The sequence below is a fragment of the Sinohyriopsis cumingii genome, chromosome 14 (genome assembly GCF_028554795.1).
Source record: "Sinohyriopsis cumingii isolate HCF-2022 chromosome 14, ASM2855479v2, whole genome shotgun sequence".
NCBI classification, from domain to species: domain Eukaryota; kingdom Metazoa; phylum Mollusca; class Bivalvia; order Unionida; family Unionidae; genus Sinohyriopsis; species Sinohyriopsis cumingii.
The window spans coordinates 54692994-54765082 of record NC_142974.1 but is presented as its reverse complement, the minus strand read 5'-3'; the positions used below and the strand labels follow the sequence as shown (position 1 = coordinate 54765082).

The 72089-nt window shown below is 35.5% G+C and overlaps 1 protein-coding gene across 1 annotated transcript; it reads right to left on the bottom strand.

Moving 5' to 3' along the window:
• Positions 1-15014: 15014 nt before the first annotated feature.
• LOC149783842 (uncharacterized) lies at positions 15015-56249 on the bottom strand. The gene is made up of 9 exons (XM_089932921.1): positions 56033-56249; positions 55299-55418; positions 52033-52280; positions 34815-35684; positions 32811-34286; positions 32400-32551; positions 31473-31573; positions 25421-25544; positions 15015-23520 (listed from the first exon to the last, which is right to left on the bottom strand). The coding sequence occupies exons 1-8, from the start codon at positions 56247-56249 to the stop codon at positions 25438-25440; spliced, it is 3291 nt and encodes a 1096-aa protein (XP_089789047.1). The 3' UTR covers positions 15015-23520; positions 25421-25437.
• Positions 56250-72089: the final 15840 nt, after the last annotated feature.

The window sequence follows — 72089 nt, the reverse complement described above, 5'->3', positions numbered from 1 at the left end:
AATCAAACGGCTACGGTACTGTTGGACATTTTAGCGGAGTTAAGAAGTCTGAAACAAATGTATCAGACTTCTTTATCACGACCGAAGAGAATACGACCTTCCCGAGCTAAACACGTCAACCCTGTGACTAAGCCTATCGTACCACCCTTAGTGATTTCAACCCAATCATCAGAAGTAGGCCTCGGCCGTGGCAAAGGCTTAAGGCAGTTAAAGTTGATTGCTTAAACTCACCCCCTACACCAAAATAAAAAGGCCCTTTTCAGGGCCACCCACTTCTCTCGAAAAGAGATAGCCTTTCAATTTGCCAATAACTCAAAAATCAACAACAAAAAAAACCCATTTTACCCTTATAGTACATGTCTGTGTATGAGTGCGTGAGTGTAGCTTCTTATTTTAAAATCAAAACTCAAAGACACTTACCTTATATAATTAATGTATTCTTTTCTCCATAGTTACAATCCAATTCACAATTCACAACAGAACACTTTATAAATTACATTCACTTCTTCTGTTTCTTTTTTTTTTTTACTCTCTCTCTTTTTTCAATTTCTTCACCGTCACAGTCTTTTCCTCCTCTTCCTCCTCACTTTCTTCCCTTCTTCTTTTCTTCTCCTGTTTCTTTTTCTTCACCTGGCTGCTTTCTTCCTCTGAAGAATCTCTCTCTTCTTCTGAATAATCCCTCTTTTCTTCCGACTCCTCTTGTTTCTTTTTTGGGCAATCTGGAGACCAATGTCCTTTTTCTTGACAATAATAACAGGTATCCTGACCTTTGTCTTTTCTAGCCCCTTTTTTTCTTTTTTGACGGTTTGGACACTCTGAAGACCAATGCCCTTTCTTCTGACAGATATAGCAAGTATCTTGACTTTTATCTCGAAAGGAAGGAGAGTAGTCCGTCGGCTGGTCTGAAGAGAATTTTCTAATGACCCCTCGCAAAGGGTATATTTGACAGAACCTTCCCGCTACTTTCAGATGATTCACGACAAAACCAAATACATGAAACACGTGGACGTCGTTCGCGAGGATTTGATCTTGGTCAATTACGAAGAAGATCTGGACTTTGTACAAGACGACCCCTTTGGAAATGTCATCATTGCGGCTTACGTGACAGCTCATGCTCGCTTAAAATTGTACGAAGCTTTAGAACTGTTAGGGGAACGTGTCCTGTACTTTGACACGGACAGTTGCATGTACATCCATCACCCGAGTCAACAGCACCCTGACATCGAAGGAGACCGTTTAGGAGCCTGGACAGATGAACATCCCGACGACAAGATTCTAAGTTTCGTCAGTGGTGGTCCCAAAAATTACGGCTACGAATACCGGGACCCACAAGGAGAATTGCACACGACGTGTAAAGTGAAAGGATTGACTCTGAATTATCGTACCAGTCGTGTGGTGAACTTTGGGGTATTGAAAGAAGCCTTGCAATCGGGAGAGGATGCAAACTTTAAAGTGACCACCTATCAACCCAACAAAATTGTACGTTTACCCACTCACCACATCGTCAGTCGACCCTTGGAAAAAGTCTATCAAATCGTGTACCAGAAGCGAGTGCGACTTCCCAATCATTTCACCTTACCGTATGGACACGTCGGTATTGGTCTGTATATAAAAAGGAACCCTAGGCAAGATCGATAGTTCATTGTGACTACCAAGACCGAGCGAACAAGAAGAATACTTTCAGAGAGACACAAAACAAGTTTATACAGGCACAATTCAAGTGTGGGGCTTCTGAAGTGGAATGCGATTGTGAGCCTTGCGACTTTTCAACCTGTGTTAGTGACGGTGCCAGAAGAACCCGTCACCCAGGACGGGACTGTCGTGGACAGGCCTGAAAGACCCTTTCGGGAGGACACTTGTGTGACCTTACCCCCTACTATAGAACTGGTTAGAACATTACCCAAACATGTTGTACAGACACTTGTGTTTATTCCACGTTAATGGTTATCATGTGCCTTTTATCCTTATACTTAAACCCTTGGCTTTTATGTATTTTTTTCTTTCGTATTCATGTTTGAAACATTCAATAAACGTGTTCTGAAAAAAAGTATATAAACTCTTGTCTTGTTTGTTTTCGTGTCACAAGTGACATTTCTCACACTATGGCTACCTCTGCTGTCTCTGCTACCTCTTCCTCCACTGTCAAAGTCATCGACGAACACTTAGATCGTGCCAGTTGGGAGGCCTTGTATCTTCGCCATCCCTTTAACATGCTCATTGCTGGACCTAGCGGTTCAGGCAAAACCGAATTTGTCAAACGTTTGATCGAACATAAACATCATTTGATCGATCGACCACCTCAGCGGATCGTGTGGTGTTACAAAGAGTGGCAATCGGCGTACAGCCTCTTGCTAGAAAGTCAAGGCGATTCCATCGTGTTTGTGGAAGGCATTCCTAAAGAAGACGACGGCATCATCTCTGACTCCCGTCAAACCCATTTGGTCATTTTCGACGACATGTTAGGAGAAGACGAAGAAGAAATTAAACTGTGGTTTACGCGCAAAGGGCATCACCGTAATGCCAGTGTCGTTTATATCACCCAAAATTTGATTCAACAAAGTAAAGCCCATCGCACCATCAGTCTCAATGCGCATTACGTGGTCTTGTTTAAAAGCCCTCGAGATAAATCGCAAGTGCAAGTCTTAGCCAAACAGTTAGGAACGCCTTGGCTGACTCAGGCGTACGACGATGCCACTCAAACTCCACACGCCTATTTACTCGTCGATTTGAAACCTACGACTCCCGAGGATTTGCGATTTCGTACCCACTTGTTTCACCACTGGTGCCAAGACGGAGGGCCTGTCCTGTACACGTCTCCGTCCTCGACTTCATTTCACTCCACATAAAAAAAATCTATAAAAACCTCAGACCCTTTTTCGTCTGTCTCACTCACAGTGCGAACATGACGTCCCTTCAGTCGCATCTTCCCGTCAAATTGATTCGTGCCTTGTATGGCATCAGTCGAGAAAAAAATCCACAAACACGAGCTCGTGTCTTAGAAGCTAGTCTCAAAGAAGTCTTACGATGGTTCACAGTGACGGCACGTCAAATACTCCAAGGAATCATTCAGATTCCTCATCAAACCAAACGCTTTTTCGATCGAAACAAAGTCGCTTTGGTCCAACTGGCCGATCCCCGCATCGACACTCAAACCAAAAAACAAATCATTTTGAAACCTGGAGGGAGTGGTACTCTAGGAGGGGTCATCATTCGCTCACTCTTAAGATGGGATCCTAATGCCCCCAAAGTTATCCCCAAGAAAAAAGTCAAACGAAGCCCCAAGAAGAAAAAGAAAAAGACCAGGTCCCCAAGAAGAACTTCTCCAGTGGCGGGACCCTCCTCTTACCAGACACCACCCCGGGAAAAGAAAAGAAGCCCCCAGAAAAAGAAAAGTCCACAGAAGAAAACTAGTCGCAAGAGAGGCACTTCGGCCAGGACGCAACCTTACACCCGCAAACCACGACCTGCCACGGCGGTGACCGCATCTCCGGCAGCCTCACGTTCATCCACTTCTCCGTTGATGACACCAAGAACTGAAGAGTACTTGGAGACGTTGATCACACCAAGAACTTCTCCGTTGATGACCCCAAAAAGAACTTCCCCAGTGGCAGGACCCTCCAATTTAGTGGCAGTGGCTGCTGCTCACAAAGTGCCTTCTCCCAAAATCAAAGTCCATGAAAGATCGGGTATGTTACAAAGTTTACTGGATTTGTCCAAGCAAGAACTGGCTCGATTTAGTCCGTTGCGTACCCCTCCACGACGTGTCATGCCTGTCCTCAAACTGATACGCCGTAAAGACAATCAGTGGCGACGCGTTCCAGTATAAAAAAGACCTGTGACCAAGTCGGGGGTATCAGTGTTTGTTTGGTGCTCCTGAAGACTCAAAGATGTCACCCTCCAGAAAACCCCAAGGAAGAAAAGAAAAGGACTACCACCACGTTTAGTCAAACATGGGGACATGTTATCTGTCCTGTCCAAAGCTTCTTCACCTCTACGAAAAAAACTCATTCAATCGGCCTCCAAAGAGGTCATCGATACCGTGTGCGAATATTGTTTGAACGTTTTGAAAGGCACGATCCCTTTGTCCAAACACCAGAAACAATGCTTAAGCAAACATCGTCACGTTCTTCGCCAAATGGTTCGAAAGAAAATTCCCATTCGTCAAAAGAAGAAGATGTTGGTCCAACGTGGAGGCATTTTGCCTCTCTTGTTAGGCCCCATACTGAAAGGAGTCTTGGGAACCATGTTGGGAGGACTGGTGGGAGCAAGATAAAAAGGCCCTCGGAAGTCCCAAGATCTCAGAATCGACCCCTGACAACCCTATGGAAGGACGAAAACTAGCTTTAGTGCCTTACAATCGATGGATGGAATACCATCGGTGGCAAGAACAACGCACCCCGCATTTACCTCCCAATCCCAATTTGAGCGAGATGTCCCAGTTACAACACGAATTGCAGTCCTTAATGGATCGCCAAGATTTGTCCGAAACAGAAAAATCGCAAAAGTACGGTCAACTCTTGCAACGACTGCAACTCTTTCACCAGAAAGCTTTAGACGAAACAGCTCTACCCACTCTGAAAGATTTTAAGACCTTGATGAAAAGTCCAGCACCATCACCAGTACCAGTACCAGTACCACCACTACCAGTGACCAAGACAGAAAAAGGAGAAGAAGAAGAAGGGTTTCAAACTCCACCAGAAAAAGTACGCAAGTTAACAACAACACCTACCTCCAGAATTGGATGGATTAAAAAGATGATGGCCACCCCTTCTTCATCAGAAGAGAAAAAGAAGGTGAAGACAGAAGTGAAGACAGAAGTGAAACAAGAACCGATATCCCCCGCTCAGATATCCTCCTCTTCAACACCTATTGCTGGTCGCACACGCAAAGCATTGCAATCCAAGAAGGTACCCCAAGAGAAAAAGAGTAGCATCTTCCAAGAGTGGGTGCCTTATTAACACACCAACCAACACAAAAAATGGAAAAAGTCTTAGCCAGCATTTACTACGATCCCTCGCATCCTGCAGGTTACGCAGGAGTTCAAAAATTGTATGGTGCTGCCAAAACGCGACTGAAAAGTCTCCGTTTACCTCAAGTGCATCGATGGTTAAAAGAACAAGCTACCTACACTTTACACAAACCCATTCGACGCAAGTTTGCCAGAAGTCGCACCCGAGTGGAAGGCATCGATCATCAATGGCAAGCCGATTTAGCCGATGTCTCTCATTTGGCCAGCTACAATCGTGGTTACAAATATTTGTTTTGTGTCATCGACGTCTTTTCCAAATTTGCCTGGGTCGTGCCCTTGACTTCCAAATCGAGCAGCAAGTTAGTGCGAGCCCTGCAACGGGTGTTGAAACAAAGCGGTCGTCACCCTCTTCGATGGCAAACGGACAAAGGCACCGAATTTCTGAACCAAGCTTTCCAAAAAGAATTAAAGAAACGTGACATTCATTTTTTTACCACCGAGAATCCCGAAACCAAAGCCAGCATCGTGGAACGTTTTCAACGCACTTTGAAAGAACGCATGTGGAAATATTTTACGCATCACCACACTCTGAAGTACATCGACATCTTATCGCACCTGGTGCAAGCGTACAACCAATCTTACCATTGAAGCATCGGACGTGCCCCGCAAGACGTGACTCCCGACAACGAAGTGTTGGTGTTTGAGCGTCTGTTCGGTACGTCCCCGACGAGGGCTGTCCCCAAGAAAAGTGGAGAGTTGGGCGTAGGAGATTGGGTGCGCATTGGCAAAACCAAACGCACTTTCGACAAAGGTTACTTACCTAACTGGACGACCGAATTGTTTCGCGTCACTGGACGAGTGCATGGCCGTCATCCTACCGTCTATAAATTGGAAGACATGAACGGAGAAGTGCTCAAAGGAACGTTTTATTTGCCCGAGTTACAACGTGTCACCAAAAAAGAAGACGACGTGTACGACATCGAAAGCATTCTCGAACGCAGAACCCGTAAAGTGGGCAAACGACGTGTCAAAGAAGTCAAAGTACGTTGGAAAGGATATCCGCCCAGTTTTGATTCTTGGATCGACGCTTCGCAAGTCATCGACTATAAAAAGAAGTGACCATCATGCCCTTTCACACAGACGCAGCTACGTCGACCAATCCTCCTTCACCTAGTTCTTCTGTGCAAGATTTACAAAAACAACCCTTGTGGGTGTGGTGTGGAGAACGTGTGCCTAAAACGCAAATCGTCTTTTTCTGCCAAATCTTCGTGGTGTATTGTGTCATCGGGGCAGCCATTGCCAATTTGAGTTTGCAACAAGGAGACAAACAATTGTGGACCATTTTATTGAGCAGTTGCATCGGTTACCTGCTTCCCAATCCCTTCCTGAAATTCTCCTCGAACGGGAACCACGGGAACCTTGTGTCCAGTGCCAGTGCCAGTCACCACTCCAACAACAACCACAACCAGAACCCCATTTTGGGCGGCGACACGCCTCTGACATCCACTAACCCCTCGGACAGCCACAGAACTCTAGAATTATGAGTCACGAAAACCAATTTTACTTAACCTTACCCAGTGACAGTTCCATGGAGGTGTTTCCCCACAACACGTTGTGCTGTTACACGGCTAAATTACCTCAAGCCATCCAGTTAGATCACGAAGCCCATTGGGAAGTGGCTTTAGTAGAAATGATTCACCCTACACAAATCCAAAACATCACCGAAAAGCAAAACACTTTTGAGGTCGAAATCCTGAACCAACAATTACAAGAAGCCATGAATGACATCGGGTTTTCAGGGGACACAAGACCATCCAACAATTCACCCTTCAATATCTACACCTTGAAAATTCCGGCAGGGTTTTATTTTAGTGGCCAACATTTGGTGGACACCATTACTTCCAGGTTCTAGTTAGCCTTTGGCAAAGCCCTGAACAGAGTCAAAAAAAGTGTCACCCTGGAGTACCATAAAGTGGCTCGTCGCTTACTGATGAAATTTCAGGATACCCAAACGTTGTCCATCAGTTTTAATCGTGACTTGTTTGATATTTTAGGTGGAGACACAAAAATGGCTCCAAATTTTAAACCGAAGATTAACAGCAATACGGAATTTTACAAGTTTTTTCGATTCCCTGTAGAACTGAACCAAGGACTGAATTTGATGTTCGTGTACTCCGATGTGGTGGAGTATAACGTGGTGGGACACACCTCTGTACCGTTACTGCGTGTCATTCCTTTCAAAGTGGATAGTACCACGACCAGTGACCAGGAAGGTGGAAACACCTATCACGTCCACCGGGAATTTGTGCATCCTCATTATTTGCCTGTCAGCAAGTCGTATTTGGACACGGTCAACATTGCTATAAAAGATCTGGGACAAAATATTCCATTCACCAAAGGAAAAGTCACGGTGAAACTCCATTTTCGAAAACGGTTTTCTCACGACTCGTAAGTCATGTATCCAGTGTATCGAGGGGTTGCACGACAGCGAGGACACGGTTTAGGAGATATGTTAAAATCGGCCTTTCGTTCGGTGGCCCCGGTGTTGAAACCGATGGTGACACGCGGATTGCACGCCTTGAAAGATGCGGCACTGACACAAGGCAAAGAATTTCTCCAAAATGTCATCATCGACAAACAAAACCCTAAAGAAGCCTTCATGAGGGCAGGCAAAAATGTCTTGCTGCAAACGGGTAAAGACATTTTGGGCCGACAAGACACACCTATAAATGTCCTGCACGCTACCGAGTCAAGCATTCAGCAAGGACAAGGCAGAAAGAGACGACGAAGAAAACACCCTTTCACCAGACTTCAAGCTAGAAAGGCCAAGAAAAGAAGAACCGTTCGAGACTTAGACGTTTTCGATTATTGAGACACTGCAACAAAAAAATGATGCACCGAGAGTCTTGCGCCTGTTCCAAGACGGAACTGGATCTGTTTGCCATGCCCCCCACCATGATGACCATGCAAGAATCCCAATGGGTGGAATTTCATCCCGTCTCCTCATTGACCGATTCCGCTCCCATCGAGTTTGAAATCAAGGGGCAGCCCGAAGATTACATCGATCTGAATAGCAGTTACTTGTACCTGAAAGTCAAAGTTCTAGATAAGGATGGAAATGCTATAGACACTGAGCCAGTAGCTCCCGTCAACAATTTCATGCATTCCTTGTTCAGCTCAGTGGACTTGTACTTGAACAACAAACTGGTTAGCAGCAGCATGGATACTTACCCTTACCGTGCCTACCTGGAAAATCTCTTGACGTACGGAATAGACGCCAAGAACACTCATCTCAATGCCTGCGTGCTATGGGAACCTGACGAAGCGGGCGAATTTGATAAAACATGTCTTGAAGCTGACCCCAAATCAAAAACAACCACCAATGAGGGATTTGTAGAACGAAGAAAGAGAATCATAGGACCCAACCAAAGTTTAGAACTGATGGATCGTTTGCATTTGGGCATGTGGTTGCAAGAAAAATATTTGCTGAACGGGGTGGATGTCCGCCTGAGACTGAATCGGAGCAGTACCGCTTTCCATTTATTGGCTGATGCTGCCGAGTACAAAACCAAAATCCAAGAAGCCAGACTCTACGTACGTCGTGTGGAAGTGTTACCTAAAGTAGGTAACGACATCAGTCAGACGTTGAGCAGAACGACCGCCAAGTATCCGATCCGACGCGTAGAAGTGAAAACTTTCACCATTCCTAGGGGACAGCGATCCATGATCGAAGATCATCTGTTCCAAGGACAGCTACTCAAACGTTTGATCCTTGGTATGGTCTCGGATGAAGCCTTCAACGGAGCTATCACTAAAAATCCTTTCAACTTTCATCACTTCAACGTGTCCAAGATTGAAGTCAGTCGCGATGGCAAGACCTTGTGTACCCGACCTTTCGAACCTGACTTTGAGAAGAAGAATTACTTGAGATCGTACTTGTCCTTGTACGAAGCCACGGGACAGTTAGGAACCAACACCAGTCACGGCATTACGTACGACGATTATGACGGAGGCTATGCTTTGTGGGCTTTTGATTTCACTCCAGACCAAGGCAGCGACGAGGGACATTTCCACCCTATAAAATCCGGCCAGATTCGTGTGGAAATTCAGTTCGGAAACAGAATCGGTGATGATGATGTAACGTTGAACGTCATCCTGTATGCAGAATTCGATAATACTATAGAAATCAACAGTTTGAGAGAAGTCATTCTAGATTACTAGAAGCCATGGAAGACTGTTATCCCTCTTTACCTAGTGGAGAAGCTTTGAAGATGGAATGTGAGGAGACCGTGGAAGGAGAATCCCAACACAAAGACGAAAAGGACATCGTGATCAAGTCGAGATAGCCAGAACAAGAACAGCAATTGGTCTCCTACTGTACTACATACCTGGCAGACACAATTACGACATGGATGAAGCATGATTACTATGGATGTCAAAACATCAGTCAAGAAGAAAAATTCAACGAATATCTGGACGAAGCTTGGAGTCTGTTTAAAAAAGACGTGTTACGTTGGTGGTATAAGGACTTGCGTGAACATTTCTGTCCTCCATTAACGACTCGAGACATCCATTACATCAAAACCCTCTTTGACAAATTCAAAGAGAAAGTCGAGATCGAAATTGATCACTTATTATCAGCAAAAGAGCATTTAGTGACTTATTTTGATCGTGTTTTTCTAGAAACGATGAGAAAGTAAATCGTTGATTTTTTGACTAGTATGCTTATTTTGTTGTCTTAAGCTAGGAAACGTAGTGTCCATCCATGACTCAATGACTTGCAACAGTGGAAATCACAATTTCATTCACAACTTTGCCAACCCTGTTTAAAGTAGAGTGTAAATTGAAAAAAATGTTTGATGTTATATTGTTGGATTATTGTTAAAAAATGTTAGAGTTGTTGGTTAGTGTTAAGTGATTTTTGAATAAAAAATTATGTGTTTTGAAAAAAATGCCTTTGTGATTTGTTTGGCTATAAGAATGTTTGATTCATGCTCTTTGACTTCTTACTATCCCTCTCATGACACTCATTGAACATTGCGGCTCGAAAACCGTGGAGGGATGTTTTCCTTCACGTCCGCGCTTTGACTTTAAGAACCGGGTTGTTTCCAGTCTAACCATCCATTGTCGACTCATCCTCCTACGAAGATGTGCTCCAAGCTAGCTAAGCTAAACGAAGCCTACGTGAATTTGCATAGGGTCAGACACAGTCTGATACCGAAGCCAGAAGAGATAGAGAATGTGAGAACGCTAAAAGTCACTGAAGACTTGATAGAAGAACTCTTCAGAGAAGAAGTGAACAGGGAGAAAGAAGAATGGACAGAGAAGTACAGACTTCAGAGACAGCAGCAGCAACAGCAACAACAACAACAGCAGCAGCAACAGCAGCAGGAACCTGAACCTGAGAGAGGCTTTGTCGATTGTCGTATCGACACCAAAGAGTTCTTCTTCTCTTTCCGAAGAAGCAGACCTATCGCCAGAAAGTCTATCCTCAGAGGACATCGCTTTCTTAGAAACTAAAGATTGCCATAGCAAACAAAAAAAACAAACAACAAAAACAGCCCTTTTCAGGGCTACCCCAATACTCTAGAAAAGAAATAACAATCAATTTGCCAATGTGTGTAGGTAGAGTAGTGTGAATATAAACACTAACTCTTTTTTATAGTGTGAGGGTATGTGTTTGCGTGTTTGTGTTTGTAACATCTCACGTACGTTGGTGTGGATAGTAGATTAAGATCATGTTTTTTTTGGCTGTTTGAGGTGTGGGGAGAGTAGATTTGGGGGGTTTGATTGAATTGCTTTGCGTATGTGAATAGTATATTGGAGTGATTAATGAAAAAAATTTTTAGAATAGGAATGGGTAGTATAAAAAAGTGAGTGAGTGTTTCTTTTAGGTCCGCGCGTTGATTTTTGGTCATGATCTAGGTAAGATCAATTTTATGTTTTTTAGGGGGATGTTTTCCTTCACGTCCGCAGTTTTAGTATAAATTGAAACTCGTTCGGCAGTCCAGCTACCCTTGTTGATTGATCAACACCAGAATGAACACGAGACTGGCGACACTGTTGGAACTTCATGTTCATCTGGAATATGCCAGGCGCCTGTTGAACGAACTGGCCGCAGAGGCCATTGTGGAAGAAGGAAGGATGAGAGAGGAGGAGGAAAGAAGAAATAAAGAAGAGGAGGAGAGAAGATACAAAGAAGAGGAGGAAAGAAGATACAAAGAAGAGGAGAGAAGATACAAAGAAGAGGAGGAGAGAAGATACAAAGAAGAGGAGAGAAGATCCAAAGAAGAGGAGGAGAGAAGATACAAAGAAGAGGAGGAGGAAAAGGAGAAAAGAAGAAGAAATTTCAGAATCCCAGAAACCGAAAATTGGGATTCTGAAGCCACATATCCTGCCTCTGCTCTCTCCCCCAAAAAAGTAAAAAGCAACTGGGGAACAAGATGTGTATGTGGCGCCAGGCCTGGAAGGTGCCACCATTAACCAGGTGTCCATGAAGTTCCCAAAAAAACAGCCCTTTTCAGGGCTACCCAATACTCTAGAAAAGAAATAACCATCAATTTGCCAATGTGTGTGTGTGTGTGTGTGTGTGTGTGTGTGTAGGTAGAGTAGTGTGAATATAAACACTAACTCTTTTTTCATAGTGCGAGTGTATGTGTTTGTGTGTTTGTGTTTGTAACTGCTCACGTAAGTTTGTGTGAATGGTAGATTATGGGTTTCTTTATTGTTTCTTAGCGTATGTGAAGAGTATAGTTTGGGGTTTGTAACCGCTCACGTACGATTGTGTGGATAGTAGATTATGGATTTTGTTTATTGTTTCTTAGCGTATGTGGAGAGTATAGTTTGGGTTTTGTAACCGCTCACGTACGATTGTGTGGATAGTAGATTATGGATTTTGTTTATTGTTTCTTAGCGTATGTGGAGAGTATAGTTTGGGTTTTGTAACCGCTCACGTACGATTGTGTGGATAGTAGATTATGGATTTTGTTTATTGTTTCTTAGCGTATGTGGAGAGTATAGTTTGGGTTTTGTAACCGCTCACGTACGATTGTGTGGATAGTAGATTATGGATTTTGTTTATTGTTTCTTAGCGTATGTGGAGAGTATAGTTTGGGTTTTGTAACCGCTCACGTACGATTGTGTGGATAGTAGATTATGGATTTTGTTTTAATGATTTGCGTGTGTAAATAGTAGATTTGGGGTTTGTTTATTGTTGCTTCACTTATGTGGATAGTATATTATATGAAATGAGAAAAGTAGGGGATGTTTTCCTTCACGTTCGCGCGTTGTTTGGTCATGATCTAGGTAAGATCAATTTTATGTCTTAGGGGATGTTTTCCTTCACGTCCGCGCTTTTCGTATAAGAACCCATAGTATTCGTCGTTCAAACCATTCTACAAAGAAGATGGCTTCGAACCACCTTGACAAAATGCAAAAGTTACAAGACGTTTTAGACAATTTAGAAATAATGGAGCAGATGTTAGTGAGACTCAATGAAGACCACTATTCCTATAGTCCCCATCGACTAAAGATGGAAATTAATAACTTAAGAAAAGTAAAGGACATAATAAGTGGTGTCATGAAAGAGATAAAGGAGGAGAAGGAGGATGAAGAGGAAAGGATAAGAATACGAAAATGGAATGAAAAAAATGAAAAAGAAGAAGAAAATGAGAAGAGGAAGAAAGAAGAGGAGGAAGAGAAGAAGAAAGAAGAGGAGGAGAAAAAAAAGAAGAAAAAGAGTGTAGGAGAGAAAATAAGAAGTTGGTGGAGAAAAAGAAAAAATTAGAAGCAGAAGAAGAAGAAGAAAAACCAAAGGCCCTTTTCAGGGCCACCCATATTTCTCGAAAAGGGAATGACTTTTCAATTGCCTACCCCTTTTTTAAATTTAAATTTAAATTTAAATTTAAAAAAATAAAAAAAAAAATCCCATGTTCAATTCCCCTTGTCCCTAAAGTAGTTTTTTTTTTCTTCTAACATGTTCAATTCCCATTTGTCCCTAGACAAACCCAAACTCTATTCCCATGTTCAATTCCCCTTGTCCCTAGACAGACCCAAACTCTATTCCCCATGTTCAATTGCCTTTGTTCCTAGAATCGATATTTTTTTTCCATTGTTCGAATGCCTTTGACGCTAATCTCAATATTTCCTTTTTTTTCCTTTCTCCAATGTTAAATTCCATTGACGCTAATTTTACCCAGGGTTTTTTGCCCATGTTAAATTTCCATTGTCGCTAATCTTACCCAGGGTGGTTAATGTTAAATTTCCATTGACGCTAATCTCGCCCAGGGGGTGTTTTTAATGCTAATTCCCATTGACGCTAATCTCACCCCTTTCACTACTGTCGTTGTACTACCGTTGAAATATGTCACTATACTACCATTGAAATATGTCGCTATACTACCATTGAAACAAATTGCAGTTTTATTCAGAACTGTGCTCATGACATATTTCTTTATGAAATATGTTCATTACAATTGTATCTACAATTGATATTTATAGAGCAAAACAAATCGATATTCAAGATATTAAAATGTTTGTTGCTATTTATAGAGCAAAGCAAACCGATATTCAATATATTAAATTCTTTATATATTTTAAATATTCTTTCTTTTATAATGCACTTTATTGAATCTCAATGCACTTTAATGAATCTCAGAACTAATGTATGCAATTATCATTATTTCTTTCATTTATTTTCAATGTAGTATATCGGCATTTAAGACCAACAAGTAATATTTGCGTAATAATAAAGTATAATAGCACCGCTGTGATGGGTTGGTGAGCCGAGGGCTACAAATTAAAGCAACTGTAAAGAATACAAATTTAACATTATTCAAATGAGGTCCAGAAATCTCTGACTCTCACTTTTCGTTCTGTCTAAAAAGTATGTGTGTGTGTGTGTGTGTGTGTGTGTGTGCGCGCGCGTGTGAGTGTGTCTGATTTTTAATCCAGTTTTAACAATTTTTCAGTCATATCCCTACTATGTCTGTAGTGACGCAGACGTAGCACGATTTCCCACCCAGTCACATTATCCAGACACCAGGCCGACCAGCCATAACATTAACCTTTTATTGCAGAGCGCCAAGCGAGGCAGCTGTTAGTACCATTTTTATAAGTCTTTGATATGACTCGACAGGGCTTCAAACCAGCGACCTCCTGCATCCGAGGCGGGAGCTCTAACAACAAGGCCACCGGAGCGGTCCACACAAAATGTGTTACATTATCAGTGTTCAAGTACATTACGTAGCCATATAATGCAATGTAAAAACATGGTAACAACTCAATCAAGAATTTACGCGGCAATCAAAATCTTTTTTTTTTTTATATTTGAAGCCATCACACTGCCTGGAAACTAAACTAGATGCACATCCTAACCAAAGGGTAACTGATAGATGTATGGATGAACAATGATAACACTTTACGATCCTATTAAGATCATGCTATGGGATAAAAAATCCACACATAGTGAATTATTGTCCAATGTTACAGCTATTTACTTTACTTTTACAATCTGTGAGTCAGGGTACTGAATATGTTCCTACCTATGGATTGAGACATCTTCAAAGAGTTTTGCATTATGGACTTAGCAAAGGTTTAATTTGATGGGTAATTAACGTATATAAAAACAATTCCTAATAATATATCTTTTCAGCCCATCCAGTCGAGCATGGAAATCGAACTCGGTACCATGCTCTATAAATGGCATTTTTTAGTGTAACGTCCTCAGTTATTGTCTCTATAATCACTCATAAAAGACCATTATAATGACACTTTATGAAGGTAACGATTCTCTGGTTATACAAGGGGAACTAGGTTTATACCCAGATATGTTTTCATCTGATAGTGGAACCTGTCATACTGTATATTTCTAAATTTAAATGAGTTATTTTAATCCCTAAGTTCATTTTTTGTTATCTTTCATAAATAATTTTGTCCAAATATATTAATATGGTATATCGATTATTTTATATCTGGTTTGTGTTTAACAGAAGGGTAAAAACTCTGTTTAAAAGGGAAAGAACTCTGTCAAGACTCAAACTCTCAATATACGTTAGGTCCTTTACTTTCATTAGCAAGAATCAGCTATTCAAAAGAGAAAACATTATAATAAAATATAAGTATCAGAATATCAATAGCTATAATGACAACAATTTTAATATGTGCAGATTGTATTCATAATATGACTAATTGGATATGTTGTTTATTAACCGATTTACTCAGTTTGGTAGATAATAATCACCAAAGTCTTGACAGGATTAGCCAATCAGATTTAACATCAGCTCATTAATATGCATTGATCCAGCTCATCTAAAATCTTGATGATATGAATCAGTTTACTGTGTTTACTCAGAGATTGATCAAAATACATTCCACAAATTTATATATATAGATGCAAAATCACAATGTTAATATGAGATTAACTGAAATGTCAGTCCCATTTTCAATGGGGTTTCCATTCATCTCATTCATTGATCTCATTCAAAATCACTATGCAGTGATCTTAGTCTAAGTATATATTCTAGAGTACATGAAACATCCAATCAGAAATATGGCCCAAAGGAAGGTAAGACACTCAATCAGTGAGAAACATGATCAAGTCATACATATGCATAGCTCACACTAAAAGTTGAACTCATCTGAGATACTGGTAATATAAATTTATATTCCAAATCAATTGAATCAGAAAGAAAACAATAGACAAAAAGAAAAAGAAAAAAAAAAAATCCCACGCTGAAGGTTACTGATAGCAAAGAAGCAACGAACACATATGCATACCGTAAACTTACTTATAAGCAAGTTAACTAGGGAACACACGTAACCAAATAAAAACTGCCTTATTAAGATAAGATAAGATAAGATAAGAATTATTTATTTCAGATTACAAAGTCCATACCTCTAAATTAAAATATAGTTATAAAGTAAAAACAGTGTAAACATAAAAGAACATATATATCATACATACAAGTATACATATCCCTCTACAACAATGAATTGTGCCATGCATTGTTAAGAATGAAATTAAATGGCACATTTAAAGAGTAATTTGTTCCATCTACTAATACTATGAGAATTTAAATGAATGTCATAGTTCCAAAGAGATTGTAATATACAGTTCTTACTATTAGATATTCATGTCATCATTGAGAAAACATACTTTCTCATTACTTCATCAAAACTGAATACGTTATAATTTACAAACATGTTGGAAGCACTGTTCCACCTAGGAAGACCTAACAGAAAACGAAGACTATTTTATTATAATCAATAACTAGTTTTCTTTTCATATATTCACTAAAGTTTTTCCACAGACGAGCACAATACATAGTGTAGAAATAAGATTTGAATAATCTAATTTTGATATTCAATGAACAATTCTTAAATTTACGTAGAAGCATGTTCGTTCGAGTACACAAAAATCGGTAATGTCTCATCATATTTTCATTATCCGACTGATTGGATTTCATAATATGACCCAAATACGTATAACTGTTGACATGTGTAAGAGCATTGCCGTTAAGATGTACAGGGGGAGAAGATGGTAATTTGAAAGACGTTGACTAAAAGACCATGCATACTGATTTGTTTTGTATTATAGATGATATTATTCTCAAATGCGTATTGTTCACATATCTTTAATAATTTCCTTAAACCTGTGAAAGAAGGACTTATCAATGACATATCATCAGAAAAACGCATTTGGTGGCAGATGTAACCCCACGTAACACTGACCGAGCTTACGATTAAACTCATATATATATATATATATATATATATATATATATATATATATATATATATATATATATATATATATATATAAATATATTAAATAACAAAAGGGAAAGAATACCCCCCGCCTCACCCCATTGGTTACATGGAAATCGCTGGATATTACACTTCCCCATCGCACACAGTACAACTGTTTGCCATACCAGTTAACTAAAGTATGAACTATGTAGACAGGTATTCTAATATCAATCAACGTTTTAAAGAGTGTCCAGTGATTGACCCTATCAAATGCCTTGCTAGCGCCTAAAAAGCATGCAACCACTGGGCTGCCACGTTCTACATAATAGCTAACAGTTTCCTTAAAGGCATATATGCATACATCTATTGAGTGCTGCTTTCTAAAACCAAACTGATTATCGGAGATTGTGACTTCACATCTTTGCAGTATGATGCTTTCAAATATTTTTGCAAAAATAGTCGTAAGAGCTATAGGTCTATAGTTATTTTTGTCCGCCAGGTTACCAATTTTGCTCTTTAGTAGCGGTATAATTGTAACTTTAGTGAAATCGTCTGGTACAAAGTGATGCAAAAACATACAATTAAATAAAATCGTCAATAGCACATGAAGTCTAGAATCTGAAAATTTAAAATGTTCCACATATGAAAAATCTGATCCTGGACATTTACCGCCTTTTTGTCTTGTAATTGTACTTTGGATCTCAGATAATGTGATTACCTCAATACGAGCAGAAGGGGCATTCAATGCTGAAAGCACATGCTTCTTATTCGATTCATTTTTAACACTACTGAGTAAGTCTTCAAAATGATTTTCCCATATGTTGCATATATTATTCTGACCATGGTTCCCATCAATTCAAATTGGTAGTTTATTGGAAGTTGTCGTAGTATTTTGTTTAACCTGCTTCCAGAATTCACGTTGGTCGACATTTTCACATTTTTGTGCTAGCGAGTCTGGTCTATGTTTTACTTCCTCCTTCTTGCATAATCTAAGAGCATACTTAAATTGTGCTCTTGTTTGGCACATTTGGTTACGGAGAATGGTCATGACGAGGTTTACCGTTATCACGCCAAATAAAGTAAACATTTCTTGCAAATTCATGTAGTTCTTTGACACAGTCATTCCTGCCTAGCATAACCCAGTGACCGCGTATGGATTTACTATTCAGGTAAACTTGGATATCACACTAGGAAAATCATCTGAGATCCTCATGATACGAACATATATTCTAAGATGGATCAAACTTGGATGAAACAGATATGATTGTATCTGATTCAAAGTAATGAACATGTCTGATCTTAATAGTAAAAGCTTATAATTCAAGTCTGATCAAAACCAGATCAGATTGCTGACAAGCTGAGACAATCAAACGAAAGTTCAACAAATTGACATGAATGTATTTAGTTCATAATACTGAACATGTCTGCGAACGTGATACTAAAATGTTATTATTTTTGCTTGATCAAAGTCAGATAGGAGTTATGGCGCCCAAAGTGTTAAGAAGCTCTGTTAATCAGGTGAAAGAGCACCTCATAAAGATCCATATATCTGACCCATGTGATAATGTGTCTACTAGATTCCATGCACTAAGCTGAATACAAAATTATGACCTCCAGAGTGGCATAAACGAATATTGAAGTACATATTATAGATAGACGATGGACACAGTTCAATGATATAAGACCATTTGGTAGATAAGCTAAACCTTCCAGAGTAAAGCAATTTGTCAATATGATCTTTAGACAATGATAATAAATCCAAGCCTCAAGAATGAAAAGCGTTTGAAAATAGTCCTGGTAAAATCAAATCAGATTGAAAATGTAGCCTCCAGATTGCTTACAAACTCACCCAATCATAAGAAGGTCATTTCATTAAAATCTTTGTCATATTAAAACTTGTCCAAATCCTATATCCCAAATTGAAGCCAAAACAGGGCCTCCAGATTATTAACAAGTAATAAAGGGCGAATTATGAACGGATGACAGACACTTGCCATGCCAAACCTCTCTTGACTTTATTCATGCCTGCCATACAAAAACATTTCTGGGACACTGCTGATGAAATCCTATATCCCAAATCGGATGAAGACATGTCCTTGAGTATAAAGCAAACATGGCATACAGAGTAGTAACAAGTGAAGTAAAATTATCGACATACGACAGACATGGTATAAGATTACTTGGCCTTACTTCCAGGTAAACTAAATATTTAAAAGCAATGTAAGTTTTCAAAATTTGCATTTGCATGCAAAGGTTATAATAGTTACAACGCTTCATGCCAAATAATCGAATAATGTTGGGACTTGTTAGATACTAGATCTTCCTATCATAAACATAATTATTACAGGTTCCAATCATCTTCAAACAATGAACTGTTAAGAATTTGAATTAATCATATATTAAATAAGCTATCTTATGTTACCTACAATTAATTCTTTTAAGTCTTGGTGGTATAAATCCAAAAATGAGAATGTGCTGAAAATTGAAAGACCAGTCTATAATTCTGCCATTAAAAATGTACAGCCAGACCCAACTTTTCACTTTTATTAAAAAACCATCCAGGAATACCTAGGATACAATAGGAGCTGTATAAAATTAAAACATAAATGTTATGATTAGAGATGTATATCTTTAGCATTATCGATATATTTTATTATTCGTTTCTCCTAGCTCATGTCTGACTAGTAAAGTATGCAGAACGTTTAAAACGATACAATTGCAGTCACTTGAATAGTTGTTATTTTCATGATGGTGGCCAGTATAACATGTGAAAGAAGAAACTGGGAGAACCCCTGGTAAGAACCACCAACCCACAGGAAGAAATATGGTGGGATGCAATTATAAGATTGAGTCTGTATGACAACTGTAATTAGACGTGTGAAACAAAAAACAATATATTTCCTCTAATGTAGTTAAAGAGAAAAGACCAGGAAACAGCCATAAATCATTATTATGAGTTTTGCAGCGCGAACCTTACACACTCCAAGATGAAACTGACGTTTGGTATAATTAGACACAATGATATAGTATTACAACAAAAACTTGGACGACAGACTGAGAGTTAGGCCAAATGCTCATGAATAGACGGGCACTTTGGTGTTGTTCAAATGGATGTTGTGCTGATCAAGTGCGTAAAACCAATTAGGTGAGAAGCACTGATATGTGATTATTTGTTAAATCTGTTTCGATTTCAATCCAAACGGAATCATTTTTAGAGTCAATTTACTACTGAATAGTTGGTATTTTCATGATAGTCTGTAGATGGCGGCCAGTATAACTTGTGAAAGAAGAAACTGGGAGAAACCCTGGTAAGAGCCACTAACCCACAGGAAGAAATATGGCGGCATGCAATTATAAAATTGAAAAACTGTATGACAGCTGTAATTGGCTGTGTGAAGCAAAATCAAATCTATTTCGACTAATGTAGGTTAAAAAGAGAAAAGATCATGAAACAGCCATAAAATGGTTCAGATACTCTCGATGGACAAATGAATATTATGAGTTTTGCAGCGCGAACCATTCCCCCCCCCCCCCGCAAGATGAAACCCATGTTTGGTATAATTAGACACACTGATATAGTATCACAACAAAAACTTGGACGACAGACTAAATGCTCATAAATAGATGGACACTTTGGTGTTGTTTAAATGGATGTTGTGCTGACCAAGTGTATAAAACCAGTTAGGTGAGAAGCACTATGTCATTATCTGTTAAATCAGTGTTAAATACATGATTATAAGCAGAGTATATTCACTAACTGAATTCTAACCATTTGGCGTACATTGCTAAATGATTTGCAGCCTACACTGACACACATTTAAACAAGATGCCTGTAAGCTTTATATGTTTCCCTGAAAATATAATTAAAAACGTTTCAGTTATGAACGATCAGATCCACGTCCATGAATATGCCGTATATTACAAGCACTAAAATTGAAGATTTATGACCAAATTTCATGCAGGTAATCAGATGAAAATGACTTTTAATATAAATTTTTAAATTTTACAATCATATTAATGACAGTGTAAGAAGAACTATTGTAAAACATTTTTTATTTGTCTGTACATAATGGGCAATCGAGATATGGGGTATATGAGACTGATATGATGTGAGACTAAAATGCTTACTTAAGGCTACTAAATTGAAGACCAATAAGTAGACATTTTCTAATGGAAATATTTCATCTATTATAATAAATAAGGTTGATTATTTTTGCTAGAATAACACATAAAGCTTTCTGCTCCGGTGGCCTAGTGGTTGGAGCGTCCGCCACAGATGCGGGAGGTCGTGGGTTCGATCCCTGGACGAGTCAGACCAAAGACTTACAAAAATTGGTACAAACAGCTGCCTCGCTTGGTGCTCAGCATTAAGAGGTTAGTGTAAGAACTGGTTTGGCGGGTGTTAGGATAATGTGACTGGGTGGGATATCATGCTACATGTCTGCGGAATGATGCCCTAGTGCTAGACATCACTATAAACTGCCACATTGTAGACATTGTAGCGATATGACTGAAAAATTGTTAAAGCTACGTTAAAAATCCAAATCACACACACACACACACACACACACTTTCCAATGGTACTGTGTTTGTGATCATCTCCCAAAGAATATCGTAAATGTGTGTGACATGCTATATCTTCAACAGTTGATGTAATGTCTTGGGTACAAAATATCGCTCAATTTCTTTAAAATTAATCCCGTTTACGACCCTTGGGTAAATAGTACGTTGGCGTACGTCGGCCCAGCTATATTTTTGCAACAACCTGCACAATGAAATCATATAGCAGAGGCACTAACAACGTATAAAGAAATATATCAGGGAACAATCTTTATATTGTCTTAACTGTGCTAATGCAAAACATTAATAGCAACCCATTCTTATACATATATATTTCTGGTTATTTGATATAACACAACACAAGATTAGAAACTAAAAACAAAAATAGTTTGTGATTTGACTCAAAACAAACTGTAAACAAAATAAACGAAGAACAAGTATCTTTGTGAATTCTAAAATACAAAGGATCCCATTTGCTTTATATAATTTTTTGTGGAAAATTTTGCGTGTAGAAAATACAAATACTGAAGAAGGATAATATCTAAATGACCGCACCTATCTACAGGATATGACAATTAAACGGTAGCATGCACTAGTTTTGTAAATTGTCCCCTTTAAATTTTTTTATGTAAATCTATCATGTGATTTTCTCAGCTATATTATTTAGAACAAGCTATACATGACAATTAGATGTTCTGGACTTGCGTTAAACTTCAAAGACATCCCGATAGTTAATATGAAATATACACTGATAAACCAATAATTGGCTCGGAAGTAGATTATCTACATGAATTATATGTTGGGCTCAAGGCAAGCACATTATTTAAAAAAGGCATGGAAGGTAACTATCTGAAATTGCATTAACCTATTTAGAACACAATGTTTTCAAAATTTGTTTCCTGCAAAAATGGTTTGCATTTGCACCGTGAAAGGAGCATGTAAAATGAAATCGGGAATGTTTATTTCTGATGATAAAAATCATACTATCCAGTTTGCATCCATATAGGATAATGTCATTTTCTGAGCACGTTTAATATTATAATTATCATAGTCGTTTATTATTATTATTATTTTGATAAACGGTTGTGCAGATTTATACTATGTTTTGATTCACCATAGCTATCCAAACACTATGTACCATATTAGTGCTAATTGAAGCAATTTGCCAATGTTTATGTATGTATGAAGCATGTATGTATGTATGTATGTATGTATGTATGTATGTATGTATGCATGTATGTATGAGACAGCTTAATAAAAAGTGTTCATCAAATCTATCCATTTCGCCCTTTAAAGAAACAATTGCCATTTATTTATTAGCACAGTCAACCCATTATGTTATTATAGTATGTCTGTTTGTATATCTAATTAGCTACTATGTATTAGCCTGCTTATATTTTCTCCTTTTGTCTTTATTTGCCAAAGCATACTTTCCTTATTAAAGACTTGGTATATGGGGAGGAAATTGCGTCTTCTACTTGTAAATATTTCACTAAGAATAAAGTATCAAATATGAGTATATTTTACTAGATCTCCGAAAATATTGTAGGTGTCAAGCTTATCAAGTGGTGAAAAATAAGCATTCGTACTGTGAGCGACGTTTGGTGTCAACAAGGACCCTCACACATGAAAAAGTGTGTGTGCAGTTTGGACATTGGTGAAAATACTGTAACCTTGAATGGGCTTGTCAGATCCATTTAGTTCACTTTTTATGTTTAATGTATTACAGTTCCCCAAAGGTGATGAATCTTTCTGACCGTCAGTGAATTACTGTATGTTTTATGAAGCTATTTACAATGCAAATTGTTTAGGCAGCAGATTTATGCATAAAAAATCTACATTGCACAGAAAACTAATACGTCAAAAAATACAAATTTCCTTTGGTTAAGAATCCAAGCTAGGAACAGGACCTCGAACAATCATCAAACAAAATAAAATTCATCGTGTTATTAAAGTTATAAGTTTTAAATTCACTGTCCATTTTAAGGTGATTAAAACTAAAGCCTTATCCAGCAAAAATGTAGACTCATTGGTAATCCCAGGTTTCATTTGATATTCCTAACGTTTTTCATAGATGGTAATTCTTTTAATTAATCTGTGAAAAGGTCACCAGGAAAAGATGGTTTTCAAATGTATGACCTTTTCCTCAGATAGTTTAAGTCTAAGTATATCAGTCCATGCCTGTTCTTGACGATATGTTAAACAGTCATCGGATGAAATTAGCTCCTTGTAGGATCCCAAGTCTGTCGGAAAAGAAAATGATTGGCGTTATCAAAACAACACAAAAATGAAAAATTAAAAATGAAATAAAAATACTGTATTGTTACCATTCAGCCTGACCATTACGGTGCGAATTCAAGATAAACTGAAGAACAGCATTACACCTTGGATTTGTTGAATCCAATCAAACATGACGTACCTTTGTTGTAAAATGCAGATATGTGGGTAAAGCCCATTAAAATTAGAGCTAGGTGCACACTTGATAATCTAAATGATTTCTAATTAAGGCGCATATTTGTTGAATTCAATCAAACATGACGTACCTTTGTTCTAAAATGCAGATATGTGGGTAAACCCATTAAGATTAGAGCTAGGTGCACACTTGATAATCTAAATGATTTCTAATTAAGGCGCATACATACAGTGCCTTCAATAGTAAAGAGGCACCAGTCACAAGTTTCACAGGATGAAAGGAAACTATTAAATTCAACCATTAGATGTTGATATAAATAGGAATACCAATGCTGTAGAAAACAAAATGAAAGTCATTATTTCAAAAGAAAGAAGCTTGACGATAATTTCTACCATCTCCGAAAAGATACCTAGAGAAATAAAAACCAAAACAAATTCAGATCATAAAAATTAATCGTCGGTTTGTAATCTGTGGACATATTGTCGATCAACATGGTCACAGAACGGAGTGAATGACGAGGTAATGTGATTGCCGTTCATTGTCCTAATGAAGTATTGACAATCTGGAAAAACAGAGAATTAAAAGAATATAAATACAGCTAACTGGTATTTGCAATGATCTTAAGTAGAACATACTTTTAGCGATCAAATTATATGCCTAAAATGATTAAACAGCAACGAAGATAATGAAAAGTTAATAAGGTTATAGCGCGGATTACTATCTTGGGTGAAATGCACGTTTTCTTACCATTAGGCTGGGTTTCCTCTTCAAAGTTGTTGACTAGCTTCAAGTGTCAGATGTTGTACACATATTACATATATATGAAATGAGTTTAAAACGTTTGACCTGTCGTTGAAACGACTATTAGGATTTGTTGCATCTGATAGTTATTTCATGCCATGATCACGTGATTTAAACACCAATGTGTCTATATATTGATTGAACTAAGCTACATAAGTTTATACCACTAAACATGTACGTCATTTTGGTCAACCCCAATTATCGTATTTGATTTGACTGAAATGTATACAAACAGTAATATAATCAATCCAAACGGAGAGACCAAAACATCCTCTGACGTTTAGGAGTTAGAACTTTGTACATATTGGGTATGTGCTCAGCGCAAAAAAATGTCAAGAAAATAATGCTTGCATCCCTTAGGTAAATATTTAAAATACAAAAGGGTTATTAACCGCATTTTTGTCTTTGTTTATGTTATCCTTTCGTATGAAAAGTGTATGCATAGCGTTATTAAAACGTACACAGAAACATGTTCTTGACTGGTAAAGAGCTCAGAGTGGAAACATTGTCATTAGTTATGAATTTTAAGCCATTTCAACAGTTAGATCAGCGTATCCGAGACTACAATGACTGAATTTCGGTTAATTACCATTGACAAATAAGTTATACATTGTTTCTCTACTTGTAATCTTTATAAAATACAATGAAGTGCACCACTAGAAAGGATTTCAATATTTAACATAAATCCGCTTTGAAGTTTCAATAATTATATTAAAAAGTGCGTTGTTAATCGCAAATGCCATGTTATATTGCGGGTATAAACTTGCAATTGTTTTGTTTGTGACTTTTTAATCTTTATTAAAGTTCAAGTTGAAGGTCTTATGCAACCCTATCAAAAACTGTTTATCCAATATTGTAGTATGTGTGTGTGTGTGTGTGTGTGTGAGAGAGAGAGAGAGAGAGAGAGAGAGAGAGAGATGTGCACATACTCATATCTTGCACATTGCTATGAGTTTGTGGTTTCTGTGATATCACACATTCCAGCAGGAGGAATACGTTGTATATCTGTGATTTCGAACCTTGGGGTAAGGTAATTTGGTTCATTACGTACTCCTGTAAAATAATTGTAAGCATTATTTAATACCTTTCTACGTCATGCGCATATATGGCATGATAATGCACCTGTATATAACACTGTTAATATTCACATTCGTTCTTTTACCGAGTTTCAATGATCACACATTACATGGAAAGTGAATCATTAAAGTAGGAACAAAATAGACCGATGATTTTACATTGCACATACTAACCCGATTCTTGAAATAATGCATTGCGCTGCAGTAAACATATCAACTTGATCCATTAAATAAAAGAAATCAAACGCCATATTTTAGACTATGGAAGAGACAAATCTCAAGATATGCCATTTCCAACCCGGAAAGAGTTCTTATAAAAGCAAACAAAAGCGTTAACAGGAATAGGGTAGTTAATAATGGTGTTGTTTAGTTAGGCCCTCGGCAATGTTACTGTTCTTAACCAAACATATCAAGTAAATAAAACACTGTAAGTGTTTAAAACTGAAATTGAAGTCAAATTCTTTATTACATTAAGCGTGCGTGCTCTTATATGTGTCACTGTTCCCTCAGTTATAAAGTAATTATCGTAAAATAAAAGAAAATAAGAAATACATAATGTAACGAGTTTTCTGATGTTGGTATTAAATATGAGTGTTCCCTCTTAGATAATGCGTACAAAAGCTGATCATTTAGATCTCTCGAAGTTGATGTGCACACAAGTCACATGATTTGATCCCTAAAAGTTGATGGCTGCGTATATCACAAACAAATTAATGTTGTTGGATCCGTATCCAATATATAATACAACTGCATGCCGAAGATGCAACATCAATGCCATTGAAATATATCCCTTGTTAAGGTAGGTATCAATTTATTGAGGACAAACTGTAAACATGATTTCTGCTTTTGAAATTGTATCTATTAGGTTAGTGATCAAATATAACTAGAGTTCTAAACCAAGTAATTTTCTTTATCTTGTTCTAGCCTAAAAGTTACAACAATGTCTCAAAATATCAGTACATATACGATATTTGCATTTCTGTAGTATAAACTACCTTTAAAATAATCTTTAATTTACGCTTTTCAATACTGCAAACTCCTGTTTTACCATTACAGATACAATTGTATATGTGATAGGAAATCTTCATTATTGACCTAGGTGAGGTGAATGAAATTTATTTAAGTATAGCGTCTATGTAACGAACCTTGTTCGGCTAAATTAAAGAATATTTCTTTGTTATGTAAACATAATGACTTAGGAATTTAATGCTTAGTCTCTTGCAAGAGAACAATGATTACCTATTTCCATGTGATTTATGACGCCGAATGTTTAGTTGCGACCAAAAAGACACTGTGGCGTGTTGCAGGAAATGTTTCACATTAATATATTAATTTATCCTTCGCAATGAATATTGAATATCAGTCTAAATAAGCAAATATAATTCATATTAATGACATTTATTTCATATAAGCAGATTTTGATTTTAATATAAAAGGATATCATTGAAAATAAACTGACTACATATTACATCTGGATGATTGTCCTCTCTTCCTTTTGAAGAGAGACAATGCTCGATTTATTTTATGAAATGTTATAGGTTGATCATTTATAATACGCTCAAAACTTTCAAAAGACTCGTCCATCAGTTTGGATCATCATATTGCGCACCCCATCAGGCATTGATATCTGCATATTCTAGTGCCTTGCTCTCTAATGCCTAAATGAAATATTTCGTGTATCTTGTGTATTTTAACTAAATTCCTCTTTTATCATTTGGGTAAAACTTATGTCGAGAATAGTACCATCAAAACAGTTTTTGTCATAGCCTTAGCGTCCGCGAGACGAAGGAGCGAGCTTCATGCCCTATCCATATAACCAATCTCCGGTTCGACAAAACTTGTTCGATAGTTCCTCTTTGTTGCCAATCATGCGTCGGTAACTGCACCCCGCATAAAGATTCCCAGTCTCAGTGGTATCTGTGTTGCTAATCTTTACAATGGATTGTCATGCCCTGTCTGGCTTTCACATTTCTATTTAGAACTATAAAAAGTGAAAATTCAGGGCAGGAAGCGTATATTCCATGCTCAACCAACACGGCTGATATTTCGGCTTCCATTATTTAAAGAGATGGAGTGTCATGATCATATCAGTCTTTCGCGAAGAGGTACCCTTTCTACATTTAATAGGAAACTGATACCATTGACATGCCCTAAGTCAATATATGATTTGTTCATTTCGCAACATGCATTCTTTTATAAAGCTTACCATTCGTACGAAACGCTTAATTCTGGTCGCTCTGGTGTATGAAAAGCATGGGGTTTCTTGTTCATCATTCAGTTTCTGATTATAGGACATAAAGCTTGTAAAGAGAGTTGCGGTCATACAATTTCAAAGGGTATATTGGCATAACAATCTCAAGTGTTAAAAAGACGTCGATTTATGTACCAATATCATTTATGAGGCCTCACCCTACGTCATTACTGGTATTCCAATTGCCTTTATCGTACAACTAATCTTTAATCCTACTGTGTAATGGACATTCACAGCACTAAGGGAGAAATGAATGTCACTGTTAAAAGGACCGTGGAAGCTGCTGTCTGTGCATTCATTGCCCGCTCAGCATATGGATATTCCGTCCTTGTGGCTGATATAAAGGATGACAATACAGAATTGCGGATTTGTTATGTCTTCCAAGTTACATTGTTAAACTTATAATATTTTTATAATTTCTGCCTTTAATGCCAATTTTTATTTCAATGCTTCTCTTATAATTGAAACTATTGCACGATGAGGGATTTTTCCTTTTATGCTTGTTACCGTTTTTTAATTGATTTTATTTGAGACTAACGTGCATATGTTATACGTTCTAGAAAATTTTATATCAATATGGATTTTCCTTTTGTTGTAATTGCGGACTGAAAGGAATAATTTGTGGTTTCATCCTGTTTTCACTCAGAATTTCCACATACCCGGAAGGGAGAGCAGGAGAGACAGAAAGAGACTCAGTTCACGTGAACCAGGTTGATAGAAATCAAATATAAAAAAGATTTCAGATTCTGAAATCTATGAAATGGTTTTCTTTATATACAACAGTCAAATGCGTAGTTTTGAGCTCAATTTCACTGTCTACAACTTTTTCCGACACAAGTTATTCTTTGATCGTATAAAGTTTGAAAGAAACAATATCTAACTAAATGCAACAATCATTTTTATCGCCTGTAGGTATGGCACAAGTGTGCACTAATATCATTTAGTGCATGTATAATGCAGCCCAGATTAGGATATTACACAAATGGTGTCAATTATTGCCAATGCACAAATATGCACAAAACGCATGATCGGTCATAGGCATAAACCAATCATAGCTTCTGCCAGGAAACCAGTCTACTGATGGGGAAATAACTACACATCTTTGAGATTCACCCGTTAGTTAATAAATGAGTTAATATTTTCCGTAATATTCTCACGAACTTCATTCTATGTACCATAGATGAAAACAGAGTATTTGCTTGCTCGACAGCACGTATTGTATTACGTACTGACTATATATCGTATGATCTCTTGATGTCAAGCTTTGCTATTAGATGCAAATGATGGGTCATTGTGTCTGTTAGTAGGGGGTCTAAATAATGTCTAGGAACCTTTCAAGTCTCAAAACAAATAACGTATATAATTACAATGAATTAAATCCAGTTTGGTATGTATGCCAATCTAATACTCAAGTGACGTTTATGCGGAATATATAAAAAGTAAATGTTACAGATACGTGGTCTGATCCCTCGAGTGGACCGCGTACTTAAGATGAAGAAGTATCCATATTGTATGTTCAACCAGTGTTATTCAATAGATTAACAAAACAGCTTTCATTGCGGTTAATATATAAGAGGTTATTTTGTTATTACATACTGTGAGGGCATAAAGGAAAATATATTTGAATCACCAATTCCAAATGTGAGTTAAATTTATGATATACATACACTCCCTTCAAGAAAAGGAACAACATTGGGCTGTGTCAATTACACTTCCGTGCAGTTCTGAGATTTATCTAAGATTGTATTGTACAGGATTTTTGAAATAACTGCGAGCAGTAAACGAACTGATTGTATAAATAATTACTTATATTGAAAGACTGTGGTGAACTTGCGCTGCTAACATTATACAAACTATATTTCTAACTAGATTCATTATAGTAACTTTTTTCCCAAAATCAGTTTAGTAAAGAACTTTGTTAAACTTCTGACTGGGGATGTTGCCCAATTTCAGGTACTAAACAGGTCCAAAATATCCCTAGAACGTTCTTTTAAGGACTTTAATGTGATGCGTCACATAAAGGTATATACAGTGAGCGATGAGGAACTGAAACCAGTTTATTTAAGTCATTATCATCACCAGTGCTAATAATGATACTACTCTACTATCACTAGTATTACTTCTATGACTACTACAACTATTGCTACAATTATTACTACTATTACTACTACAAAAAGTGATAACATAACGACATTCTTTGAGCGTTAAGTATAATAGAAACGATAGCAACCCAGCGCGAATTTCTGCCCGAAATTGTAAAGCCACAAATTATTTAAACATACGAATAGGTGATGAAGTTCTATGAATGAACAATAAAGAATGACTACATTTCCAAGACAGGCAACACTTCAATCGTGGTCAAACATACATGGTGGTTAATTGAATTCGAATCTTAATTTATCCTTTCAACATGATATTAAGAAACATTTGAATTTGACAAGGTTCTTTGGTTTCGTTCTAGGCGAATATAATATGCAATTAAACGGTTCGTAAGAGATAATGTGACCATAGTTACAAAGGAATATTGCGAGAAGGTAGGTTAAATAAGCATTTTGGAACTACTAAAGAAAGAAAGTAGACACATACCCAGCAGAGAAGAACAGCATACACTGCAATACATTGACCTAAATAATACAATACAACATCAAACAAGGTGAATACAGAAAACGTGGAGAGAGACGGAGAGAGAGAGAGAGAGAGAGAGAGAGAGAGAGAGACATAGGAGGACAGAGATACAGAGTATATAATACAGTACTATATGGCGGGAAGAAAGATTGTGATGCCATGACCAAAAAGCAGGACTCCTCTACATTACGGAGCAATGCATGGGCAATAAAAGGAAGCACAAGGGTACTGCTGACAGACAAGACACAACAAGAAGACAGATTAAATATGCCGAAAAAAATCATGATACTAGCATGAGCATGGCAATTTAGTACGCATGTAAAAGAAAATACTCAGCCAAAATCGATAAGGCACTACTAAGTTTATGAAATCTGGCTAAAGGAGTGTGTGGCTATCAATTATGGAAAATGTGCTGAACATCAGAATGCTCAACGACAGGAAGTTTTTCAAAATGTAAGACAAAATAATTATTTGATTTCCTAATAAACAAGACGATACGAATGATCCGAACTGACTCAAGATACACAAAATGCTTGCTTTTTAATATCTTCAGCTGAACTGACAATTTAGTGCAATAAAGCTAAAATTTCGAAATAAAATTGGTATTTCCAAAGGACACTCATTATCATCTCCTCTCTCAATGGTTGCATTGGTTTCCATAACAAGAGAATCGAGCATAGCAGTACTAAGGAAAATTAAGGCAAACAACAAAGAGAAAGTGGGATAGTATCGCTATCTGCGAAAGAAGAATGTCAATAAATAAGCAGAGGTCACATGACTATGCTATAAGGGAACTAGTGAAAAGATTTTTGGACAGACTATAGAATATAGCGATAGCACTGAATCTACACCTAAAGTATCAAGCAGCCTCCTATTATTGAACATATCCAGTCCTACCATAAAAATTAGCACTGTCAAGTCCTAAGGTTAGAGGAAGTGGTCCTGTCTCAGAATGAGGCTAGCCAGTTACAACCAAAAGTGCTACTGCTGCTGATGCCAATAATAATAATAATAATAATAATAATTTACCTTTACGTTTGGATACGATTATTCCTATAAGTAAGCCAATCAATGCCGCCACTAATACGCCAACTAGAGAACCAAGGACGGGTATCACCACTTCGGGCTTCCTTAAATAAAATTAACATTCAAATCGACATAAGGAAAACAAGACATTTCCCCAATGTTTGTTATCTTTCCTTAGCTCTTTACAGCCTCAAATAGATTAAATGTCTTTATCGTTTTTGTGCATCAATAAATAATAAGATGCGGATATTTTTAAAAAAGAAACTTGATCAGACCAATCGACGGACAGAAGCATATGTTGCAAACATGTTTTACTTATTTCGTTTTTATTTCCTTGTTGAAAATACGTATAGATAATAAAATATTTTGAGGTAAATGTGAACCATTTTTCTGACAAGCCCAGTCTACAAATACAACTAGTTAAAATTAATTTGTTTGAAAAGCTAAAAGACTTCTGCGGATAGAAAAACAGATAGCTTGTCCTAAATGTTCAAATGTATGTCATCATTGAGCAATGTTGCGAAGAGATCTGTATCTTTGTCAAATACAGATATTAATATAATCAGAGAGTATGAAGGAATTATGTCAATATTTGAAATATAATGTGCACGAGGATGTGCTGCTTAATCAAAATCATATATGAATGAAGGTCAGAATTCTAGTAAGTGACAAAAGACGATCGACCAGATATGATGATTAATGGGTCATATAGATATTTGTTGCCTTAGCAGGATTTTTAAACTGCATGAATAATTCATAATGATTAGACTGTTCAAGTCAGTTTATTTTGTATCGTGGTTGAATTGGATGCATTTGGATTCTGAATGTAATTCTTCACCTTGATAATTCTTATGATACAGATCAATGTTATGTAGAATGAAGAAAAGAGATACAGTTTATGTCTGAGTATATCATCATAAATCTGGATACTTAGTATCATCTGTCAAGACCGTAGAAATCGGGCTAAAACATTTTTCGCACGCCAAAACGTTAGGACACAGCGACTCCACAGGAACATTGTTGGGATATTGGATCTTCGTTTGCAAGAAAGTGAGACCCTCATCCAACGGATTCTTGCCTACCTACATCATATAAATGTATTGTATTTTGAATTAATGGCACACTTCAATGAATCATTTTCAAAAAGAAAAGCAACGTACGCAATGTACACTTTATCGCTGTTAGAAGTATAAATCTAAACTGATTCTTAAATTAATAAAGTTAATAAGATAACAATGCGGTATGTCAGACAATAAAATTTGAAAGTCATACATAGATCGCGAGTAAATTCAGATAATTAATATATAAAACAACTCCAACAAAAATGCCAAATATACTCACGTTTTCATAAGAAAGGTTTCCATTCTTAATCTGAACGTTATATATTCTGTACCCAACATTTCCATCTCCATTTTGATCAAATACTTTTACAGCATCTCCTGTTCCTTGCAAAGCAAGCGAGACATTTTTTATTTCTTCAGCTAATCCTCTTGGATCATTAATGTACTCGTCGCACAATATCTTGCCCGGAGGAGAACATTTAGATTTGAAAAACTGTCCAGCTCCTAATAATAACGATTCGGCAGCATTTGCAGAAAAATTAAGCCACCCGTCCGAATTCAAATGTTTTATTGTTTCAGGGGTGCAAACAGTCTTTTTATCTTTATTGAAACTCCAGCTAAAATAACAGCCTAATTTGTTTTGGAGATACTCTTGCATCCAAGGAGTGCTTCCATTTTCCGCGGGAAATAAATTCGTTATCTTAGCCAACAAATCTTCTTTAGCTGGCATCTCCATTGTTATTGTCAAGGAGCCAATCAATTTGTTCGCATTGCCTTGGTTCAGTATATCAACATTCGTACCCCATGTTGCTGAACCGATGAAAATGAATTCCCCAGTCTTCATCTGCAATGTAAGTGTTTTCATTAATAGGACAGCTAAATGAGATCTCACAAAAACAACCACAATTTTTGCGTCCGGATTCTTCCGAAGTTTCTCGTAAAAACCAGAGAAGTTTTCGTCGGTAGAATCTTGAACACTTAGAGGAGGTTCCACAATACAAACCCTCTTCTCCTTTGACACCCTCAGCAACGCATCTCTTCCACCCTGACCGTACGCTTCATCACTGTAGATGAGCTGCGCGTATTCTGAGTTTAATTTTCTGATAACGTCTATTATGACACTGGCTTGTTTGTCATCTGGAGTTGTTACTCGCATGAAGTATGGAAACTCCTTTCGGTCGCTAAGCTGTGGACTTGCAGATGCGTAACTTATCTGGACGAATCCTAACAGAGATAACACCTGAGCGGCAGCTATGCTGACAGAGCTACCTACATCCCCTAGATAACCAATAACGCGTCTGCGTATGTCTAGTATACCACGATCGGTCCTTACGCCGTTTGAATGAATGTCAAGAATTTTACGCTTCACAATAAGTTCGCTATTGCAGGAGTTAAGTATAAGTAATCCCATTCGAAGCTGGTCACCAAATACAGACGAATGTTCGCCACCAGGATTAAACTTATCCAAAGCATATTTTATTGCTTCCAGTAGCTGATAACCGTTTGTCACTCTAATACTGCTGCAACCGATGGAACCATACTTTTCATAAACGGGTACCAGTCCAACAACGTATAAATCTCCTGGTATGTGCATAATAATGTCTGGCATGACAGGTGATATACATTCTCTGCATATCTTTCCACTAGGACATTCAGCCCTTCGTATGTTAGGCCAAATCATTTCTCGCTGGCCTGAATCATAGTCCCGTATGATACTTGTATCCAATTTCAATTCATCATTGGTCAAGTTGCCAATCTGAAAAAAAAGTTTCAGGCCATATATTGAAATTGCACGAATCTGATAATTTCTTTATTAAGTTTATTTCTCAAACTACGAACTGTATAAAATTTTTATTAAATCTTTTGTACAGTAAAAAATGTGGTCCCCATAATCAAAGTTAGGATCCTATTCTATAAAGAGAAACTGCAGTAAAAAAATATATTTGCATTATGGAATCAGGATGGTAAAACATCCTCCTTTACGAAGTTGTGGTGCATGAAAAGTTTACAATTCTCTAATAAACGCAAATATGTTGGTGCTAGATATGTTCCAGAATGCATAACATGATACCGCATCCAGCTTTGGTATTAGGATTGGAATGGCGATTACTCCATTTTCTAAATATCGTATGAAACATTATATTGAAAGGTCTATCATTAGTACAATAATTTTACTTTCTACGCTGTAAACACCAAATGCCAAGACCTCACCGTATACAAATTACTTTTCTTGAGAATGCAGACGCAAACACTGTATCAAAATGTTTAAAAAACCTAAACTCACCTTTTCAAATTTGACGTCGGCACCACTCTTGCGAAAATTGAAAAGCTCATACATTGGAGTCCCAGATTCAAATATTATCTCTCCAGATGTATTCAAGTAAAATACACCGGTTAACGACGAAACATTCCATAGGAAATCATTTCTTGGATTGAAGGTAATATTTCGTATTTGTATTTCCTCTGACATCATTATTGGTTTGAATGAGCTCGTAAACTTTGAACAAAGCTGCGATCCTGAGCAAACTGATGTGATTAATGAGATTAGTGTTCGTGAAATAGCATGCGCTGCCTTCAAAGCGTAGTGTAAATATACTGACTGCGAAATATTTGTGTTTGCCAGCGGAATATTTGTTATTGCAGAAGACAACCAAGGGTTAGTCTGCGCCTTCTCTTGAAGCTTGGTTGTATTGTGCAAAAGGCTCGACCAATACATATTAAATTCAGTGATCTCTTTGAATGGGGAGCTAACGGCATATGAACCGAGAGCTTTCGTTATCAGGCTATCGCGATCATAGAATACGTCTTTGTTTAGTTTGATTCCTTCCGACATGAGAAATATCGGTAGAGTTGTCGTTACTTTCGAGTTAGCCATGGCCATAAAAACCTTCGCCGTCACGTCGGTACCAAAGAAGACAACCCCGTTAATAGCTGGGTCAGTTCTGAATAGTACGTCATCAATTATATTCTGTATTTCATTCACGTTCAATTCTCCAGTTACACCTACAGTTATTGATCGAAGAATGGCCACACATGCACCCATCACCCCCACTGCATCCTTAAGAGAATAAGCCTCATCACTTCTGTAGGGGTCTGATTCATGGACGATAGCAAATCGTGTCCATCCAAGTTTCTTTATGGTCTTTACCATGATCTGAAAAGTAAATCATCTACGACAATTTGTATATTGAAAACATAAACTGCAGTTGCGCACAGAGATAATTTTTTTCCAAGACTGGTAATTTCATCCAGTGTTGTTGTTAAAATCTTAAGGAAATTGATCAGTGTTTTGCAATTGCGTGTGAGATATCATTTCAGTAGGTAGCCAGAGAGACAGTGGACCAACAGGCAAATATGTAGAATTAATGATTGATTCAATCTGTGAAGAAAGTGCTAAATGTTTGCTGACAAGCACGCCCCCTCTATGAAAAAGTATGTTTAGAAAGAAAAATTACTTAATTTTCTGCAGGGGAAATTTCTTAATCTTGTTTATTCGTATAGCTTTTTATGAATGATATAACAACATTTTACCATTTTTGTGCTTTCTCAAACGAAATATGAGAAACAAATTTACGTAGGAGTCAAGAAAGGAGCAGAAACAATAGTTATGACTGTTTAAATATATTTGTTTTTATTGAAAAGACTAAAGGCTAAATAAACATTCTTTGGTGAAGCAAAATTCAGCGAATAATTCTAAATTTAGTATTTTTATATATCATCTTCTAATTTTCCGACGTAATGCTACGTCGACCTATGTTATGACTCCAAATCTTCTTTTACATTTGCAAAGTAATGATGCGTCGAACTTAATTATGACTCCAAAATATAATATAAAACAAAATGAGCAATAGGAAAAGATTGTTATAAACTATTTTTAAATATTGTGTTTTCACAAGGATTCTGTTTTAGCAGAAGTTCAGCATTGTGTGATAGGTTATCAATAACGCATGAATCACCCACTAGAGACGGACACAGAGTTTTATCTTACTATGCGAGAGTAAATACCTTCAGTGAATCAACGTATTGCAGAAATTATATATACATATATAAAGTTTAAAATCCAGTCAACTTATAAAAATGTTCCATGTAGATTACACGTGTTCAGAAACTTGAGATGTATAATACAGTCAGTGTCTTCAAGCGTTTCATTATGGACAGACGTGCATGTAAAACAGTAACGTATATCATACAATCAGCAAGAAAATAAGTTTTCTAACACAAAACAGTCAGAGAATTTCAGGTTCAGGTTCAGTCGTATGTTGAATGTATCTCATTCAGTCCAACTATTTGATATAGAGAATAATAATGGAAAGCATTATGTTTTTATTCTCATATTCAAATTCGAAACATTTATATTATTTCAAATGTAAGTTGAAACAATTCTTCATCAGAGCCGTTTGGGTTCATCCGTATCGCAAAAAACAACTAACCATGAGTTAAGGCATGATACCAAAATATATCAGTTTTCCTAATCTGCATCACCATTTAACCTCCATGTACAACACATTTAAACCTATATCTTTCTTACATTTAATACATGTAATAGCAAACAGTGGCCGACCTGCAACAGACAAACTCATTATAATTTAAAATGTAAGACATTCAAATGCGGATTTACACGTTGCAAATAGTTGTGCATACAAATAATTGTGCATATACTGAGCTTGTTCTGTTCCTAGATAAAAATGAAAGGGGTCAAAAGTGACAAACCCCTAGCTGCTCAACCTACTGCCATCTGTCATTCGAGCTATTTCTCATTGATATTCCAAAGGACAACTATCCTCTTTCAACAATGGCCCTGTTCGGTCTATTATGTACCAACGTTTGACATATTATAATGCTCCCCAATTAAGCGATGATGTGCCAACTCAACGAATTATCTAGATTCCACCAAATATAACATCACTGTCTTTCAGGGTATTTCTATATTATTTTCTAAATGAATGCAATTCAATATATTAAAAAATTATTAATCTTTCAAAATAAAGTTTTGATATTAAATATGTGTTATGCTAATTCGAATGCGTTTTCATCTCTAGGTTGGCGACACGTCAGTAGGCAAGGCAAGGTATGTTCCAACAGTCTGGGTCTGCTGTTTATTGATGCGACTTATTTACGGACCTTGTGCATTACAGTCAGTTTGAAGTTTCATATCGGAGTAAAAATTAGGCATGTAAAGGTAAAACATGGTAATGAACTAAATTCTGTTACAAACATACACTAAAATACCCATCCTACTGAATGTATAGTACAAAAAAGTTCATATTCTATCTTTCGTTTCTTTAACACATTTACACTTAATCGTATGACAAAATAACTGGTAATTGAAAACATGAGATATGATGTTTTTAGCCACATGATGGGTCTACCTTAAGAGCAAGATGGCTTGAATGCCCGACATAAACCAGCAAACGGGGTGGTATGGGGGTGGAGCACAATTCAGAATGTAGGCCAAACTATTTATTGGACGGATATATGATTCCTTTATCTCTTATAGGTACATACAATCCTAGTCAAATTGTGACTTACATACATGTAAAACATTCTGGGCTTGTTGAGAACCATACTCACAAATAAGGGTGAGGTGGATATACCTAAGTGGGTCTATAACGTGAAAATAACGGAAGGGCGAGATGCAGGATAAGCTCTTTTAATTGATCTAGCGAATACTAAACCCCAAGTAAACTTTAGATTGTTTATATATGCTTTAAATTCAGTACTTTGCTATCAACATAATAACCGATGACAAATTATTTTTTTTCGATGCAGAAAAAAGTAGTAATGGGAATATATCAATAATTCTTAGTTTGTGACTATTTATACAAATGGTAATACAACATTCTCTGTAATATCATTTCATTTTTATATCATATACAGATATTGCCAAGTGTAGGTATTTTTCATATTTAGTGGGATAATTTCAGTTAGCTGATATCGATAAACCATCGTTATGGTATTTTGTTACTTTTAATAGGTATGACATGGATAAAATTATCCCTTTCAATGTTTCCTTTCTAAGGAACTATCCAAACTTTGCTATTGAAAGCGTTATGCATGAACTCAAATACAATAACGAGTAAGTACAGGGTCATGGAGGTCTAATGGTAATTTAGTTTGAAAAATGTATATGGGGATTACAACTGTGGGCTACACTATTGTCTTACGAGATATTATTATTAGGATTGCCATCTAATATCTGGGTTGGTAAATAAGACTCTGGCAACTTGGTGGTACACTCTAACAATTGTAAATTTAAAAAGAGTGTGCATGCATATTTAAATGTTTTAATATATGAAAGATTTATACCTGCACGTGAATACAAAACTTACCGTAAACTTACAAAAAGAAAATATGACAAGCTTAGAATAGGAAACTTAAAAAAAGAGAAAAAATGAACTAATATTTACCAACATCAACAAAAGCTTTATACATGTTCTGAATATAGAATTTCAAAAGAGCATGAAAAGTAAAAAGATTAAAATAAATTAATCGATAATTTTAAGAAAAAATGAAAACAATTAAAATTTTTGCATGAAATCTTTGTTTGGACAAACTTATGCATAAAAGATACAGGGAAAGAAATACAACTATGATTTTTGGGTTAGCAATGATGAATAATATTGTATATTCAAAGAACATTGGTGACCTTGTAAAGGTCCTATAGTAGGTTAACAAGGTCTTGATTGTTAAAGCTGCTATCAAATGCCATGACCCTTAGTTTTCTTTTCCCCAACTTCAAATCACCATTAATCCTTACGTTTTGATAAGGTTTTGTACTATAACCTTCCTCTCTTGCTATGAGAATGAATTAGTCATAGATTAACAAATGACCTTGCCAGTGGATAGAGAGAGAAAGAGAGAGAGAGAGAAGAAAGAGTTCAGGCTCTCTAACAAGGGTGACACCAATAACCGTGTAGATACGGCTACATCTTGGGAAATGAGGTACGGAATCGCTGTAAGGAAACGACAGAGCTGTTTTGACTTGAGTAACAAACTTTTTATAGATATATATAATGTTAAATTCCAAAGATACATTTATAAAGCCTTTATATTTAAAATATACGAAATATATATACAATTACACTTTCTCATATAGCTTACCAACTTCATTTGTATAATCTATGCGCTTTAGAATGTAATACAGATAGTTAAATCTCAATTACTTCATGATATCCACTGAGTATAAAATTCAGTAGTTGCGATTAAGGCAACAATGATTATGAAGAAATTTATTTTACTAAATTTAAAATACAATATTAATTTGAAATAGGTTACTATACATTACTCATTATTACTTAAAGAATCTTTCAATTCCAAATTAAATCTAAATATGAAGTTGGTAGCGAATTCATCTTTCACAATAATACATACCACAAATACATTCAGACATTCCATTATCTTATAATATAAAATATAAATAACTCATAAAAATATTGGAAAAATTGGAATTTTACCGTAAAAAGTTCAAATATTAAAGAGTGCCCATTCTTTAAAGAAGTTTGCGAACACAGACGATTCTTAACTGTAAAAAAAAGACAGAGCTGTTCTAACTCGAGGACTGAACTGATTCTTCGTAAGTCTGCTTCTGTAATTATACAGTTTTGCTATGACTCCGTCCAATCAGAACAATGCACTCGACCTTTCCCAGGGTGATCGTGTGAATCATCTGCGTAACTCATCTATTATTGATTTAACAATTTGCTTGTTTAGCAGATTCCCACCAAATCTAAATTGCTGACCTTTAAATACAAGCGAAATGTATTTTATGGATTTCTGCATCTGCTCCTAAAGTGCGATCTTTATTAAAAAAAACATACAGTTGTATTATACATATGGATACAATTTATCTCATTATATTTTAGTGGAAAATTACTTTCAATATAATTTAATGAAAAATTACTTTTAATACAATTTAGAGAAAATTTCAGTCTTAATACCTTTACATAAAAATTCTGTCCTGATAATACCCTTCGAGTCATTTGAGCCGAGTCCTCGAGGATCGATATAGAAAAATAAATTATATTCATAAAGGTGAAAGAGAACAAATACAACGATAATTGAAATGATCGGTAAAATTTCAAATATACAATGAAAAAAATATTGCCAGACATTTAGTGAAGTTCAAAAATACAATGATAAAACTGCAAAATATTTAGTATAATGCAAACAAAAAAAAGAACAAAATACAATCAAAAGTACATTGCTAAATATTCATTAAAATTAAAAAAGATATAGTAGAATGAAATAAACACTTCATGATATTCAATAAAAGTCAAAATTACAAGAAAATAAAGCATGGCACGACACTAAATAAAAATTAAAAGAATACATTGACCAAACAAATTTTAAAAAGATTTCAATAAAATTCTACGTTTCCTACCTTTACGACTAGTCTTGTTAAATAAATATAACACTATTATTAACATGCAGTTTTTGTTTTCTTTATTTTTCTTTTTATGTGTTGGTTTGCTCTACTTTTGTTATTATCTCTTTTTTACTTGTGTCACATCAGCAGAACATAGTTAAGCGTGACTACTGTAATTACTTTGCTTCAGCCAAGTGTAGTGAAATGAATTCACATTCTTCTGGATAGTGCTAGCAAGCCGATATTGAGTTATCTTCCCATTACATACATGCTATCAACAATGAAATACTACCTACATTGAAGTAAAAATATTTGCGAAGAAAATGGCGTAAGGGTTCTGTATTAACCAAGAGTAAGGAAAATGAAAATTTAGTGTTGTGTTAGTCCTACACTAATAACCATGACGTCTGTTCACATGCAATCAAACCTTGACATATGCGTGTATGAAATAGAAATCGCATTTTTAAGTAAACCAAAGAGTAATAAGTGAAACTATCATTATAATCGTAAAACTGGTTTGGTGTAGTCTGGTGCAACCGTGAAATGGGCGTGTATTACTGACGTTACCTGTGACGTATGAAAGAGAATGTATCGCCCTTATCGTTTCAAACAAATTTGACTTAGAAGTTGGCCGTATGTAGGCCAATAGCTGCTCATGTCTTATGAGAGCTATGCAACACGGAAAACTCGGTGTCGAGCTATCGCTCCGACTCTTTGACTATTTAGCATTTCAGCATTGATATATACATATGTAATGAACAACACGACAACATTTATTGATGTTGCCAAACCAGAGAAGGAAGTTCCTCTTCTGACTGGTTTGAAGGCATTAGAGCCATTTCTATGGCGCTATTGCCGAGACACAATACCATAAGGTACCCATTCATACGATTCGTATGAAAACGTGAGTGAAAAACCTCTATAACGTTAACGAACCCCTCTGGGCTGACAAAATAAATATCTGATCAATATGTCAGAGACAGCTAGGCGGAAATTACAATTCTCCCTAAGATAGGCAAATACGCTAAGACCTTGTTATGTGTGTAGGCAGCGAAACATGTATGCACTTGTTTCAAATTTCAGTACGAACAGGTTTGATGTAAAAGCTTAGTCTATGGAATGCATGTTAAAATCCGTAGGTTCATTCACCCTCTCTGTAGCAGAAACGTTAGCAAATGCGACGAATGCTACTGACGTAGGTATAGAAGAAGTTATTGTTTCTAAATTAGAAATGAAATACAGCATAAATTAGATACGTTTTTGGAAATATTTTGACATTAACGCACTAACCTTGTAATTTTGTATTTCAATAAACAAAATATGGTATATTAATAACAAATCTGAGTGAGAATTTCCACAATCCTGAAATATTCTCCCTATGAAACGAATTTTATATTATATGAAGAGCAAGCAATACACGTATTGTCAGTAATACAGAAAAAGTTCAAATTCAAAAAGTGAAGGTCACTATCACTGGAAAGGAAACTGTCAATGCAGCTCTCGTTGACTTGGGGTTTGGCGGAGATGTCACTGTTGGACCCATGGAAATTTGTTTATGGCATGGCTAGATGTATTTCAGCCTGGGTTGTAGGTAGCTTATATTCGGTGGTAGACTAGATGTGGTATGCATTCGACAAATCGGGAATTTCAGGTGTTACTGCAAGAAGAATTCTCACCGGCAATGTATACATTTCATGCTGGAAATCGTCTCAGTAATTGTGTTCGTTCCCGTTGTGATGTTTATTATGCTGATATTTCAGAACAGACCCTTCTTGTGGCCAAAAAGTATGAAAATCACAGAAGAGTTATCCAGTCGTTCCGGAGTTGATGCAGCATAGCTGGGCGGTGTTAAGTCTGATAGTTGCAAGAGTTTCGGTGCGAGTCTGTTCCGTAGATCATAATTATGCGGAGTGACACCTTTTATCATGATATTCCCAACTATTCTTTTCTAAAAGCTCCACCAGCTGTTATGATATGATATAGTTTGTGTCATAAACTTCTTCTCATCTCTTGCTATTAGAATGGATTAGTCATAAGTTGACATTGCCCATGGATAGAGAGAGAGAAGAAGGAGTTCAGGCTCTCTAACAAGGGTGTCACCAATAATTGTGCAGATATGGCTACATCTTGGGAAATAAGATACGGAATAGCTGTAAGGAAAAGACAAAGCTGTTCTGACTCGAGGAACGATTTTTTATTGATATATATAATGTTACTTTCCAAAGATACATTTATAAAGCCTTATGTTTAAAATACACGATATACATATAAAATTACACTTTCCCATCGAGCTTACCAGCATCATTTCTATTATTTTTGAATTTTAAAATGTAATATACATAGTAAAATCTCGATTACTTCATGATATCCAATGAATATAAAATTTTGAAGAAATGTATTTTAGTAAATTTAAAATAGAATACTAATCTGGAATAGCTTACTAAACATTACTCATTAATACTTAAAGAATCTCTTATTTCCAAATTAAGTCTAAACATGAAGGTGGTAGCAAATTCATCTTTTACAATAATAATACCACAAATACAATTAGACATTCCATTATATTAGAATATAAAATATAAAGAACCCATAAAAATATTGGAAAAGTTAGAATATTACCGTTTAAATCTCAAATATTAAAAAGTGCCCATTCTTTAAAGCATACAGTTGTATTACACTAATGGATCAAATTTATCTCAATATATTTTAGTTGAAAATTACTTTCAGTATAATTTAATGAATAATTACTTTGCATACAATTTTGAGAAAATTTTAATCTTAATACTTTTACTTAAAATCCCGTCCTAATACTTACACTAAACGTCTTTTACAGCAATCATATATTTTTCTGTATATTTCATTTCATCAATAGGTCGATGCCTGCGATGAGTGTGAATGTCCGCTTCTGCTTGCATAGCCGTGGTATTGTTAATCAAAGAGGTTCTAAAAATGTTTGCTGTTATTTCTTCAATATTAAACATCCTAGTTGACTCGAAAATGGATGACACAACCGATGGAAACACGTTGTTTATTGAGACGGCTTTCAGATAGTAAACGAGTGTATGGCTCAGTCAATTTGAATGAGTGATACAATATTCGGTTTTTGTGTATTTTGATTTCACTATTCAGAACCCAATGTATATACAATATAAATAGATACAATTCACATTCTCAGAGTACGTTGCAGTTCGCGTACAGTATCCACTGTTTAACTTAAAAGCAACGACTTGTGCAGGCGTGCATCGCCTATGGATTATTATTCCCAGAGAGATAGAATAATTACCGCGTTTGTTTTATTATTACTAAGCGACGGCATTCTCTGCTGCATAGAAAATATTGGATTTATATTTCGCTTTCTGTTATATTTGGCAGGAATTGTTGACATTGCCTTTTAGATCACCATCATTACAGAATACGAAGATTTTAAAAGAGAATAACACGCGACAGTTTTAAACAAGACGACATTTGCTCGACAAGAAGAGGACATAACGAAGCGAGTGACGAAAAAATGATATTTAACATTGAACAGAGTGATGCTAGCACTTCAGAGACTGTGGGTCTGTTACAGAACAGAAATAGAACGGGAGCATTGTTGAATCCCTCACTGACGTATGAAACAAAATGCAGACTCCAGGACAAGAACTACATCTAGTGTCACTACTACCAAGACGACAGCGACAGCAGCAACATCAACATCAGCTGGACTCGGACAATGAAAATATTCAAGACAATTAAAGCTGGAAATTTAACTTCCATGAGCATGTATCGTACTTTACTCGAAATAACAGCTTTATCAGAAGGCCCAGCAACCATAAGTGAAGAAATACTTCACAGCCATTGCCAGTTAAATTATCGTATAAAGTCCATTGTTTTTCATGTGCATTGAGCTGAATATATTAAGAGGATGGGTTCTTGAAATTCTTTTTAAGTTTCTGGTTCCCCTGATTAATGTCATTTGAACTTCAATAAATTTGGAGGATAGATGTACTTATTTCTGACTTATTTCTGATACACAAAACGTTCGCCTCGGCTTTTGCATCGGTACCATGTTTCTTCTTTCTTAGGCATCGAATCACCTTCCGCAAACTCATCTCTCCAGGAGCCACACAAACTAAACAACGACATTGGGCGTGGTGCGGAGAAGTGGTCTCTAAAAATCAAGTTCTCAGTTTTGGTCGGACCGTGTTTCTTAATTAAGTGCTTTAAACTGCTGTTGGCAACTGCAGGTTGCACCAAGGTAATAGGCAACTCGGACTATTTAACTCAACTGCTGTATTGGTCATGTTTTTCCCAGTCCATTGTTGACATATACACATAGTAACAGCAACAGTAGACTCAAAACTATGGTCATGAGATTTTGAAATGTTTAGGAACTCCTTCGCCTCTGAGATGGGGTAACTCATCTAAACAAGATCGATCTAACTAAGCAAAATACATTTTAATTTACTTTGTCTAGTGACAGTTAACTAAACGTGATTAACATGAACATGTTGCGTTGTTTCACGATGATAATGCCTCTAGCAATAAAATTCGTCCTAACACTCATTTGTTATTGGTTTTATTAGACATCATTCTTCCTGCTGAAGCGTTATATGTGACTACGCAACTAATCAGTTTTGTAAAAAAAAAGCCAAACGGATAAGTACGAACAGACCTTTTAGGATATGCTTCCATTTAAGACAGAATAAAAAAATGCTAACTCCGGCGAGTGACAAATGAGCCCGCATTCGATAAGAATTCCTGATGGATATTATGCTAAAGGTTAACATCTTCTTGATATTATTTCAGATATCTTCTGTGTGACAATGCAATTGAGAAAATCAACAGATATTAACTACCGAATGCCAGCCAACATCTCATCGTCTAATAATGGATTTTCTCCGACCTTGCGTCAGGTTCGTTTCCTATCTTGAAAGGAACACGGGTCCGTCCCAAGCATAAGTCATTAACAAGAACACGAACAAGAAGCACCGATTCTTTACGTATTGTGTATGTTCTATCAAACTGAATGACTGTCCTATTGATATGACGTTGTTTAGGAGTAGTAGGGATACAAATTACCAGACAACAATAAAATTGAGAACACCGGAAATGTTTCGTACGTTTTTCAACTGGATATTGATTGCTGTAGCCAGATACAATATTATGCAGTCTTCCCCCTTTGAATGCAGGCGCGTCTTGCATGTTCCTTTCTCGCAGTGTCATAGTTTTTTGCTATGAGAGCCATCTAAATTATTGGCAAGCGAATATCATACAGCTACAAGATTTTGAGACCCATTTTGTGTAGTTACGAATTCGAGCATTTTAAACGACTAACCCAAACTTAAAATTTCAAATAGATCGTTATCGGTATCAGAACTTACTTGCAAGAATTTTTTCAATAAATAAATAAATCCCTGAAAGATCTTATAGTGAAATATAGTTATTCAAAAACCTGGGCGATATCTCTTCTGATCTGATCGAGTTCCAGACTTTCATGAGTGCGCATTTTGATTTCCTGCATCTGGCCGACAAAATACTTGAAGCAAATGTCAAAAACAAGAATGCTAACATATTTTATTTTGTTATTCTATTGATAACTGCATGAGGTTAACTTTGAGTGTACTAAAAACCGTCGTAGTAATAATAATTAGCTAAATATTGCACACTTGTACATGCTTGATTGATTCGCTAAACTTTACAGATGAGTAGACTCACCACATGGCTTTGTGGTAGTAAGGAACGTGTATCCTAGAGTTTGTATTCACTATTCCAATTATAGGTTTCTTATGCAGATGAGTATGAATTTGGTTTTGAGTTTAATGTCCAATGACATCCATTCACTAAAAGCCTTAAAAAATCAACCAACAAGAAAAAGGCAAGCAATATAAGAAAAGGGTAAAAGTAGTTTTAGGGGCACTATGAGAATATGTACAATTATACTTCTAGACCAGCCAAAAGGGATCAAACCAACATCATTAATATTTGACAGCAAATTCAGAGTATGTCCAAATAATATTTAATATTAATAAATTTAACATATGTATGCCAATTTGACATTTTGTGGATTTAAGCCCAATGACATTGTTTCCTGAAAACATTTTGTCTGTACTGTTTTTTCCATGAGATTTTGTCCCGTACCATTTTGTCTGGCTACACAATTGTAAACATAGATGTGCGTCTGCAATATGATTTTCTGATCCTGTGATGTACCTGATATCAATGTTGTACCCTATCTCAACAATCCAAGATTTTTGTTTTTCATAGTGTTGATAAAATTAATACATCAATCGGAGAAAGAGCTAAGGTGCCATCGACTTCAAACTACTGCAAAACCCAATAATAAAGCCAAACATTCCTTCTCGATAATGTAATAATTTCTCTCCTGCATGTTTAAACTTTTACAACAGAGCATAATGGATGATCCACACAATGTTTGTCGTCCTGAATAAATACTCAATCATGATTCCAATTTTAATATAATATAAATCAATATCGTTATATAAATAATCAACTGTGATAATCTTATCACCTTCTCAATTTCGCTGCAAAATATTTCATATATAGAGTACGTTGTGCCTTAAAAATTATAAATCTTGACTATTTTAAGCTAGAAGAATATGCCGCCAAAGTGAATAATAGAAGTGATTAGTTTGAAAAAGTAGACATTTGTGTCATCCTTTGATTTTAATTTTTAGTTTTTCTTTGCTTTAACGTCCAATTAACAAGCATAGTAAAAACCTTGAGATTTCTCCGAATGTTACTTTGTGTAAAATATTTATGGGAGTGTGTGTTTATGTGAATTTATATCTGTGTTTTGGTGTGTCTAAGTAAAGGAACGTTTGTAAAGATCATGATGAAAAATCATTTCGAAGAAATGTCCCTTACACTCGATCAAGTGATTCTGTAAGGGAATATTTCAAATCTGGAAGACCTATGTTCAATGACAACAAATTAAACCTATTTGCTATATTTCAAAACATCTTCCTGTTTGCAAAGAGTATTAATTGCTATGGTGCATTTGTAATTTTTTGTTTTAAAAAAGATATTGCACCTGATGACTTACTCCATTTTTTCTTCCTAAGTTAATACTCCACCAACCTCAACATCACTTGCATCGACGCATATGTTCACATGATTGACTGAAATCTACAGCTGACTGACCTGGTGCACTCGTACACATGCCCTTTAATTTATCGAAGTCTTCCTAACATTTGTCAGAGAAATGAAACTTGGCTTTTTACCTCAGTAAATTGGTTCGGGACTAATAAATTACGGAAACATCAGATCAAATTTTCGATAATATCCAGCTATAGCGAAAACATATCATCCGTTGCTTTGTACCGATAGGCGATGGGAATTAAGAAATAGCCTTGACCTTATTTTATATAGGTTAACTTGACCCTGTCCACTTACATGTCCTAGAAACGTAATACAATCAAGGCAAAATTCACTTTTATTTAAATTGTCAAATTTTCATTACGGAATCGTTCAAGGAACTTTTGAAAAGTTTCAAAGAGATCTTTCCAGATTTCGTTGTAGATGACGTCAACAATGTACGCGTTAAACATATTGAGCTCAGGTGTTACCGCATTCATTACACAATTTGAATTTGTAAGTTATAATATTCCTTAAAACAATATCCTCTCTAAATCGTGCTGACAAGTGTGGCAAGATCTAAAATCATCACTTTTAATTTTTGGCCAAAGAAAATGATTAAAGATCCTATCAAACTTTTTTTCTTACTCTTAAATGACAGCCAATATAGTTTCAATTCTTTAACTAAGAATGTCCCATTTGTATGACTTAGGAACAATAATTTGATGGTTCCATGAACATTCGTCATCAGTGAGGTCCTCTAGATTACTCCAGTTTCTCATAAGGATCCTATTTAAACAAATTAACAAGCTGTTTCTTGTTTGGCTTCTGTTTAGCTAATAACCCTCTGAAACAAACTGCAGATCTCAGAATATTGTTGGGTAATTCAAGTACTGATTGTCTTGTGTCGCCAAGAGTAAACTTGAGAAAATTGGTAATGAAAAAGGGTTCCTTGTGATCAATACCTCTTGAATGACATATATCAGAAGCAGATGTTGCATTATCAAAATACTGACAAATAACTGTGTCAGCCATAGGAATAATTTCCTGACCTATATCGTTCTCATGAGTGCACGTTGCCAAAACCCTCATACCTGCACAAGCTAGGTATAAACCTATAAATTCAATTTCAGTATGATGAACTCTCGATGGGAAAAGAATAACCACTCCAGAAGCACATGTTTTGAGACTAGGCCTTATGACAAATTAACAGAATGGAAAGACAAACAAACACAAATCATCTTGCTACGTTCTGAACTAAACTTCTCAAAAAGACAAGATACTTAATTAAAGAATCTTAGAGGCTCCAGTGGCTATTAAAATATAATACGGATGGGTTTAGCAAACTCAACAACAAGTGACACAGAACAGTTCGTCACGAATGGTTCATAACCCTACATAACAAATTAGACTGGGGCTTGTTTGACAAAATAAATGTATTGTTTTCATTCCAAGATTGTGACCTTGATCTCTTAGAAATAAGAACATTTTAATAGGTCGTCTGCATTGTGTTGCTTATTATCCAACCTGCAGTAATGAGAGATAACATGTCTTTTCGTCTTACAATAAGTACAGGTAGGAAAAAGAATGTATTACTGAACATTTTTATAAATTTGGTTCCAACACGAGGTGTAAGATTGAGATTTTCAAGTACTCGGAAGAGACAGGAACGTCTTGGTTTACCAAATTATGTTGTGTTGAAGATTTATTGGCAAATTAAACTTGGTGAGTCAGCCAATAGTAGTCAGATACGCCGCCAGCATTTGCTAAAGTTTGGACAAGTTCTTCAATCAAGATAGGGAGATCAAAAACCTTTGTCAAGGTTATAATAATCTTGATCAGCTTTCGTATTTATTCACCGCCTTTTGAATATTTGTTATTTTTTCTGTGTACATTCCACCAGTTTGACCAGTTTGATTTCTACAATTCATAAAGCTCTATTAATGCGTGAGGCACAAAACCCATACCTCTACAGCATACATTCCTTAACCACATCGTAATTAGTACCGAGAACAAAGTGTTGACTTCACCAGCTTTGCCAATACATATTTTCTATTACAAAGTCCAATGCTCTCTTGGATATTTCAAATGTTTGGAAAAATTATAGTGTATGGCAAGATCAGCTAATTCGTTCTTTATGAAGGACTCTAGCACTTCCTTCGTGGCATCATTATTAAAGTTATCCACGTCTCCACTTTAGACGCATGTATCAAAAATACAAATACCATGAATTAGAAAAAATCCGAAAGTAAATTTGAATTTCTAAAACAATTTGTAACTTCGCTTAAATATTTGAAAATATTTCTTAGCCGGTGAAAATACAAGAGTTTCCTTATTAAGAATCCACGGTCTTAAGCTAATAAAAGAAAAGAGTGACAACCAAAAAGCGTTGACAAATGCAAAAATAAAATCAATTTCCCTCGACTACAAAATGAAAAACTAAACATAACTTGTTTTATGGTGTTTGAAACCTATATTGTCCCAAAATTGTTATCACGAGTTCAAAAATATCGCGAGCTTCAAATGAGTTCCATTGATCTTCGGAATGAAGTCCAGTCTATTACATTGATGTGCTAAACGTCTTAAATAGTTGTATGTGTTAACAATCTTCATGTATCACAATGATGTATTCTAAAATGTCCTTCAATGAATTCGCAGTAATTCTAATATGTATTCAAAGTATATCAATGGCTTTTAATTCCAGCGAATAATTAAATTAATAAAACTTGAATAATTGAAAACAATAAATAACAGAGTCTTCTTCAGATGTGAAGATAGAAAAAGATAATTCTCACATTATCATGCCTTATATCGAAATCTGTGATGCATATTGTGAACCAGAAGGAGGGTCGAATCGTCATTTTCAGAATATTCTGCATGTCAGCAAGATCTGGTCTGATCTCATAAATTAGGTTACATGGTTTCCTAAACTTCGACTTACATCACTTTCATCAGAAGGATCGCTAATACCAAGTGCAAAAGACTGCAACAATATACTCAAACGAAAACAATTACCTGATCCTAACGTACAAACCCACTCTATTGAAGGTATGTATATATATATATATATATATATATATATATATATATATATATATATATATATATATATATATATATATATGTAGCCATCTGTGATACAAAGTTACAAATGAAGTTTTTGTATGGCACAAGTTCATAAGTCAGTAACACAAGAGTGTATTCAAATTTAAAATTTATTATATGCGTGTTTATACTCCGCACTATGTCTCAACAACAGAACTTGCGATTGTAACTTATTATTTCTACCAAACCAAATCACCCAATCATCTATCAGGCAGTTACGCTCTTTATGACTGTTTATAGCACTATTTTGTGTAATTCAGAATCTTGTTTCTCAAGACATTATGTCAGTCCTTGCAGCGGTCTTCGAAAGCATGTGCTACTGTATGGTCATTCCTCTGTGATGAATAATTAAATTAATATATACGTTATGGTAAGCAGATACACGAAATACTAGACACATACAAAAGGAGACTTTAACACAATAACAAAACGACACTCAAACAACAACTGGATCCCAATGCTTGAGTAGAGCTGAACCAACCAACCCAAATTGTGTGATGTTACTCCAAACGTCAGGCTCAATAGGATGATTAACTTCGCCCGACCAAAGCCTTTAAGGATACCCTTCTTTTGTACACACAATCTTCGAAACTCTCTTCTAGGACTAACCGTTATGTCAAAACATTGACCACCATAATCTGTAGATAAACTAAATTATTTAATTTGAAGAGCATGAATCAGAATCAGAATGCTAAGTTACTTTTGCATGCCCGAGTAAACTTATGAAGAAACAATACAAAAAACCATTCTCTTTAAAATCAATGCGGGGAAAAATAAAAATGCAATTAAAAATACTCGAATTCTTTGGCAAGAAACGGTACTGACAGCTGTTATCTACAGTGATTGCTGATTGTTCAAAAGAGTATGACAAATGTATTTAGAGGAGTTTCTGCAATGTTCCAAATTATTTTAATGATGAAGTGTTATTAATCTAGCTTTATGTAATGTATATTGTATTACTCATTCTCGGCTTTAAATTCATACTGTAAATGTCTTTCGGAATGAATCTCATATTCAAACTGACCTTGACCTCTATATTGTCGTTTGGAATGACACGGTAGAAGTTAGGGAACTGAGTTCTGTTCCCTAACACAGAAGCTGTAGTTGAGAATCCAATCTGAAGAAGCTGATCGTCTGGCTCCAAAGACCTGATCGCAGATGACACTACTTCTGCTTCAGAATTGAGTTCAGGGCCGATCACTCCTGCAAACATATAACGTGATCTATGCATCAAAATATATATTACATCTTTAAACGATACTCTGTTTATTGACAACGGTTTGAATTTAACCAAATTGCATAACAAGTTAGGCGGAACATTCTCCACGTAGTACAAATCGTTCCATTTTATACGATAATGTTGCCTATCTGATTTAGTTTATCTTGCAAACTATACTATTTTATAAATTCATAAAACCTCGAGTTCATGTAATGGTAAGATTTTGTGTAAATAAATATCTAGTAAGAAATGATGGATCAGTACGAACTTGTTGACCTTGGTACGTATTACATATAATGTTTGAATACCTCTAACAGACTATAGTTTGTGCTTTACTGCTATTTTTGTTTTAACTCTAAGTCGCTAATCCGTAAACTCTGTTGAGATAAATGCACTTGTAATGCCCTTGTAAATGAAGCATCCACAAAGATGGATGCGGAGAATAATAAAAACAATTCATGTGCGAATGTGTAGACACACCGGTATGATACGCATGAACCTTGTGTTTAGCAGTCGAACAGAAGGAACGTTTAGTATAACGGAGATTGTCTGTTCAAATAAATGTGATCAAGCTTGGCACAGAAACCCAAAAATTATTGAAGACATTTCATGACGAAACTTTTTAATATACAGGTCAAATTTCGCGATTATAAAACTAAAAATAATTGTTTAATAGCTTTTTATATTCCTTAAACACTCTCATGTATATACAAAAGAATGAATGATATATGTTTCAGACCAAAGTGAATATTTTCTCAACTTTGCCTATATGATTTTTCTGAGTAAAGATTACCTTTTATTACAATTGTTCCTTAGATGTTCCAGAGATGTTATAAGTAAATGAAAATGTCCAACCATAAAACTTGCATTTGTCTTTCCTCGGTTATTTCCATTTTACAGGAAACAACCGATCAGTTTTGAACGATCTTGAAGTCTAAGATTTTTCTCTATGATTGCAAACATTAAAACGGATATTTTCTTTATTGAATTAAACCATTACAGGTCTCTTATTTGTTTTGTACATAGCCTACTTTATAAATACCTTGCATATTATGTATTGGGCACCGACCCTTACGGAGGCTTGGGGGGGGGGGAGGGAGGGGCGAGCAATTTAAAGTGCTCAAATTTACCGATGACTTCCATCTCACTACTTTTCGCTTGAGTTCGAATCTAGAATTCGGCCAATATGGTTGTATGAGAATGATTGCCAGTACCATCCAGTAGGTCATGGTTTTACCTAGGATTTTCAGGTTTCATCCTCCGCCATTTAAACAGGCCGCAGCGTAGAATATATGATGTCCTAGAAAATGACGTTAAACCCAAACCACCAACAGCAACCGGCAATAATGTGAAAATAAAATAATCCTGTTAACTCTTTTTTGAGCCATTATGATTACGTATTCTCTACCTTTGAGACATACATTGACAATTGTATCAAATAATAGTTTGAACACTATCACGTGGTTCAGATATTAATAACTGCCACTGCTATCAAACTATTATGAATAGTAGTAGGCCCATTATCGTTCATGAATCAATAATTGTGATATTTTGCTGATTTCTGGTAGGGATAATGGGCCACTCAAAGCCAAGCTTAAAAGTCAAGTATGTGATCTACTTTGGTCATTCTTGAAAACTGTTAAAAGTACTAGACTGCTCATCGCCCATTAAAATGTGCATATATTCTGCAAGAATGACACAGAGTATCCTGCAGACATGGGATCTTGTCAAAGGAAAAGCGCACCTTTGCTTTGGTACAATGCATAGTATATGTTTTGCTGAAGATGATGCATAAGTCATCATATTATCGGGTAGGAAATTTCATCTGTCGGAGCACAAATACGACTATATATCTCAAAACAAAAAATATAATATATAAACACACAAATATATTCATCTGATTCTAAACCACAAGATATATATGCCAATAGTTTCGAACAGGAACCATGTTATCCATATATGTTTCAATACCTTAGGTAAGATTGCAACCATACTAATAAACACACATTTAAGACCGGAAATTCAAGACCATGTACATGATAACGGCATACTAAACCAAATCTGTGCAATATCTGTGAGAACGAAAACACATAAAAACGAAAACAATGTCACGGGCGGCAATGTGCACGTCGAAAGGTGTATATCTAACAAAACCAGTATGTACACAATATAACAGAATATTTAAACATGAAATACCATAGATGTCGAAATATCATATATATATATATATATATATATATATATATATATATATATATATATATATATATATAATAATAATAATAATGCATGGGTGCAAGAACGAATTATATTACTTATGTCTTACCTCGTCATATATACATATTGAAATAGGCGGCATGGATCGATTTAATCTTTGAAAAGTGGATGTTTTAGAGTCCGCAAGCTAGCCACATTTCCGCTTCCAGTAAAATGACTAGGTTAGGATTTCAAAAGCAACGAATCTCGCGTTTGTACAGATGTTTCGAATAAAACTTAACTGAAACGTTCAAAAATAAATCGTTAGATCCTTTCTGTCAAACGTTGCTTCAACTATTCAATATTCACATTATTATGTCTGAACGGAAACAAACGACATTGGCATCGTCTATCAAATTGAAATGATAGACTTTGACAGTATATAGCTTGAAATAAAGAACCAACAGATGAAATAAACGCTGGACAGTTATGTAATAGAAAAATGCGATACATATAAAGCTCTGATAAAGGTATTGATACATGTGCTGTAGCAAGATCACATATACTAAAACTTCATAAATTACTAAGTACCTGAAGTTGACCTCTATTTCTCTTTATTTTACCTGGAAAACTTGTGATTACTCAAATCGAATAGGTCGTCTTATTACTATTTATGCTTTATATATCGTGCTTAGTCCATAATTTGGTTTTCTTCTCTCTTAAGCATACTAAGGTCATGTTTGTCTATACTTATTCTGCTATCATACAAGCAGGTACATATGTGAAAGAGAAAAATGCAGCCTCACCCACTATGTACGTATGGTTCAAGCCCTGCGAATCCCGGGCGGTTCGGCTCCTGGCGATTATGTCATTTATACTTTCTGCTTCTTTGCCCTTGATTCGGCACGTCTTGTAGGCAATAAACCCTGAAAACAGTCAAAATACGGCAGATTTACAACTAAAATCGCTGAGGCAATTTACATACATGCATGCATGCATGCATGCATACATAAATACATGCATGTATACATACATACATACATACATACACGAGTTTTAAACACTAATTTGATGAAAAGAAAGGAGATTGATTCGGCACGTCTTGTAGGCGATAAACCCTGAAAACAGTCAAAATACGGCAGATTTACAACTAAAATCGCTGAGGCAATTTACATGCATGCATGCATACATAAATACATGCATGCATGCATACATACATACATACATACACGAGTTTTAAACACTAATTTGATGAAAAGAAAGGAGAATAATATCTAATGGAAATATATTCATGAATACAATTTATATTAAACTAAGATGGGATTGCTCTTCAAGACAGCATAAGCTGCCAAAAGATTAACAGTTAATTTAGACAAGAAGCCTTCTTTATAATTGTTTTATAGCTGATATTCAGTCAGGATTACATTACGCAAATGTGCGTTATGTTGTTGTAAAGTTTAACATAATTGATCCTTACAGGTATAAGTTTTCGAAATGTGTTTCTTAATATTATACGGCATAAACACACACTTGACCTTACCTATTTTAAATGATAAGTTGGCTTGGGAATTCAAATTGTCAAGGTACCATCTAATAGCTTCAACGTTCATGACAGAGCGTAGGTCAACAATAGAACATATTCCATTTGTATTTTCCTGAACAGAGAATATTCCTGCTACCATGACGTCACCTGGAGTCACAATGGTACCTGGAAGGGTGTCAACCGCTTTGACTAGGGTGACGTAAGCGAGTGACATTGCACAAAATCTATAGAAAAAACATCGAGAAGCCATTGATAAGGTCAATCTAATCTTCTTGCAACGCGTCACTTGTTAGGTCATGTCCTAAAAATATATCTATATATGGTTTGTTGTGAAACAATAGGTTGATGTTTGCAGTTTTTCGATATGATTAATATGCGTGTTTTTCATTCAAGCATTTAATTATGTACCCAGCGTTCATCATAAAAACACGCATTGTGATAGGCTATAATGAAAGCCAGTTTGTGATTAAATGTGTAATATTTTTGTCATTCAATGGTTTATTTCAAAATGTTATTGGATAATACAGATAATCTTGGTGTGTGAAAATGTTTTCCTCTTAATCTTTAACCGCCGTACATGAGTGAATTTCGTTCAAGTCTCCATCACCCGATCTCTGCAAGGAAGAATACATGCATGCATCAAACAATTTTGCCATTTCGGTAGATTATTTGACATAGTCAAGGTTCTGGTTTCTAATAAAAGGTTTCCATTAGGTAATAGCTTCTTTTTTAAAGAAAATGCAAATTGTGACCAGAGGTCAAGTGAAGAACTATATAATAACTATGTTTAAATAATCTGTCATTCGTGCTTTAAGTTCTAGCTCAGTCAAGTGGTATTATAAGCTGTGTCCAGTATTGTTTCAGACTGGAATCTAATTCTTCAAATTGTTGAAATTAAGCGATTATTTTCTCTGGAAATACAAACGTGCTCTCATAAATCTATTGGATAGAGACATTCACTGGGATAAATAGTGAATTCAAACTTGAATTATATTATTGTGGTTCATCCAAAGACTGTTCGGACATCAACACTCTACAAGCTGCAACAGACATATGAACATCAACTTCGAAGTTAAAGTTTAATGTTAATACATTTTAGTCAGCACTTTATGTTAGTATGACTTGTGTCTGTAACGTTAGGATTATTTGGAATTTAACTCGTAATGCTGCAAGTTCCTTGTTATTATATTTTTACTCTGTATTCAAAGAAATCAGTTAATTCTTGAATTTTACCAAGCTTGTTGATTTTTGCTCTTGTATTTAAGAGCACAGACTCGTAATGTTATGATCTAAGTTAGAAAGGCTACAAAATAAATTCACTAAGTACTCAGAGAGAGAGAGAGAGAGAGAGAGGTAGAGAGAGAGAGAGAGAACAATACCCTTCTTTTGAGGACAATTCATGGACCTAAGTCTGTAATTATAGGGACAGAAAATACATTGCGAATACACATATTTTTCAATATAATGACGCCAACCATTAGAAGCCTTTTTTAGGGCTATCGAGCCGAAATTGCATAACCCGCCTGCACAAATGAAGATGACAATATGTTAGCGAAAACCATTCCTTTAGACGTTTTTAGGCTCGCTACCGTTGTGCAAGCACAGCCGATCTCACACCTTAAAGGTGATGCATCAATATCGCTGAAGCAAATGGCCTGGTCGTGTTCTATGATCTCGTGGTGACCTTACAAACTCGATCATAGACTTTTCTGCGCTTCTTACCATTGTTGGTAACAATGCGGACATTGCGGCTGATGGCAGACTGAAAAATAATGGCGTGTCTGCATAATGTATCAAGATCTCCGTTGAAAACGGTGTTTTCGTGAGGGTTTTAATGACAGTGGAGAGAATGAGTCGAGCGCTGGTAACGAAAATTGATTTAAGTAGAAAAGTAGGAAATCAAGTCGAACCAAAAGACTCCACTACAGTGATATTTGTTACTAAGCTTTATAAAACGCCATAGTAGATGCTAGAGCCAGACCGCATATACTAGCATCCTATGTCGGTCTTCCGCCTCCATTCTTGACTTGGAAGCATGGGTCTATCTTAGCCGATACATCTGTTTTGGCCAGTAACAACCATTATATCTCTCAGTGAGTACCAAATATCGCATATGTGTAAATTTCGACCAATACTATCATACCAGTTAGGGGCACTACCTCATCAAACTCTTCCTAATATTACCGCTACTAACGTAGAACATTCAAAACGTTGATGGATTGATCATCCGCCAACAATGACATTATTACCGTCCCTGGCGCAGGCTTTTGTTTCATTAATCTTCAAGGACACCGCTTCAACGAGCAACGGTCTCGATTTTCGTCAATGGGATAGTGCATGCGCACAATGATTGCGGTTGATGTCTGATTCAAAAGCTCTACATCTACATTTTCTCCGCTCCAGTTATCATACGGTGCGAAGTTCTAAAGGTGAATATAAAAAGAGGCAGGTATTTTCAGTAACTCTTACTAGCTTAGGCCTCGCAAATAAATCTCACACTAAAGGAAAATAAAGCTAAGATATCTGTATAGACGATATGTAAATATGCCTCAACCAGGAACCATTAACTCTACTACGCTTTCGATCAGTGATTGTCTGCATGGTTTTAAATCTCCAACTCGTGGAGATATAGCCATCATATTTGAGCCCTCAATTCAGAACAAAAATTCATATCCATATATACAGTCATTTTCTGACTATAATTCAAGGCCATGATCATTTCAATATTTTTTGGATAATGTTTGGAAAATCAAGAAAGATATAAAAGTGCAAAATCTGTAAGCGTTAAACTTTCATATGTTCATATCTTTAAGCAAGAGCGTCGACAATTAAAGATAATCAAAGATCTTTATATTTTTAGTGAACATTTACCTGATTATAAGACAAATCATTACTATTCGTGTATCTTCAAAGATGATACAACATAGCAATACAAACGTACCTGTTTAACTTAGAGAACATATGAGATATAATTCCTTGGAAGTATATTTAGTTTTATTTTGCCAGCTATCTTTACTTGAAATGTCTTTTTTCAGCTTTATACATTGAGCTGGATACATAATTGCATTCTGTTCATCCATTTTGTAACGCGTGCAGCAGTTCGTCCATGTATTTTGACCAGGCTATCGTGCCCAATAAAATCAACCTAACGGCGTGAATCCATCTAGGTTATGAACATGCGTCAAACACTGACCTTACTTTCGCCTGTTATTACTAATTTGTTGTTATGATAAGAGCAAGATAGCTTCATAATGTTATATACGTGACATAAATGTCAAGTTGAAATTGTAATGAACACAATACGTCCTTATAACGTTCACCTGAAATCGGATACACAATTTGAGTTGCAAGTTCTATTGTATCGGCTTTAGCAAATTTAGCAAAAATTCTTAACCAATAAATTTGATATTTAAGAACTTTGCTAAATTTGGCAAACTTTTCATAGTTCATAGCCATAGTCAAACGTTTGGCTAAAGCCCGATAGGCAAGAACCTTGGCCAAGATTTTGTTTATAAAAGACGTCCAGAACTTCACTTAAAATCTGAGTAAACGATCATATTCCTTAATGTAGTAAAGTTTGTCTACGACATCATAATTCAGAACTTTAATCAAACTTTGCATAGGAGTCCAGCTTCTCCCAACTGACCTATCGCCAGTTGTCAATCATTCTGCTCGATTGACCAATCAGCGAGCGCTATTATACACACCTCCAAGCACTGTTTACGTCCGCCATTTTCCTCCGACAAGCTGATTCTGTCGATATCGACTCGGCTATTGTATATATTTACAAATTTTGCAACTATTCGGAGAGGTCACCCCACTTCGCCTGGAGAAGTCGCCCCAAGGATCATATATAGTAATTCTAAGATGTCGCCACATGGTTAAGGCTTTATTTATTGTTGTTTTTCTTCAACTTAATAACTTATTGAATTTATAAAATTTGCAATTTTTCAGCTTTTCCATTTGATCAACTCCGCTTCTGTACTTAACGAAAAATAAGTGTTATGTGTCCCTTTTGCTCTGCTCTTCTAATTATTAGATGAATTTTAATAATATTTATAGAGACAGTGTTGTCGATATTTTTTATTACATTTACATCTAAAAATGAAACATGCGTACTAGATACAGTACAAGTAAATTTAATCGTCGGGTGAAAATGATTTAAGCGATCAATATTTTTTTCAGTTTTTCAGTTGAATGCTTCCAGATCATTAATATGTCATCTAAAAATCTGAACCAAAGAGATGGATTAAACGTTTCGGTTTGAATAAAATCCTGTTCTAATTCACCCATGAATGGGAAGAGTATATTGGAGCCACATTAAGACCCATTATCTGTATGTAATTCGTATTTTTAATTGAAAATAATTATTTTCCAAGATAAGTTTTTATTATTTTACAAATAATTTCGCTAGATAGTGTGCTATTATTAGGATTGTTATCAAGAAAATATGTGCACGCTTCAATACCATCTGCATGCGGATTGTTGATATATAGTAATGTTACATCTAATGATACCAGGATTCAAATTATCAGATAATTGTGCAATAGACTTCGACATTTTAATGAAAGTAGTTGTATCTTTAATATATGAAGGAAGAGATTTCATTAAAGGTTGTAAAACACTATCAATCAGTTTGGATAGGTTTTCAGTATATGAAATTACAACCTGATATAATGGGTCATCCTGGAAAATTTAAAGGTAAATTTTGGTTAGGATTTGTATAAGTTTTGGGTAATATGTAGAATTGAGGTGTACATATGTTGAGAGGGAAAGTGTCAAATTCCTCATATACGTTGAAACGTTTTAATTTAATTTCTAATCGATGTTCAATTTCTTTAACATAATCATCTTGATTCACAATAATAATAGTGTTTGACTTATCCTTTTTAATCACTATACTGTCGTCATTCATTAGATTATATACAGACTTAATTTCGTCCTTATTAATATTACTATGGTATTGCTTTAATTTAGTTAATATCTCTTTTGTGAACGCGTATATATATATATATATATATATATATATATATATATATATATATATATATATATATATATATATATGAATCACGTAAAAGATGACTTAATTCTGTTATAAAAAGGTTATTTGGGTGACGAGTTTTGGGATGACTTCTCCAACCCATTGCGGCGACTTCTCCAACCACTCTGGGGCGACTTTTCCAGATACGTGGTGGCGAGTTCTCCATGGGGCGAGTTCTCCGACGTAACTTAGAGAAGTGCAAGCGATGGATAAATGCTCTTTCTTTCTGTCGCTGTCTCAGTGTTGTGTCATATGGCAAATATTTGTTCACCAATATCGTCTGGTATATCTATTAATGTTATCACGCCCGCCATTTTCACAGAATGTTTGTCGGAGGTTAAGAGGTTGTCACGTCACGTGTTCGGTAGGCGGAGCGATCTACCTTCTGGCGTAAGGTACAGTTATATATTTATGTCACGTGCACACATACCGAACATTTTGTCATGCATAAGTCTTCATTTATTAGTTCTCAAATATTCCAACCTAATTATTGTTACCGTAGCCTGTCAAATGTGAGTAACCATTTACAATAGGTTGATAGAAGGTAAAATAATATCATTGATGTTTCTAAACAATCAACTGACGAAACTATGAACGAAAATATACGTGCAAATCTAATTTTAAATTATCGCTTTGTTCTTATCATAACTTGTTTTTCCTTAGGCATAGTCATACAGTACTTTGATCGATTGATTGAGACAGCACCTAAGTATCAATAATAATTCCAATATGATTAGACCTAGAAATTAACTTTATGGAATCTTTGTCAAGCATGGATTTATACATCCGCCATATATTTTTTTTACAATATTGAGGTCCAAATACTATGTCCGCATGGTTACGGATTAGTTATCTAATATTGTGTCATCCTATGAACATGAACCAAAAAAGTATAGTCCTTGAAAGACTGTTCACTCTTTGAAAACTCTTTTGCAATATCGGTTCAAATTTATGAAACAGAGAATGTTTGCACAGTCGTCTGAGTACATATTTACATCCAATCAGGTCACATGTATAACCCTATTTAGTGGTAATGTCCAGCTATCACATAGCTGAAATATTCCTGAATGGTGAGTGTAAAATCTTTACAAATACTGTTTGTATTGTACAACGTGATAGTCCAGTTATTTCAAATAGCTTAACTACCACTTAAATCTTTCTTGATAAACTAGATGAAGTATCTCCCGCTTCTGAACACCAGACAATTCTTTACAAGGACGTGCCATGTTTTGATTGACACCACAGAAATGCATGAGAACATGACTCGCTCATAGTTTACATTTTAGGCTACGTTCGATAGATCGGTCTGTTTACGCATATTCAACGAAGCTTGAAACATAAATCTAATCTAGCATCTGACATATTTTTCTCTAAATGATATTGGCTTTCCTTACTATGACGGTTAATTACTTATAACCCATTACTCTTTCAATGAGGGATATGCCAATACCGTATCCAATTATATTAATCTGTTGCGGGAATAATATACTAAACATCCTCCTGGATTTTTAAAATAGTCACGCTCCAGTTACTGTACTTTTGTATATATTTAAACTTGAAGTTTCTGTACGTTTGCTTGAACATATACACTAAATTGATATTTATACCAACACAGACTAACGATCTACGCTCTCTAGATACGCGTGTAAAACTGCGTATAATTTAATATCCGTTTCTAGCAATTGATGTATTTCAATGTAAAGAACAAGATAACAGTCATTGGGCATGAAAGAGGTTTCAAAGCGTACAAGTCAGGGTTAAGTCAGATTTCAGATATACGCAGAATGTCTGTGATTTTATATTCCACAAACAATATCAACAGATTATATTCACAATAATTGTCTACCTGAAGATGTTATCAGTGTTGTGTCATACGTGCTTTACACTCACTTTATATGATCTCTACCATTCTTTACCCAAGAAAACAGTTATAATCTATCTACCCTTATACTGCATTCAAACTGTTCATTTACACAAATACAAGTCTCTCAATCGTCTGCCACTCATAATTATACATATATAATTAACGCCAACACAATAACAACAGAGTCCCTTTGGCATAAGTCAAAGGTGCATAGTAAACAATGTGTTTATTCCATGCTAGTAACCTGAAGATTCAGCTTTCAAGGAGTTGTTAATTTACATCACGAACGGCAAGCTCTTGAAGTCAAGCAAACTTTGGAATAACAGTAAGCAGTTAAGAACATGTCAGTATCCGATCATTATATATATATATATATATATATATATATATATATATATATATATATATATATATCACTTTCAAAAATGAAACCATTAGTAAAGGTTTAGATGACGCAACATTCACACCCATCTCCCTCATATCCCTTTCCAAAAGGTGTTTGTGTTTTCCGCACAACAGTTTTGTAATTAGCAGTGAATTAGAACACTTTCACAACCGCATATGATCCATAGCCCTCTTTGCCACTATATGGATTATGGAGCATAATCAGTGATTATTTACATGCTATTTATATTGGAGAATCTTTAGACAGTAGAGAAAGAACAAATTAACATATCTTTGATGAATGGTGAATATCAAATAAGCTACCTGTAAAAGATATACTCCAAATGGTGAATATCAAATAAGCTACCTGTAAAGGATACATTCCAGTCATTTATTAGAAACATAAGACTAGAATGAATAATGGAGACAATAATAATTCATAATCCGATGAACTTTTCTGAATGTGCTTAATGAATTTCCACAATTCGTGTCCCAGAGAGAAAGTATGTTTAAATTTCAGATCATGGTTAAAAGTTGCAACTTGATCCTAGTTTTGTTTACAACAGTGTGTAGGTAGCAATATTTCTACAAATATAGTACCTTTTTATTTGCATTTCATTCTAAACGTTACAAAAATAAGAGTTATAACATTATCATTTAATAAGCCATTGATATAGACGTGCAAACAAGTTTAAATTTTTTCTCTTTCTTTTATTTGAATTGTTTCTTTTGAAAATAATCTAGCCAAACGACAGTGTTTTGCGAAGTCTCATTTACAGAAAGAGGTTTATTATTGATATTGAAACACTGTCCCAGTATAAATTTATGGGTAATGTGATGTCACGTCGATGTGATGACCTACAATGTTTTTATGTGGATGTGTTTACCTACTATGATGCTGTGTGGATGTCTAGACCTAATATGATTTTATGTGGATGTGTTGACCTAATATGTTCTTATGTGGAAGTGTTGACCTAATATAATGGTAGGTGATTGTGTTGACCTAATATGTTCTTCTTTGGATGTGTTGACGTAATATGATGTGATGTGAATGTGTTGAAGTAATATGATGTTATGTGGATGTGTTGACTTGATATGTTGTTATATGGATGCGTTAACCTAATATGAAGTTTAGTGGATGTGCAATTTGGATTTCATATTTCCTTTTATCTCATTTTTGGTTTGCTTTCTGGGGAAAAGTACTAACAATGCTTATTATTCTTGTGTAAATGTGTGTGTGCGTTGAGAGATTGTGTGTGTTTTGTTGGGGTTTCTACGACTCTGATGTTTCTCTACGGTTTTAATGTTGTTCAATATAAAAGGCAACATAACAGTCTTTTGGATATATGAGAGGTTATAAGGCGTACAAATCAAGGTAAATTCACAATCCAAATGTATTCTGAATTTAAATACTATGTAGATTCAAGTAATTAAATCTTCCACAGAAAATATAAACAGGTTTTGTCTATAAGAACTGTCTGCTTCAAGATGTTATCAGAATTGTATCATATGTGTTTTGCTCTCAGTTTACTTGCTCTCTGCTATTCAGTGCATAAGAACAACTTGTAATCTGTTTGTTATTCTACCGCATTCAAGGGGCTCACTTACACAACCAATATCAATATCTCAAATATGCCACTCATACGTATGCATACATCATTAAAGCCAACTAAATAATAGCAGGAGCCCGTTCATTTAGAGCAACGTTTGTTTTTTTTTTTTTTGCTGCTAGAACGTAAAGATTCTGCATTCAAGAATGGGGTAATTAAGAAGCTTTTAGGTCATGCACACAGTAAACAGTTCAATACTTGTCCATATAAAATGATTATATCAATGTATATAAGGTCAAATATGATGATGATTTTAAATTTTAGACGTATGCGGCTATTCGACCATGTACGTCCATTTTCAAATATAAACACACACATTCATATTTAAAGGCCGACCCCCCGCTCCATTATCCGATTGCAAGAAACTGCCAATGGGCAGATGCTGCTCATTACATCATTGGTTGTATTTCTACAGTGTAAATGGTGAACGTGCCCTCCTCACATCCGGAAATAAATAAGATGTGAATTAGAACAACTCCATCGTCCCAACGGATCAATATCCCAATTCCACTACTGATAAGATTATAGGTGATAATCCACCATTCTCAGTAACTGAACATTAATAGCATTTACTAAATTAGTGCAGGGGAGAATTTTTCAGGTGTGCACAACAAGAAAAATACATATATAATGTTACGACTCAATGGTCTTAAACAAACGAAAAGAAAGGAACGAAACCGAACAAGGTTTGTAAAATTCAATAGACAATTTATTTCCCTACAATACAAAGTGAAAATGCAAAAAAAAATAACTTACAGTACTGAGTATTAAATCCAAATATATTCCCAGAATTTCTAATACATGTCCTAATTTTTAAGGTTCTAAATACACTTAAGATGTATGCCAAAATAAATCGAACCTGGAAGCCTATGCTGGCCTTAATAGTACTTATGTGCTGAATCACAGTAATACTATCTAAAAATATATACTTATTTGAACACAAGAAATCCAAGTCTCTATTTCTCCAAGAACATTTTTGTTTATATAAGCGCTTTGCATTTTCAGTGAATAAATAATTGAAAGAATAAATTCCAGCCCATATGAAATATTGGACACAATAACAAGGCACAAATTTTAGCTTAAACAAGAATTGCACATAACAGTAAGACTGATTTATGCTTCTGATGTTATTGCAGGAATAATTTTTTCACAGTAAACAAGATTTTGTACTCTCTACCTGAACTAGGTCACAATTAGCATTTTCTACAAAAAAATATTACCTGATGGAAAATTTCATTCTAAAAGGTTCAACGTGTTTGCAAGGTAAAAAATTAATTATAATTAGAAGGCCTGTTACTAAATGCAAAATAAAGAACGTAGTAAACTTATTATACTTGAATCAGACCAAGATGATATTCCTTATTTTTCCCTCATTCAGAAAGAGATAAACGATGTTAAACAAATCTTGATTTTGTACAAGGTTAATTGCATCATATAATGTTACATTACAATAGAATATAATGAAATAACAGAAATAAAAATATCTTCAAACAGTGCAAAATTAAATATGCATAACATAATATGGTGTTATATGTAATTTGAACAATTTAAATAAATCTAAGATAGATTAAAGAGACGGGCCGGCAGCTTCAACAGTACAATAAACATATTATCCGTTTTAAAGACATAATGTGCATAGTAATTTATGTGCGACAACTAATCTCAAATCTAACATGTTGCTTTGCAAAAATCTTTCTTACCTGATCTGAAGTTAATACAATTGTCCAGAGGATCAGCTTTTTGTAAGTTTTATTTTGAGATATTTCACGAATTTACATTATAGTCCTTGATTAGACTGGAATTTATGATATATTTATGATATATTTTGAAAGCGCGGACAGACATTTACGTAAAGCCATGTAACAACCAGGTTCGGGCATCAACATAGTTAGGGGTGTGTGTGTGTGTGTGTGTGTGTGTGTGTGTGTGTGTGATATGGATTTGTTAACTTGCCTTTAACAATTTTTCTGTCATATTACTACGATGTATGCAGTTTGGCAGTTTATAGTGATGTCTAGCACTGGGGCATCATGCCGCAGACATGTAGCATGATGTCCCATCCAGTCACATTATCCTGACACCGGCCGACCAGTCGTAACACTAACCTCTTAATGCTGAGCGCCAAGCGAGGCAGCTTTTAGCAACAATTTTGTAAGTCTTTGTTATGACTCGGCCGGGGTTGAACCCACGACCTGCCGCATCCGAGGCGGACGCACTAACCACTAGGCCACCGGAGCGGTCAGAGTAAGGTAAGTATGTGCTAAATACATTCGTGGAAAGCGTTGTTACATTATAATAAACATTTCGAGATAAAGATACTTATTAAGACACGTTTTTATCCAGTGTGTTATGAAGACATGTTTTTTATCCAATGTGTTATGAAGACATGTTTTTATCCAGTGTGCTCACAAATATAACATAATACTTTTGTAAAAATAACGTGAGTCTATGAAGTTAAAGAAAATGGGACATTTATTCTTTAAATTGCTAATTGTTCTACCGACAAGGTGACAGTAAAAAAAATATTTTCAAAAATGAGATAAATTAAAAATTATTTTCAGGACAATGTGCCTTATACAAAGTATATCTGAGCCGTATTAAATGTATTTAAAAGTTTCAAATTATGAATATAAATTCTAAATAAAATGGCCCTTAACTAAAATCATCATTGAATTTATGTGCTAAATTTACAACGACTAAATCAACTAGTAGAATTGGTTTGATCGCTTACGTCCCTGCAAGGAAGATATGTATCAGACAGAGCAAAAGAAGCATACATAAAGACAGAGAGCGTGCAAGTGTCATAATGTAATGCTCTAACATTGCACGAGACAGAAAAAACGCTTATTAGCAAGTCATACTTTATGTCCAGGTTATGTATATATCTATAATCAAATAGATTATACCGACCTTAGTTATGTATATATCTATAATCAAATAGATTATACCGACCTTAGTTATGTATCTATCTGTAATCAAATAGATTATACCGACCTTAGTTATGTATATATCTATAATCAAACAGATTATACCGACCTTAGTTATGTATATATCTATAATCAAACAGATTATACCGACCTTAGTTATGTATATATCTATAATCAAACAGATCATACCGACCTTAGTTATGTATATATCTATAATCAAATAGATTATACCGACCTTAGTTTTCGCTCAAACAAATTACCGTGATCCTGTTTAGGGATTGGCATGCATGTAAACGAATACAACTTCTAAATTAAACTAAAACAATGAAAGGTAAACATAGTAAATTTTAAGTCACTTTCCTGAATCGAACACTTCAGGACAATAAGACAACTCTGTCAGTCGTAACTAAAACTAATAATCATATATTAGACTGGCCGTGACTGGATATGGGTAGTTCGCATTCAGCCTAGTGGGTGATTATTATTCAGGTAACGCTGTGGCCTTACAAGCTTGGCTTGTATTACAACTGTGTCAGAATAGTGATCTTAGGCAAAATTGCTGTCATCATATATACCCACTTAAAACCAGAACTGCTTACCTAATACTAGATAACTCAACATTTTATATGGAGTAAAAGTGCTCTGCAATGGACACGACACTGCAACGAAGCATAGCTTTTGAAAATGTCACTGTAAGTACAACCATTTCAAACTTACACGGAAAGGACAACAAAATAAAAACTTCTTTGTGGCCAGATGAGTTTGGAGTCCAGCTAACACACTTTACGCATATTGAATGTTAAAACTGACCAACTGCTTCAAGAGATCTAAATGAATTACTCGATAGATGTTTCGACATCAACAAAGTAGGACCGAGGATGGGGTATAGGATAAATTCACTTCCTAGAGAAAGGAGATATAACAATCGGAAGGAAGACAGGGAACATTTTAAATCCGCCACCCTTGTTACGGAAGATATCTACCAAATACGTCGAAGTAACATTTGAAATTCCAACAAAGGCCAGGGTATGTAGATTGGAAGAGAACTTCAATATTTAGACAAGATTTTCAGAATGGCGACCTACCAATCATTCCATTAAATTCAAACGGGAACAAGACTCATGGAAATACCGAGGGAAGACCCAGAAACATCACGCTTCTACATCAATGGTTTATTGGTGCGCTTCTGGTACGGGAGATACATTTTCGACAGAAAACTTAGTAACTGGGCACAAAAGGGTATTGCACCTAAAAGGGCAATTAACCACGTGCACAAAGCCAAATTTTGAAAAGGCCAACGTGAACTCAGAGATATCAAATGCAGCAACAACAGTAAAGTAATTACACGCTGAGGGGACTACAGCTGTATCTAGAGAGGAGACTACAACAATATCCCAAAAATGTCATAAATGTGTTACAACCAGAAGGCTTGAATCTAAATGAACAGAAGAAGAAATACAATCCAAGCAATACCATCTTCAGAGAAAACATAGGAAGAAGAAAGAACAGAAACGAACAGGGAAAAGAAACAAGACAAACTATAATAATGTAGCCTGAAGTATCATGATTGTTCAGAATGTCAGAAAGCAAAACAGTAAAAAGAAACAACCACTGTACCAAAAGACGAAACCCGAAACAAGAGAAGCCACAAACATAGGGAGCGAAACAACTACGTTACTAAAGAGTAAGGACTCAAAAGGATCCTATAAGGAAATACAAGATGTGTCTAACGAGTAAAATACCCACTTTCCGGCCACGAAAAAAGACAATACGAGAGCATGGTTCTTATTCAGTTTGAAATCGTTGATGGCAAGGACCAGAAATATGTGTGACAGAACAAATGCTACCTGTATTCAGACAAAAACACCATTCATCCACGATGCTGATTAAGAAAAGGAATCGTAAATCACAAATAAACATATAATGAAATATATATTGAAAAAAACCTCAATCGCTTCGCTTTTATAAGTCCTTCTCTAATGTGGGAAACTAGCAACATTTACAAAATCAAAGCTAAACTATTAACTCGAGATCCCTAAAAGGGTCACTTATTACTAGCATTTGCCAATTGAAGAAGACTAAGGAAAGCCACAGACAGGATACGTTCCTGAAGGGAGGCATTTCGGAAACCCTAAGAAGAAAAAAAATTGGAACAATGATAAATTGTACAGGAATACCTGAAGAAGAAACTCGAAACTAAGGCGTTAACAAATGTCAATATTTGTAGATGTAACTGTTGCACTTCCATATAATGGAAAAATATGACCAATATAGAAATTCTTCTTTAAAACATATTAATTACAAACATATGATAAAATTAGAGATAAATAACAATGCTAAAATCTTAGAGGGTTACATAAAGGTCATAATATTAGAAAATGTTTTCATTGTGTTATTATAGATTACTAAACCTTCGGATATAAGAAAGATCCTTAGTCAGCTAAAAGAAGAGCTGTCCACAAAAATTCCAATTCACGCCTTTTATTTCCGACATGTCTCCCAGTCTCGACACTTTATGCGTGGGGTGAAATTCCTAACACAATAATTGCCTTTTTTTTGGATGGCATCAGTATTTAATCCAAGGTAAGAATTAGTTTCGAATATGGCATTTATATCTTTACACAGATTTTAATATTCTGATGAAACTGCAGAACTCCAATCGGTTTGAAAAGCGTATATTATTTTTTCAGAAGAAATTCGAAACAGAAGATATCTAAATCGAATTAGGATAATAGCAAACATATCCAAAGCAGAATATCAGTAGTATCCTATTCACATTATAAAACCCAGTATTTTATTATTATTTTCGTCGCAATTGGCAATTAACTCTCATATTGTGCAAAGAATACTATTTTTGGTATCAAACAATATCAACAGCACTACATTATGCGCAGATATTCATTTACATAAAGTGGGTATCTTACCAAGTTGCCATACACAAGCATATTGTAGTTAGATAGCTTAACATCTAATCAACACTTGCAATACTGTTTACATACCACCTCGTGTATGTGGTTTCGAATATGAAGGTACAGAACATTATTTCATTCAATGTCCGATGCGTGCATAATAATAGATGCACGTCATTTAACTTTCTTGCCTGGCATCCTAAATAAACTAAGGATTCCAATAAGTACAACCGAGCTAAAAGACACATACAATAAATCTAACTAAAGTAAAAATTAAATATATCATTGGGATATGTCAAGACTGTTGGTACATCAATATATTCAAGACTTTTCGTACATCATTCCATTAAAGATTATTGGTCCATCAAAACATTCAAGGTTATTGGATTTCATTACGAACATTCAATTTGTTTGGAATTGTGAGAGAACATTAAGGATTATTTGGGATTTAATTCACAAAATACTGTAATTGTTTTTTAAATTTTAACTTTGTATTTTATGAAAATATATTTTTTGTTGAAATTTTACTACACATAATAACATTGCTTCTTTCTTTTACTAAGTTTAAGGTCAGTCCATCACAATTCCTTTGACCGTTGATGACTATGTAGATTTATATATATATATATATATATATATATATATATATATATATATATATATATATATATATATATATATATATAGAGAGAGAGAGAGAGAGAGAGAGAGAGAGAGAGAGAGAGAGAGAGAAACCTAACTCAGTTTGATATACCATTGATGTAGGTATATAAAATTCTTTCGTACATGCCATATATATCATCATTGAATATATATCCAACACTAGACAATTGTTTCTATGCTCTCTAGATCAAAAATGACTTTTCACTTATTTAATCACTAATAAAATAATAAAATATCTCGAAAGACCATTACTATTCACCGTTTCCTAAAGTGTTTAACTATTTCATTGAAATACCCTGTATCTCTCTCTCTCCCTTTCTCTCTCTCTCTCTCTCTCTGTTATGTCATAAGGAAATCGGTTGAGCAAGAGTATCCCTTTATTAATATATCGTTCTTTGCAGTTCGATCTATTGTTATGGACTTATCAAGCGTATTATAGACTCGTGCTTAATCGTTTTGTAACTAGCATAACTTATGTGTATACGTAAGAAAACAAGTTTGTGGGTTCGACTTTGTCCTTGACAAAAGCAATCCCGCAGGTACATATCAGGCCATGCGTTCTTTACATGAATTGTATTATCGGATGTATTCATGTGTGGAATTGTATTACCATCCTTTTTCATGTCAAATATATGATATGTGCTATTTGTAAT

Bases quoted from the DNA above. Each gene is read 5' to 3' on its own strand.
- LOC149783842 (XM_089932921.1), bottom strand. From the start codon at position 56,249: ATGTCACTCGCTTACGTCACCCTAGTCAAAGCGGTTGACACCCTTCCA. The intron at 52,281-55,298 runs GTGAGGCTGCAT...ATATGTTTGCAG, and splicing joins GAACCATACGTACATAGTGG to GAGTGATCGGCCCTGAACTC. The intron at 32,552-32,810 runs GTGAGTATATTT...TATATGATGTAG, and splicing joins GAAACCTTTCTTATGAAAAC to GTAGGCAAGAATCCGTTGGA.